Source organism: Pelecanus crispus, chromosome 3 (genome assembly GCF_030463565.1).
Source record: "Pelecanus crispus isolate bPelCri1 chromosome 3, bPelCri1.pri, whole genome shotgun sequence".
Taxonomy (NCBI): domain Eukaryota; kingdom Metazoa; phylum Chordata; class Aves; order Pelecaniformes; family Pelecanidae; genus Pelecanus; species Pelecanus crispus.
The window spans coordinates 26179023-26248219 of record NC_134645.1 but is presented as its reverse complement, the minus strand read 5'-3'; the positions used below and the strand labels follow the sequence as shown (position 1 = coordinate 26248219).

At 52.3% G+C, this 69197-nt stretch overlaps 2 protein-coding genes across 2 annotated transcripts; one reads left to right on the top strand and one right to left on the bottom strand.

Annotated features, from left to right (window-relative positions):
- The first annotated feature begins 29176 nt into the window (after positions 1-29176).
- Positions 29177-49562, top strand: RRBP1 (ribosome binding protein 1). Its single transcript, XM_009481394.2, has 23 exons — positions 29177-29858; positions 33650-33798; positions 34031-34153; positions 35172-35324; positions 35647-35765; positions 36566-36719; positions 38606-38744; positions 39077-39264; positions 39447-39484; positions 40670-40760; positions 41466-41558; positions 41926-42018; positions 42122-42202; positions 42302-42391; positions 42832-42924; positions 44413-44484; positions 44672-44767; positions 45210-45293; positions 46906-46989; positions 47871-47954; positions 48455-48553; positions 49098-49241; positions 49524-49562. Exons 1-23 carry the CDS (start codon positions 29177-29179, stop codon positions 49560-49562), a joined length of 2988 nt encoding a protein of 995 aa, XP_009479669.1.
- Positions 49563-54684: 5122 nt separating this feature from the next.
- On the bottom strand, positions 54685-66776 carry DSTN (destrin, actin depolymerizing factor). Its single transcript, XM_075707550.1, has 4 exons — positions 66745-66776; positions 57593-57900; positions 57280-57356; positions 54685-56073 (listed from the first exon to the last, which is right to left on the bottom strand). The coding sequence occupies exons 1-4, from the start codon at positions 66745-66747 to the stop codon at positions 55964-55966; spliced, it is 498 nt and encodes a 165-aa protein (XP_075563665.1). The 5' UTR covers positions 66748-66776; the 3' UTR covers positions 54685-55963.
- Between the last annotated feature and the right edge of the window lie 2421 nt (positions 66777-69197).

Here is a 69197-nt window from a genome sequence, read left to right as displayed (position 1 = left end):
TGCCCCCAAAACCACCGGGCAGTGTTATCGGTGCAATGCAGATTGGCCACAGAGGTAGCAGTTCGATGGATTTGTCCCTGTGACATCCCAAAATCTGGTACCTTCATGGCTGTGTTGCCACTTCCCTCAGATCTCCTGGCTGGAGGTTTGTGGTACGTGCTGAGTGACGTGGCCAGGCTGTGGCAGGAGCATGAGCCTGTCCTCCAGCATGGTGGGGTCCATGCTGAGCCCGAACCTTGCGCTGTTGTCTCCTGCCACATCTGCAGGTCAGCACTGCTCTCATTCAGCTCTGAAGCCATTTTCATTCAGGATGTACTGTCTGGGGCTTCACTTTTAGGACGAGCATGGCAGTTTCTGGTATTGTGTCAGCTTGTGAGCTGAAAGCCAAGATAAAAATGAACTCGGTGGTGTTTAGAGAGATGTTTGGGTAAGTACTTCTAGGTGCAAAGAAGGATGATGTGCAAGTCTGACCCCAAACAGATGGGGGTCCAGACATGCACTGATGCCGGGGACGGGTCGAGCGTTCCCCCCTCTGGAAAGCTAGGAAAGGCTGTAAGTTCAGCCTTTCAAAATACCACCATGCCAGCCAAAAGTCTCTTTCCATGTGTTGGAAAGGCAAATAAAACAGAGCACCAGGGAGCAGGCAGAACTAGCCTTTTACTGCCAGCTCTTCTTGGCTAGTCAGTGAGGAGGAGAGGATGTTTCCCTCAGACCTACTTTACATCTCCCTCTTTTTTTTTTTTCCCCAATAGGAAATTGTGAGCACATGAGTTAAGCAGAGCCCTGGGGAATGGGAATCTTCAGAGTGACGTGTGGCTGACGGGGTGCAAAGCTGGCGGCTGGGGTAGGACCTGCACGTACTCACCACACACTTGGCATCGCTCGACTGCTTCACCAAATTCCTTCCCCTCCCCTCAACCCAGACTGTCTCGCCCCAGCTCCCGTCGCTGCAGGCGGGTTGGGAGCAATGCCACCGCAGCGCCATAACCTGGGGAAGGTCCTGCCTCCAAAAGTAATCCCTGCTCCTTCTCTCTCCCTAGTATTGACTTTTTTTTTTAAAGCTGGATCCATTCCCTGATCAGGCTGTCGCCCCGCTCAGGGACAGGGTGAGCCATGGCAGGTGGCCAGGAGCGGGGAAGGGGTATGCTGCCCATGGCTGCGGGAAGCCAGGCAGCACAGGACCACCTGGTAGGTTTGCTACCAAAAGCACTGCCAGACGCAGGCAGGGAGAGGCAATAGCTCTCCTCCAGTTGGCTCCACGAGTCAGACTCCCTCCTGCATCCCAAGGCCATCCCAGTTACAGCCGCCCTGCTGTGTCCATCACGGCTATGGCAGCAGGAGCTGGTCCAAGCTGTCTGTGCAGGAAGGAGGTGGTGTCTTTCACCCCTCTCTTGGGCAAATCAGCACCAAAAATACTGACCGATGCTCCCCAAGCAGCGGAGGCTCCCAGAGCTGGCATGGCTGTTGTTGCGTACCCTTGTCCAGGGGTGCCAGAAAAGCCTGCAGCATCAGAGGGACAGACCCTTGTTAATACACCCCGATGACATCCTACCCCTGTGTCGAACCCGAGAGCGTGTGCTGACTAACACACATCAGCACAGACACCTTCCAGGCTGGCTGGGACAGCCCCAGGAGATTTCGAGATCATGAGGTCTGTGCTGGAAAAATAAATGAGCATATCTTCCTGTGACGATTCCGTCTCCAGCACACTCCTACATGGCATTTCTCCCCTGTAGCTTCTGCCCAGGCTGTTAATGCTGAAAGATACCTTGTGTTATTTACTCAACTCTCTCCTGACATCGCTGGAAGGAGCAGGGGTGCGAACGAAGCCTGTGCTCTCTCTGCGAGGTCGGCAGCTTCAGCCGTGATAACTCAGCTGCTGGAGAAAACAAATGTCCCTGGCTGCGGCTGGAGAGGGTGCAGCTTCTGCTGCTTCGGAGGTTATTAACAGCATTTTCCAGCTGCTTGTGGGACAGGTCCTCGGTTCGGATCAGCTTCCCAAGGAGCGAAACGTGAAGGGTCCTGTGTCTGCCCACATGCCTGGACAGCACTGGGCACAATGGGAGCTCCTCCTTGTTACAGGTCTGGCTGCAGAGCAGCTAATCCAATATTATTAATGACAATCAGAACAGACATGACGTAATTTAAACCACTAGGCTTCTGTAAAAGGATTACTCTTAGCTGCTGAGCTGCCCAAGGATGGTGGAAAAAGCATTATTTTGTATATAGAGGAAACCTCCTGACACTTCAAAATGCTATGGGAGAGAGGAAATAACTGGAAGAAAATAGGGCAGACCGGGTCTTCCTCTGGTGATCTGGTGGCTGAGCAGAAGTACATCAACTTACAGAGTGGCAGAGATGTAGCTGCAGGTGGTCTGGCCCAAGGCCTTTCAACAGCTACTGGTGTGGCTCCCTGAAATGCTGCAAGGAGCTGGAAACCTTTGTCTTCCAGCAGGAATGTGCTCAAAAAGCAAACTTCAGCAACTGCATAGCACTGTTCCTTCCCTCTCCCATTAGACTTGATATCCAGCTCTTGCTGGAAGGGGAGGTACGCAGAGGCTTTGCAGGAAAACCTTACTCCGTGTGTGGATGCTTTAACTGGCAGCCAAACTTTTCCTGGGAATGTAGGGTCCAGTTTGATGAAAAGGGTAAGTGCATGCCCGCCACAGAGCTGAGAGTGTGGTGATTGCAGCTCTTGCTTATAAATGCAAGAGCTCAAAAGCCGGGCCTGATGGAGCCAGGCTTGATACTTGAACCCTTGCCACCCACTTCCCAAGGTATGGGTTGCTTTAACTCTCTGGGGTCAGGTTGCTTTGGTGTGGGGATTGTTTCTTTTGCTTTTCCTTTTAAACACTTTTGAGACAGTGGGTGACAGCGTTCCCTCCCTGCCTCTGCAGGACATCTGCACGCACTGGGATCATGTGCTGCAGAGTACTAAAGCTTTCACTCAACGAGATGTGCTCTGCACAGGTCCTCATCTTCATACAGAGGGAGCCCAAGACTCATCCATGCAGAAACAGGGAGAGTCAAAGCTGAAAACCCGTAAATCTAAGCTGCATCTAGAGCTGGTTACAATAGCAAATATGACCCTGGAAAGCTGGAGGAGATGCCATGCTCAGCTCTTCTGGCAAGCAGTTGTAGTAACCTCCTTCAGGGGAAAAAGGGATGGGGTGCTTTGGTCTTAGCCTCCAGAGAAGTTAAGTTCTGGCATAGGATCATAGAATCGTTTAGGTTGGAAAAGACCTTTAAGATCATCCAGTCCAACCATTAACCTAACATTACCAAGTCCACAACTAAACCAATTAAGGGTAGAGGAGAAACCCTACGCCTCCTGGCTTGGTGGCTGGATCATTTATAATCCTGCAACCAATCAGCCAGTGCCCTGAAGTCCCTCTTGATTGCTTTAGGACTCCTCTCTGTAATCTCATCACTGCCAACCTGTACAGCCAGCAACGGGTAATAATCGGAGGGCCTTACGAGATCAGGGAGCTTCATAGTAACGTCCCTAACCTGGGCCCCAGGGAGGCAGCAGACTTCCCTGTGGGATGGGTCCGGACGGCAGATTAGGCCCTCAGTTCCCTGCAGGAGGGAATTGCCTACCACAATTACCCTCCTTTTTTTCTTAACAGGGGCAGTCGTAATCCGTGGGGTTGACTGACTGGCCCTCGGCAACCCCCTGGCTGGACCTTCACCTTCACCTACCTCCTCATTTGCCTGGTCCTCAAGTTCCAGAGCCCCGTATCTGTTATGTAGGGGCAACTGGGAAGGCGAGGGAGGCTGGGAGGTGATTCGCCTGCCTCCCCGGGCAGGGACCTGTTTCCATTCCCCCCCATCTCTTAGGTCCCCTCCTTCTGCTTGCTGGCAAGAGGGCAGGGGATCCTCTGCTCCTTGTGGGGCCTCCGCCTGCTGCCTCAGCCCCAGGGACGGTAGGGTGTTGCATGGACCTGATCTGAGCCACTGCAGAGATGGGAGACTCACAGCAGCCTTACTGACAGCCATCTGTGTCTATGGAGAGCTGTCTTTGACTAGGGAATACTGAACCAAGCCTGGGAGGTGGCTGCTCTGACCAGGTGTTCATCTGTCCTCTAATGGAAAGATGGCTCTCTACTTCTTCTGGGCCATTTTCTTTAGTTCTAGGTGGTAGTCTTGCATTTCTCTGCCTGGTTCTGTCTGCCTCAATGCAGTTGGGACTTAACTTGCCTCTACCAAACATCAGAAGAAGTTGCTTTGCTTTGGCCAGAGTATTAGCCTAGCTCTCTGCCTTGACCAGCATGCCTCTAGTCTTTGGACAAAACCCCCAAGGGACAGCTTGGGAAAGGAATACTTCAAGCACTTCCTCCAGCAAAAGCTGGGCATCTCTAGCTCTGGGAATGGGCAGGATGGGAGACATCCCTGTAACGCTGATGGCCCTCAGGCATGCATGTCCCAACCCTCCCTGGCAGAGTCACAAACTCCACTTGTGAATGGAGAAGTCAATAGGAAGATCAGCTGTAACATTGACAAATGCCAGAAGATCATACTGCGCCTCAGTAAAGGAAGAAGAAAGAAACCACCCCAGAGTCACTTGGCTCGAATGAGAAGAAAGTCTGAGCACTGTGCCCTTCAGGCTGGCTCTCGGAGGAGTTTGGTGCTGGGAGGTGCTGGGGCAAAGGATGGCACAGAGAGGAGTTTCACTTTATGCATGTAACCACCATCTTCTGCAAAGCAGACCTGGCCAGACTAAGGAAGATCTGATCTGCTGCTTTTGATTTGGTGAGAAGTAAACCGTAATGGGGAAAAAACTGGGGAAAGAGGCATGTGAGTTTGCAGCAGGGAACGTCCCCTTGAAACAGCTGTAACCCACATCCTTTCCGTGTTAGCAGTCGAGAGTGGCTACTCCCAGCCAGGGCAGTGCATTTGCTGGGGCTTTCCCTGCTGCCAGCCAAGTGATAATTTCCATGATGGGCAAATCTGACCCTGCTGTGTGGTTTTTCTGTGTGGCACCTGGTGAGGACCGTAACGAAGGGATGTTCCTCTGGAGTCAAGGGCCGAGTCTGCACCATTAGCACAACCCAGTCTAGACCTTCACGCTGTCACACAAAGATCTGGCCTAAGCCCAAACCCCTCCAGGAGGGAGAGAACATCCCTTGTCAGATGTCCACAGAGTGGGGTGCATTACATTACCAGCAGTAATCCTGAACAGGGCTGATTTTTGGTGTTGGCTCTGAACCTGCGCTGTTGCCGGCATGGTGGGTGGGAAGCACGTGGGTCACAATCCACTGCCTGCCTCATTCACTGAGGATGTGACCTCCCGGGAGCCAATGGTAGGCACGGAAAACCTGAAACATCTCTGCCTTGAAGCAGGCTGTGTCATCCAGCCTTAACTTTTCTCCTTGCCCACACGCTGGCCGTGGGTCTCGTGGGTGGCAAAGCTGCGCAGCCCTATAGCGCCGGATGCCCTTGCAGCCGAGCTGCCTCCCAGTTGCTTCCAGCGAATAATCCACCAAACCCCTCCAGGCTCATGTCCCTCGCAACAGGCACCCACCCCAAATGGTTGTGCCAGTCTGATGTGCCAGGTGTCTATGTATCTGTGCCTTGCAATGGCTTCTCTGATGTCTAATGATGGGTTCAGCTCACACTCCAGCCTCTCCGGTGGGGAGGCAGGGCTTCGTAGGAGCTCTTCTGCAGAGCTCTTTCCCCAGAAAACTCATGGGAACTTACTATCTTTGGAAGCTCTCACCCTCTACCAAATCTTTTTGAAAGGGCTCAGTGGGTTAAAATGTTGAAAGACGGGGAATGATGAGCAGATGCAGCTCTTGCTTAAGCGTTAATGGCCTTAAGAAACCATGCTGAAACCAATGTTAAAAAAAAAAAAGTTGTTTCCAGGAAAAGTTTTCCAAAGTCTCAGCTCGATTTCCTTTCCAGCGTCATGAAAGCTACTCTTTGATAAATATTGTAATTAAAAAACCCAACAGTCTTTTTTTTTTTCTCCAATTCATTTCAATGTTATAAATTCAGTGGGGGAAGGGAGTGCTTAGAAAGAAAATGTCTGTATTTACTCACATAAACATATCGTTCTTAGGAAGACACTTTTTTCTTTGACAAGGGTCTTTCTGTTGGAAAATAGTTGCTTAGCTTTGCCCTGACAGCCCAGGGACAGTAAAACTTGTCAGCATGGAGAAACTGAGTGGCCCGGCTGGAGTGGGATAATGTTTGTATTAACAGGGCAATTGTCCCTCTAACTCCACAGCGGTGGTGCCAAGCGATCCGCCCCCCTCCCCGCCCCGATCCCCCCTCAACCTCTAACACAGCTGCTGACTTGCAGCACATTTCTTTTCCTAGATGTCACCTTGGGGTTTTTTCCCCCGCCTCTCTGGATTTCTAGGATGCTTGAACTCATTTCTGACTGTGGTATTGCTGATGTGGATGGGCTGGGCTGCATTTTTAGGATCTGATTCAAAGTGCAGGAGCAATTTGCTGTTGATGTCAGTGGTCTCTGGAGCAGGCTCTGTGTAACTGCTATTTTTTTATCCAGACAATTGCAGTTAAAGGGAGCGAAGAAAAAACCCACATGTTAGTTTAAAAGTAAAGTGCTCAGGCCAGGTCCGCTGGCTGCTGAGCAGCTAAAACAAGGATCCCGCTTAAACCAGGGTATTGCACCAGACCCCCCCAAAGCAGAGAGAGATACCAAATTGCTCACCCCTTGGGGAAATTGAGGCTGTCCTCTTTAAAAGAGAGATTTTACTTTCTCTCTTTGGATTTTGTGTTCTAAACAAATGAAGGGCTTTGTGAAGAGAAGGGAGGAAAAAGAAAAACCCAGTGACGTTACGGTGAGCATGTCAGGAATCTGCAATACATCCAGCTGATCGAGAACCTCTGTAAGGTCTGGCCATGCCAGCGTTGCCTGAGCCCGTGGAAGGAGAGCACAGCGCAACCCATGCTGTCCATATCAGTGATCACTAGCCAAGATTGTACCTCCAAGAGAGGGCAGGGTCTTACCGAAATTGCTGTGTTTATCAGCTAGGAGTATTCCTGAGAGGAGGAGGGGTTGTGAGTTATTCCTACTTTTTTTGAGTAATTTCAGTATTCATAGAGGCAGTTGCTTCAGTGGAGGTGTTTCTGCACCATGTGTAGTGCATGTAGGCTGGTGCATGCCATCAGAGACCGAGGTCAGCGGAGAAAATTGTGGGCAATGTAGGTTGGATCAGTGAAACTCTCCAAAGGACATTTCTACTGACAGATGCAAATTCCTGCTTTGCAACCCCATACAGCACAGGTGTATTAGAAGGGGTGGCTATGCCGTCAGCTGAACCTTATTTGCCATGTGGCTGTGGGAAATCTGACAGTAAGATCCCCCCTAAAGATGAGCAGCTATTATTTGGAGGAGCTCATGTCTGCCTGCTAGCAACAGGAGCCGAACGGCGAGGTTAGACGAGAGATGCAGCATTTTGGGATGGCTGAAGCTGGGGTGACTCCACAGGCAGAGAGGGCCAGATCCAGCACGGTGAAGGGTGCAACTCTACAGATGTGGATGGGGCACTGGGCTCCCACCTCAGCTCAGGATCTGATTCACGACCACGTTGTTATCTTGGGGGGTGGATGACGTGAAATGATTCACCATCACCAACTGTTGGTATTCCATGTGGTTGAGTCAGGGCCGGCAGGCTTAAAAACTGTCGGTTTGGTTAAATGGTTTTGGAAGAGGGGAAATGTTGGGTCTTCTCCTTTGCGTGCTGAATTATGGACCTCTGGACGGTGGGCGGCTTGCATGTGATGCTCTTCCCAGCAAGCATGAGGCAAAGCAGGTTGACAGAGCATGCAACCAGAACTCGGTTGGGTCTGTGAAGAGCTGACTTTTGCTGCCTCTCACAGATGCCTCTGAGCCCGTCTTCGCTTGGGAAACAGGTGCCTGTGAGAGGCTGGGGGCTTCCACCCTGTGATGGGCACAGGGTGATGGGAGTGTGTCTTCTTCAGCCTGGCAAGTGTCCGGCTGCTTCTGTCATGTGTCCTCTCCATGATGCCGGTCCCTGCTGGGTGACCCATGAATCCCACACCCTGGGTTTGAGCACTGTGAGGTTATGTGGAAATTCGCTGGTTTGGGGGCTGCTGAGATTTGTTTGCTGCCTTCTGAAATCTTCAAATATCCTTGTAACTACAGGAGGCTCAAGGAGAAACGCCAAATGCTCAGTCTCGTGACAAAGCCGCAGACACCAGAGAGCTGCCAGGAGAGCAGGACCCAGTAGCAGTTAGTGAGTAAAAAAATGTATGTATAGGTAACCCTTGGTACAAACTCACAGCGTGGGGGCCAAGCTGCAAGTGAGCAGCTGCCAGGGAAGGTGAGTGAGATTTGGGTGGCTGTTTAATTGGGAAGGATTACAGAGTCATTGGGACTGGATCGCTTATTTGACTTTCCTTGGGCTTCATCCAAAGCCTGATAAAAGCTAACATGAGTTTCTTTTCCACCGACTTCCGTGGGCTTTGGATCAGGATCTTTGTGCCTACAGGGTTATCTCAATTTCCTGGAACTCATTCACTGTTTGAATTTGCTAAGTATATTTACTGCCAGGCTGCTTTTTTTCTTTAACTCCTGCTGTTTGATTGCAAAAAGTTCCCGGCAGCTGCTGGTTACAGGAGCGTTGTTGGTCTCTCAAAATTGGCCATGCACATCCCTGGGTGTCCCCTTCTCCAGCTGGCCCCACGTAACTCTTAAAACATCACAAGATCCACTACGAGCTTGCCTCTTGCAAACCATTCGGTGCAGTTAAAGAAGATTCAGGAGTGTCAGGCAGCATTATTAATATTTTTCTCTTCTTTTTGAGCCTCAAACACTCTTTCGCAAAGGCATGGGCTCTGCAGAAGATGTGTTTGCTCTGCGTTTATTACCTGTTTATTCACTTGGTTGCAGTCAGGCACAGTACCAGCTGGAGCCTTCCCGGCTGATCCCTGCCCCTTGATCTCTGCGTGAGTCTTGCTCCTTCCTGCATAACGGGCAGCATTTCTCCCAGGAAGACAGGAGCACGGGAGCACAAACCTCCTTGTTCCTGAGCGGCGGCATGAGTAGGGCAGAACATTTAATTAGCTGGATTAATGAATGTGGCTTCATCAATCCACTCAATTAATAAATGAGCATGGATAAAGCAAATGGTCTGATTGGCTCAGCTAGAATTTATTTGAATTACTGCTGGGTGATGCAGATAAATATTAGGGTGACAGTGTATTTTTTCTAGGTGACTGGGGAGGAAGCATAGCCTTGCGGTCACAAACCTGCCCTTTGGGCTGGGAGATGGGGGGTTCATATGGGCCCTCCTGTGACCTTGCGTACAGCTTGGTACTATGGTTTTCAGCGGCAGTGCAGGCGTGGAGACCTGTCTGTTGTCCACTTGGACTGACACCTTTTTGATCAGGTAAAGGTGAAGAGCCATTTTATGTGCAACAAGGACCTGAGTTTGCACAGTCCATACCACAAGCCCTTCCCTCCTTTCTCTAGTACTAACATAATACTAATAAATACCAAAAAATTTCTAGTAAAAGTCCTGGCTTTAAGTGTTTAGCACCTTCTGAAGAAGAACGTGGCCTGACATTTAAAAATAGAGGAACCCAAAGTGAGGGGGTGGTTTGGAGAGCAGAGACTGTGGAGGAGCAGGGCTGAGCTCCTGCATTGCCTGTGGGTCCTCCTTGGAGCCCCAGCAGATGATGGAGAGCCAGCAGTGGAGACAGTCCACCCCACTGCATCTCCCAGGAGGCAGGTGGTTGTGTCATCTCCAACCTCTCACTCAGGAGAGCGGGTGCTGATGCTTGAGCCAGGCTTTGATGATCCTGCCTGAATTGCTACCAAAGTGCATTTTATCCCAGAGCTGCTCTTTGGAACCAAGTGCCCTCAGGAGTACCTACAGACTTGCAAACAAGTGTGTAACTTGCTTTTCCACTTGAACTAGGGCAGGTTGATGAGTATCTATTCTAGCTTTTTCAGGCATTAATGGAAATTGACTCTTTTAGGAAAATGCATCTCATACAGGAGTCAAGATAGTCCTTTAATTTTGGGAACCAGGTGGAAAAAAAACCAGCTTTTAGACCAGGCCCCTCTCCTCCTTGAGCATTTCTGAGCCCTCTAAGTAGACCTGCACTCCCATCTAAGGGACAGCCTTTTTGCATATGACGTTTATTTCCTGGAGAAGATGTTCGTGTGTGAGTGGGCAATTGGCATTTCAAAGGTTGATGAGGTAGTATACAATTGGGAGCAGAGATAGCTACATAGACAAGCTTTACATGGTTGCTGTCAAGGTAAATACTTCCCTTGAGTACACGGAGTCGAAGTACAGCTTGCAATACATATATATAAAGCTGGGGACAAACAGCAGCTTTCCGGCAGCGACAATGCTAGCTTTATTCTGGGTCAATGCTAGCCCCGTCCTCTTCTGCTGTGCTGCCAGGACCTCTAGCACAGGCGATCCTGCTGCTGCTGGGAAGCTCTGCTTGAAGTTTGCTCTTCCAGCACCACGTGGACACCTGAAATTACAGCGTGTGTAATCATTTCTAACCAGGACGGCTGGGAAAGAGTCCGGAGAGCATGACCCGCTGCCCTCTGTTAAGTTTTAAGCACGTGCTGCTGAGTCAGAAAGACCTCAAAATGTACTAGTTGAAGGGATTCAGTGTGGTTTTTTAAGATAATCTTGGCTTGGATTTTACAACATGTTGTTCTTCATAAGTGATTCCCACAGGTTAATTATGCTGTATGAAGAGATTAATTAACTTTACGAGAGTCACCACCCCTGGCAGTGGAAACGGGAACCGCTTCTGCTGGCTGGGACAGATCCACGCTGCATCTGCATGCTCGGCGCAATCAATCTCCACGCATATGTGTACAAGCTCCAGTTGTCTCAAGGAAGAGACGATGCCAACATAATGCTGCTCCCGTCCTCCTTCCTGTGCCCAGAAATTACCGCACAAGCCTCCGAAAGCTGTGCGATCATCCTCAAACACGTGGGAACGCTAAGTGTGTTTGCTGCTTCTCTGCTAGATTGAAAGCCGCTCGGCTGCATCTAGGATTTACTTCCCAGCTTCTCTGTGCCCACTTAAGGGCTAGGACCTTATCGATTTTCTAAATGTAAGCTAAGAGTCTCGCTGAGGGATTTATCTCGTCTAACTTCAGACATCTGAAAGGCCAGAGGCCTCGGCTGTGGGGCTCTTGCTCCGCACCAGAGCGCCGGGTTTGGGCGCGTGGGTGCGAGGGCTCGGCTCCCCGGGAGGTGCGAGCACCCCAAAGGCCATTGCCCACAGGACGGCTCTGCTCCGCTGTGTCAGTGCTTCACGCTGACCGGTGTCGCAATGACCTTACTCCCCATCTCCCGTTCAACCTTCTTTTGCTCTGGTTTTATTTTTAAGGCCCTTGTCAAATACCGAATAACACTGCCCCTTGCCAAGGCAATTGCTGGCCAAAAGTCCTCTTTTAATGCGAACTGCAGGCAATGGCTTTCAAGTGCTCACGGCTGTGCTGGGAGAGCAGACCCAAAGTGCGGGTGGCTGGGGATGTGCCTCCTCCTCCAGAGCGGTTTTCGTTTCAGCACACCTGAAGGGCAAGGTGATAGCACCGAGGTGTCAGGCCAGGTTGCAGTCACTGGTGTGTTAGGTGCTGTATGAATATCTGGGGAAATTAAAATGTGAGCAGGCGAGCCAGGCACACAGCAGGGGATGAGCAATGGTGCATCCGAGGGAAGAGGTGTTTTGCAAGCATCCCTTAAAGCTCCCCTTGGAGACACAGGGCAAAGCCTAGCGGGGCATTTTAGGATTTTGGGGTGCCTTCCCCCTACCAGAGTTCAATGCTGCTATCACAGGGCTGGCACAAGCAGCCACCCTGTAACAACCCCACTGGTGTGTTAATTTAATACCAGTCTGTTGTCTCGGGGTGGGGGGGCAAGTGAGATACCTCTGGCAAACCTGAAACAGGACTTTGCATTTCTCCCACGACTCCCAGCTCCCCTCTGCGGACTCAAAAACTTCTCCAAACCCCAAACTCCTGATGTTTTGACACCCCAACATCAGCCATCATACTGTGCTGCTGCGGTGAGGTCCGGGCTTGCGTGGTCAAACGCTGCTGACCCACGCATTGGTTCAAACCCCTTACCTGGCCAAAATGTCAGCCTGGCACCTGGATGTAATCGTATACTTACTCGGAGAGGTCTTTTTTTTGTTTGCTAATATAAAAATCCCTGCTCTGCTAAGAGACTCCCGAGTACAAAGTGTTGTGTGCAGGCAGCAAGCACAGCGTGTTCTCGGATGGCAGCGTGCAGGTACACGGCTCTGCCCTGAGAAGAGTAATTCAGAGTTAGGGTTTACCTTGGCATTATTTGGTGCCACCTCACACACAGATTTAACCTCTCCCCAAGCCTGAGGTTTCCTGCTATATTTTTTGGAAGGAAAACTCCTTAAAAGATTCTTTCTTTTTTTTTTTTTTTTTTTAAATTATTTTCTCTTTTTCTTTCTTTTCTTCTTCTTTTTCTGCTTTTCTTTTTCTCCTTCTTCTACTTCTTCCTCTTCTACTCAGGATCTGGTTCACTGGTCCTGTTACAGAGTCAGTACGTTCAGAGCACTCCCTTTACACCGGTTCAGCTTCTCTGGGTAAATAACCTCCCCTAGGTGTGTCCGGTTTCAAAACCTTCTAATACATTTCAGTGCTGATGTGGCAGATCCCAGGATGTCTAAAGCAAGGTTTTTCCAGCAGAGATGGAGAGGCGCTGCTGGCCCTTTGCAAAGCCCCCTTTGCAATAGTGGGTATGTTTCGGATGCCTGTGCCCAGCAAGAGAAATTCATCCTAAGGTGTGTGTGGAGGGGAGGAGGCTTCAGGTGACAGGGAAATGAAGAGATTTAACAAAATGCAGGTGGAGAGATTGTCTGCTTTTTGCTAGTGCACAGGAGCAGAGGAATAAGCAATGGTGTGGAAGCTGTGGAAGCTCAGATAGTGTTGAACTGAGAATGTGAAGGTTTCTATCCCCCCGAGCAGCCCAGAGGGATGGCAGGGGCAGAAAGGGTGGCCGGGTCCCACAGAGGACCTCTCCCAGGCACACCCAGCGCCCAGCCTCAGGTACAACCTGACTCCTGCACCCACAGCGCATCTGCACACCTGCCTGTCCTGCCCAGGCTGCCCTGGACCAAGAGGGCTCTGGACGTGGCCCTTTCTGCATTGTGGGAGCTGATGGGGCACTCGTGTCCGGTGCTGGAGGAGAGGGTCCTGGGACACCTGCCTCCCCTGGTCTTTCCTTCAACACAGACATCCGCTGACTTCCCATCTCCCCGCCACTGCTGACTCGCAGATCAGTTCCACACTCCACAGGTGTCCCTTTGGTGTCTGTGGGCTGGAGAAACATTCAAACGGGAGAAAATCAAAGGGAAAAAAATTGCAAGTTAATATTTTCCCATAGAAAGCCCCTTAAAATTTGGGGCGGTGGAGGGAGAAGGGAATTCCATATTCAAACCAGGATTTTTTCTCCTCCAGAAAAATATGTCACATATAGGGTGTATTTTTTTTATATGAGTGTGGAACGTGATTTTTTGGGAGGAGCCACTGTGTGTTGACAGACATGAATGGTGGGATGATACCGTGCTCGGTGGGGAGTCAGCACATGCAGCTAGGATGTGGGCGATGCCTCCACTGCTGGCCCAGGAGAGACCTAGGAGAAGCTGCACCCTCCCTCTCCCCACATTTCTCCTCCTGAAAAGTGGGGTTGATGGTACTGCCTTTCCATCCAAAGTGCTTTGCAGCAGCTTAGTGTGACATACTGAAAACTGCCATTAGTAGCATGTCCATAAAGATGTGACAGAAAGCCACGGGGAGATTTTTTTTTCCCTGCAGGGTTGTGCTGAAGGCCCACTGAGCAGCCCAGTAGGATGACTTTGGAAAGCTGCTGTTTGCTTTTCCTGCTTCTCATCACCGGGCAGAACCCGAGGTGAGGGAGACTCACGTTGTGTGCTGGGGCGACATGGTGGTTATAAATAAATACATAAAAACAAATTACCTGTCCGGAGGCAAGTGTCCAGGCAGAAGGCATTATCTCTCTCTGCAGCTTTCATTGCACTGTGGAACAGAAGAAACCCCTTCAGGTCTTTGCTTTCCCTTCCTGGTTCTTGTGCCAAGATTTTGCAGTCCCTCCAGGTGCATCCAAACCTCCGACCGTGGACATGGTTCACGCTTCCCCCCGTTGGTTCCCGGCAAAACCAGCCCAGAGAGAAGAGGAGCTGGTGTGGCAGGGTGATGGCTGCCGTGCTTTGAGCTCCCTCTTCCCTTTGGCCTTCAGGGGTATGAGCCTTTCACCCAGCCAAAGCACTCTTGGGCTGCCTGGGTACCTCTCCTGTTGCATCAATATCTCGGAAGCTTACGGCTTGTTGCTAGATTGGTTGGAGATCAGCTGCTGATGGGAAGCAGACACATGGATCACGTAAGCCTACTTTTGTCCGTACTGCAGCATGTTTATCCCTGCAGAGTACCCATGCCTGCAATTTCTTGGTGTCACCAGCCAGGCAGTCACCCTTCTGACTCCGTCCCCAGCTGGTGTTGCCATCTGCACGCAATACCAGCATGGACACACTCTCTCTCGTGCACATCGGAAGAGACGGACTGCCTCTTCCTGCCCCTGTGCTTTATGCAGGTTGCACCAGGCAAAAGGTACTTGCAGAAGCAAGTGTCTCTGCTCTGCCCAAAGGGTGCTTCAACCAGGGGAGGAGAGGTGTTGCATGAGTTTCACGTTTAAGGTGTGGTGGCAATAGGCAGAGGAGGCTTGTGAACATGGGAGGGCTTCAACCAGAGAAGCCTGCCCCCTGAAGAGGCACGTTTCTTTTAAGCCACAGGTACTTTGTGGCTTTTTATTTAATCCTGCAAGTGTATTTGTGTCCTCTTGTGCTACGTAGTGCTAGCATCCCCAAAATACCTTAAATTCTCTGTCTGGGGCCATGCCCTGGGATTTCTCAAAGCTGGGAGCTGTGTTTGTTCCTGGCATGTTAGGAGGTCCTTCCTGGGCTGTTTTCAGTTGGATTACAATTTCCAGATGTTGAGTCAGGCAACGAGCATGAACCCTGCCAAGATTATACATGGAAAGTGAGAAGAGTTCCCTTGATATAACCGGCGATTGCCCCATCACAATTATGTTGTCGGTGGAGCAGGACGAGCTGCACGTCCCTGAATGGCTGCAACCCTTCTTGCCAGATTTTCTAAGTCCTAAAGAAGTTTCTTGTTAAGCCCCAGCTCCTGAAGTCACGTGAGTTTGTGTCCAGCCAAACTTTCAAGAAAGGCACGAAGTTATCTGGACCTAAAGCCAGTTTGGGGATGGGAAGAGGGGAACTCTCCTGCATCCAATGTGGGTGAAGAGGGTCTGGAGAAAAGAGGTCCCTATGCTTTTTTCCTTGCCTATATGGAAATGCCCTTTTCTTCCAAGCTGTATATAGCCCTGCTCCTGCAGACTGGTCACTGGGACTCCACACTGCATGGTGAAGGATTAGGTAATTTCCTTCCCTTCTCCTCTGGAAGGTGTTTTGATTAGCATAACCATTGTGTTCCCAAATTAGCTTCTGTTCCTGGCTTTGCCCTTAGGCTGGCTTTTCTGTTACAAGCCTGCTCTGGCACAGTGATACAGCTTTCCATGCGCACCGCAGCATCGCAGCATCGCAGCGTCGCAGCGTCGCAGTGCACAGCTTAGGTCGGGATGGGTCCAGCTGTGCTCAGTCTACCAGCTGCCCTTCCTGAGTGACCTCAGGCTAATGCTGAGACTAGAGAGAGCTGGTCCTACAGCTCTGCAGTTCTCCAGTGCCTGGCATAGCTGTGTGGAAACTTTCAAACACCCCAAGCTTTGACGTGAGGCTTGGGGGACCATGGCATGTGCTGGACCGAGACCAGGAGCAGCCAGGACAATGGTGCACCTCCTTCCCTGCCATCATGGCAGAGGGAACATTGACTTCTGGCACAGGATAAGGTGCACAGCTCTGGTATCTCAAGCCATCCTGGCTAGATGGGTCCAAGCCCATCTAGCACATCCCTCTGCCAGTCACTCACCTGTTTCTGCTTTCCTCCCACCAAAGATTGTTCTGAACTGAAACAGTGCAAAGTTCTGGGAGAAAATTAAGGGTAGAATATGAAATATTTTGCAAGTGCCAAGAAGATAGACACACACACACAGAGTCATTAATCAGGGGTTCTTGAGTGCCGTGGAGAGCAGGAACTGCTTTCAGAGCAGGTCTGGTTGGGCATGCAACTGAGAAGCTGAAGTTACTGGTTGGCATGTCTCTTTGGTGTCAAACCTTATCCCCAAAAGATGTGTCCAGGGGTCCGAAATCAGCTGGTTAACACTCATTCACTGCCATCTGAGCCATGGGAGGTGGTGTAGCTTCACAACCCTCCCTCTGTGGAGATAAGTCTGTTTAAGTAAGTTCTCCAACAGAACAGGTTTAAGTTCTGCTTAAAACACCTCCAAAGAGGGATGGAGGAACTGATGAACCACATGGATCTTTGACCTTGCCCCATCGCAAAGCACATGTCATCATGCCTCAAAATGGCCTGGAGCAATCTTCCACCAGATTTCAGATGGACTTACACAGTGGGAGCCCTGCTATGGCCACGAGGGGAGAAGAAAGGATGCAGCAAGAACGCGATGCTCTTGATGAGGCCAGCGGGCAACACGGGAAGTACCTTGGGAGGAAAGAAAGAGGTTACCTTCTGAAAACCTTCATCAGCTAATTTAACTCCAAGCTCCTCATCAATGCCATCTACTTCTGTAATAGTTTGATCGTCAGTGGGCCCAAAGACAAAGTCATTGAACTTTTGGCTTCTCATTGCCATTTTTGCAGGCTGGAGTGGCTGAAAAGGGGAGGGAAAGAATAAGCTAAAGTACAGATGTACTCCTCATAACTAGGTGGAGGTGTTAGCACAAGAGCAGGGGCTGGCCAGCAGCCACCGGCTCACGCAGCTGAGGACCCCTCCACCAGGGAGGGTTGCACCGTGAAATCCTTTTCATAAACGCGCTCACTCTGTTGCGGCTGGGTTTAGGGGCTCTGTGCTCACACCCCCCATGTGCACAAAGAGCACAAGGCCCCACCAGGTGCCTTGTTTTGCGGGTTGAAAACCTGTGGTTTGGTACCCACTTGTTTCCCTGCCAGCACAGACCTTTGCTCTTCCCTAGCATGCTTCCTATCCTGTTCCCTCTTGACCTTCATTTTGGTGAGCTGAACAGCTAAACTCTTGGTTTCCTTCATAACTCCAGGTCTCCATTCTCCGATGGCCCCTGGGCCCTACCCAGCAGCTGCTCCTGGAGGGATTCGCTTCCTCCTTTGAACACGAGCAACTAGAACTCCAGCTAGCGTGCAGGAGAGGTCCAAGGACAACGCCACCAGGAGTCCGGAGGGGTTTCTGGGATTGCAGGTTTCTTTCTTGTGCCTTGAACACCCCGACCCGAGCACATTCAGGTCCTTCTCTCCCGCAGCCCCTTCCTGAGCAGGGATTCCCCTGGGCTTCATCGTGTCTCCAGGTACATGATCTTGGCCTTGGGACTGCTGAATTTCATCTTGTCCTCAGGGTCTGCCTGCTCTGCTCATGAGATATCCACCCCTTCTCTGACTTAGGAGAAAGATGGCCATCCCCAGGTCCCGCATGACACCCCAGCTGACCAGGAGCAATTCTCCTCCCATATAGCTGTCACTGCTATCTTGGAGGGAAAGGGCTTGGGATTCATGTCTCATTGCACAGTTGATTTGCAAGTTGCAGGACGTGACTGCCAACTACCCTGGCCTCACCTCCCAAGTTCACACGTGCTGTATCAGCACTTTCCTCCAGCTCACAAAAGTTTCCCAAACTGGAAGCCATCTGAAGAACGTGGCTTCCACCACAACCCATCCTTGACTCTGGGGTAGCTCTGTCCTAGAGGAACACGATGCCCATCTTCGGCAGCAGTGCAACTGCATTTTTTCCACTGGAAAGGCAGGCTGGGTGGGTGCACCTCCTTGGCTAAGTGGCTACCAGCTGCTTGGAGGTTGGTAGCACAGTGATGAATGCCTTGCTGGGGAATGATGGAGGCTTTCAGGAGCTGTGCGGACCTCCCAAGGGGTGCTCCCGCCTCCCGCCCCATGACTCCTCAGCTAGCACTCCTCCCACCAGCATTTGGGGCATCTCACGGAGCAGAGCTGTGGGGACGGGGAAACAGTGGAATAGGGATCTAAGGGGTGAACACCGTGAATACTCCTGGAAAAGTGTTATTTTACAAACACCCAGGGCAAAGTCCAGCTGTTGAGACACAGGGGTTTAGTGCCCTCCAGGAACTGGGCTGTCCCACTGGTCTCTGGCTGCCAGCTGAGGGTGTCCTGCAGGTCCTGGTTCATATTTCATATTCAGGTGGTATTTTCCAATCCCACATGGACTTGGGTCAAAAAAGGGGGAGGCCAGTGTGTACCCTGCTCCAGAAGCAGGCACAGCTGTGGCATGGTGCATTTTCTAACCCAAACCTCAGCCATGCCACCCGCAGATACATGGGCGAGGAGGGAGAGGAACGATCCAGAAGCTCTTGCCACCACCTCCCTGTGGTCACACCGTGGCCCCACGCTGTGCTCCGCTGCAGCGTCCACCTCCAGTTTCCATCGCTGGAGCAGAGACGCTGCTTATTAAACCCAGACCAGCAAGCGCTTGGCAAGGCGCGCGGGCCGGGAGGGACCGCCAGGGAGCCGAGGGGAGGCCAGACGTACCGATCCCTGCTTTTACAAAAAAGGGGCGGCTGCTTCCAGAGTCTCCGAAGGGATCAAGTGTGGATGATGGGGCCGCTTGGAGGATCAGCCCAGCTGGTAGACAGTGCAGCATCGTGTCCATAGTGCGGGCAGCAGCCAAATTTGGAGCAAAGGACTGTTCTGCTCTCACTCCTACCAGCTTTTTGGCGTATTTCTGTAGCAATAAGTGTCCCACGGAGGGAGCAAGGGTGGCAGGCACCTTGCCACCTCCCCAGTGGCTCAGGATCGAAATGCACCACTGAGCCCAGGCAGAGCTGACCGCTCTCCTGTTAAGAAAACACAAACCGTGCCTGTCTGTGTGTTCAGCTGCAGGCTGGATGCGGATTGCATGGGGACGGGATGAGGTGCTTGGTCTCAGTCCCAGCTGGCTCCCCAGGTAGGAATTCATGGTTGTCTCTGCACAACTGAGCCTGGATCTTCAGAAGGAGCAGGGCTACGAGGGACCTCGGGGAGTCCTGCAGACCGTCCCCCTGCCTTGTGGCAGGGTTTGTTTGACGACTGCTGCGCAGAGCTAAAAATACCCCAGCGATGGTTATGAATTTAGGATAACTAATACATCCAGTGGAAAGATTTGGAGCCGTTCCAGGGCTAAACAACAGCTTCTTCACCAACAGCCAAAGACTTGTGGATGCAAAAATAACTAGGAACTGAAAAACTTGAGCTGGAGCAAGGGATTTTCAAATCGAACCCAAGAAAAACTTTCTAGCGGCGAGGACGACCGTGGATAATCGCCAGGACTTTGGTTGTTTTAACAACAGGGTACACAGGCCTCTGGATTTGGGCTGGATACTGCCTCTGGGCAGGAGTTGGGAGAACTAGTAGTTAGGGAGAACTCCGTCAGTAACGGGGTGAAAGCAAATTATACGGATAATATAGGACCCAGTGGCCTGCATCAGCAGCAAGAATCAAAGGGAAACGCCATGGTGGGAGGTATAGTCTTGACGTCTCAAAAAATGGGGAGAAAGACCCAAGAATAGACAAACTGGAGACCGTGGATGCTGGGGGGAGTGCTGTGGGGTGAATCAGCTTCGAGCCATGTAGGTATCAGTGAGCAGAGGGCAAGTGAGGGTTTCGGACATCTGTCTGCAGACCCGAAACACAGCTGGGGAGGGAGCCGTCCTCTGAGCACATATGCACCATGGTGGCAGAGTTCACCCAGGTTCACATCCCAGCTCTGTCTGACCAGGGTTTCATCCCACACTGTGCATTTCCCCACACACACGTGCGTCACTCTGCCCGTGTTGTTCCACGCTGCAGCAGACACTCAATTATTCATTTGGTTGGAGACGGTAAGAGTGAGCCCACCTCCCCATGCCCTGGGTGCTTGGCTGGGGCAGTGCGTGCCAGTCCCTGCCCTGGCGAGTAATGCAGTACTCAGTGCCTCGCTAAGAGCACTCGAGAGAGCCAGCCCCACATCTCCCACGTGTGGCAGGCATGAGATAACTCCCCCAGCTCCCCGGGGTGCTGGCAGCGAGGCAGCTGGGTGCCCAGGCTGCCTGCTCCACCGTGGCTGCAGCTGGGGAAATGGGGACCTGTGGGGCTTGGGACGTCGGTGCTGTTCAGACCCCGCATTCCTGCTTCTTAGCGTGGTCCTTGGTGGGTTTAACCCGCTGATGATCCCGGGGGGACTGGGGCAAGGCTGGATCCCAAACCCTCATGCCTTTGCCTGAAGGGCTGAAGGTTGGATTGCTCTCTGCCTACAGCCATCCTTTGTGTTTGTGGGTCTTGCCAGTCCAGGTCCTGCCTGTGGTGGGGAGCCCTGCCCTGCCCGGCTTGCCTGCAGCATGTAGAAACCCCCAAAAAGTCTGCAATTTCTCATGAGTGCTGAGAATAGAAGTGTTTGTGCCTATTTCAGTTCCCTCTGCAGAAGCCGTATTATCATAATTAGCCAAAACATTTCTCCATTAGCATATTTTTTCTCTTCTTCCATCACATCAGCCTGCATGAAACAGTCACTTATTCTCCTTGCCGTTGTGTCAAGATGTACCAGGCTGCGGGCAGGACCTGCTGCCCGTCCCCAGCCCTGCCTCAATAGCATGGCTTGTTCTCTGCGTAAGGGGCAAAGATGCGGCGGCAGCTGATGTAAATCCCAGGGACGATGCTGAGCGCAGCCCCGATTGCCACCCCCTGAGAAGGTCTGGCCACTGAAATACAATAACATTGGTGCCCCAGGCATCTACAACAGGCTGCGAGGAGAGAGATGGCAGGAGGCTGGAAGATCCCAACAGCCTGCCCTGTGATGTTGAATTATCACTCCCTCCCAGCCACTTTTATGGCAAATTCATTTCTTACTCCACAGTCAGTGCCTAGCAAATGCAGAAGCTAGGGTATGCACCACAGCGTGGCCAGGGAGGCTCAGGAAAGGGAGGGAGATGGCTTTGAGCTTGGCTGAAGATGTGGAGGCACGGGAGACATATCCCCCCACCACCGAGTCCAGACCTTTTGTGCGATTTTGGGTGAAAAGCGTAGCCAGTACAATCTCTGTATTACAGAGTAGGCAGCAAACCTCTGCCCTATCAGTTTATGGCTCCTGCTTGGTTGGGTGTCTGGGTGGTTGGTGGGTTTTGGAGGCACATTCCTGGGAGGACGGGCCTTTGGTCAGAGATGGCTCTTACATTCTTATGGCACAGACCGGCAGGGTACAGCATCTCCTGAAGAGTGCCCTGGCTCTTCTCTGACAGTTCAGCCTAATAGCTAGTCCCTTGCACCACGGAGTCCCTTCCAATCCTTCCCTTTTCATATCCAAGGTACTGGGGCATCCAAATCACTCCCAGATAGCTAACCCCCTCTGGTGCAAACAGGCACCTGGGTAACACACCTCCAATTTTTTCTGTCCCACCATGGAAGTTCGCGGCCAAGCCAGGAGGCATGCAGAGGGCGCGTGCCCAGAGGACAGCCACCACGCTGGGCGGCACCGGCCACCGCGGGCAGCTCTGGGCACGGTTTTGTCCCCGTCCTGGGACCCACGAGCTGGCGGGTGACGGACGAGACCCAGCGCTGTTTGCGCGCGCGGCGTTTGCAACCCCTGAAGAAAGGCTCCTGCCGGGGCCAGGCACCGTCAGGGTTCAGCCTGCTTCGTGGTGCCCGCAGCCGGCCCTTGAGGAGGGTCCAGGCATGAACCAGCATCCCCAACCCCTTGCGGGGAACCCCCCCCCCCCAAGTTTCCCAGCCGTGCCTTTGGGCTTGTGCCGATGCCCTCAGCGAGCACGGCGGGCAACCACGGCCAGCGCAGAGCGAGCCCTGGCAACCCAACGCGCCAGCATCGCCGGGGCAAAGGCCTGCGAGGCTCCCCCAGCCCGGGGCGCCGGCTGCCGGCGCTCCAGCCCCGCCTGCCCGGCCCGCAGCTGCCCGGGCGCCCGCGGCAGGCTCCGCGGCGGTGGGAAGGGACGGGGGACCTCCACCCGCGGCGGGGAGAAGCGGGGACCCCGTGCCCCACAGCGCCGGGGCGGCGCGTCCCGTCCCGTCCCGCCTCCGCCGCGCTGAGTGGGCCCCGCGGAGCGGCGCGGAGCGGCGGGGCGGGCCGGGGCGGGGCGGGCCGGGACGGGGCGGCCGAGCCCGGCGAGACAGCGGCGGAAAGTGCCACGACTCCACACGGCCGCGGCGGCGAGGAGGGACCGCGACCCGGCACGGGTGGGTAGGCGGCGGCCGTCACCCTCCCCCCGCCCCCCGCCCCTTCCTCTTCCACTTCCACGCGGGGGGCGTCGCCCCGTGGGACCCCCCCCACCGCCTGCCCCCCGCTGCGCGGCGGACCCCCCCCCCCCCCAACCCGGCGCTCCCCCCCCCCCCCACTCCCCCGGCTGTCAGCGGGCGTGGGGTGGGGACACGCGCGCGCGGCCCCGCCGCTCCCACGCGCGGGCGGGTGTCCCGCGTGGAACCGGGGAAGGGGGCGGGGGGGGGGGGGGAGGTGGGATCCTGGGTTTGGGGTCTGGCCACGTCTGCGGGGCGGGGGGGGGGGGGGGTCGGGCGGATGAATGGCCCGCGGGGCGGCGAGGGCGGTGCGGAATGGCGGCGTGTGCGGCCGGCCGGGGGCGGGGGGGGGGGAGGGAGGGAGGGGAGCGGCCCCGCACCGCCCCCGGCCCCCCCCCCCCGCCCCCCCGGTCCCCGCCCGCCACCCCCCCGGGCATCGCCGCCCGCCCCGCAGCGCTCAGACCCATTCCCCTGCCCCAGCGCCGCCTGATGAAATTCATTAATCTGATTAAGCGCGGCTACAGAAGGTCACAGCTCTCAGGCGGTTGTGCCTTACTTTTTTTTTTTTTTTTTTTTTTTCCCCTTCCTTCCCCTTAACTAAGCACTCCCCCAAAATCCCTCCCTGGGGGACCCCCGGCAGCGTGGGGTCCGGCGATGCCCGAAGCGTTTGGAGAGAAGCGGCGACCCCATAAACGGAGACCCCCCACCCACCCACCCACCCACCCACTCACCTTGGGGTCTTTCCAAACTGGATGTCTCCAGCTTTCCCGCAGGTTTGCCAGCGGGACACCCCGCTCCTCGCCCCGCCGGGGAAGCGGTCCAGCGGGGAGAGCGCGCCTGCACACGTGGCCGGGCGCGAGGGATGAACCTCCCCGCCTGAAATGCCAGCTTTCCTCTTTGCAGAAGCCATGGCAGCGGCCTCCCCTCGCCCGCATCGCCGGGAAGCGGCTGGAAGGAGTTGGGTGAGGCGGGTGCTACCTGGGAGGTGAACCCCAAGCAGAAGCTGACGAGGGCCAGCAGTGAAACGCTGCGTCGGGCCAGGGAGGGGAGAGAAAATTTGTAATAGCCGCCGCAGAGATTAGTCAAGCTGCAGCTGTGCTACGCTGCTATTATGCTCTTCTCATATATATATGTTTTTTCTGCCTTTTTTTCTCCCCCCCCCCCCCCCCACTCCAAGGCTTAGGAAGGGAGCACTGCCAAGGGCCGTGGCTGCCGCTGCCGCTGCGCTGCAAGAGCTAATGGAGCGCTAAGACACATTCAATTAAGTCGAGCTATAACTGTTGACGATCGGCGCGGCAGCTGTTCTGGAGTTGCTGCGTAGAGTAACACATGCTGCCGGGAGGCTGGAAATGCACAGTCACTTACGCAGAAAATGTATTTAAACAGAGACTGACAGGGATGCAGGCAGGACCCGCTCACGGCACGTGGACTTTTCTCGTTTGTTTTTAATTTTTGTCTCTCCCTATCGCATCAGAGCAGAGAGAGAAACTCCAGGAGAAGTATCTGGTGATTGTCTTTTATGTGCTAGCGGTGCTCCCGGCTTCTCACCGCTGCTGGGCTGCCCTGCTGTTGGCAGGATCAGGCCTTCCAGTTCCCTGTCCCTTGCTCTCTCGCTCCCTTGTGCTGCAGGAACGCTGTCCCCAGCCGTGTCTCTGCCCTCGTGCCACCTTTTGGCGAGGGAGGCTGCAGACCAGGGGCAGGGAAGGAGACGACACCTTATTTCTTTGAACCAGAGGCCAGGCAGTGCCCTCCTGAAGCAGCGGCCGGTCCCTTAGGTGCTGCCTGCTTCTCGCCCCGATGGTCTGCGAGATAATTTTGCGCTTTGGAGGAAGCCGAAATCTCAGCCTGGAAACTTGTGTGTTGGGTCAGTGAGCTTCAACTGACTTGCGTGTGCATGTTTAGGGAGGGGAGAGCTTTTTATTTGGTGGGTTTTTTTTAAACCTGCTGGGAGGTGCTGTAGAGGAAAGGGAGCTGCAGGTGCTTCGCAGGCGGGCGTTGCTGTGGGCTATGCAGAGCCCGGCTGCAGCAACCCAGTTCTCTGTTTCTCTGCCCTCCAACACCCCATCACCTCTTCTTCTACGTTGCTCTAACTTGAGATGCCACCTTGACACTATGGCACAGTGCAAGCCTTGAATTGCAGGGGGAACGGTTGTGAAGAGCACCTTTTCCCACCTGCCGCACCTATCTAGACCAGGGGGAGGTAACAGATATATTTTCCTTCGGCTGCATAAAGAAAGAAGATTTATGTAATTCTTGCACAATCTGTCTCTTTGTTTGCTCCTGCCCACCTGATGCTTGACCTGGCTGGTTTAAACCAGGGTTGATGGAAGGCTGAGTTGCAAAGATATTGAATCCCTGTGGATTTTCTGGAAGCAGTTGCACGGGGCAGGAAAGGCTGGGCAGGTGGGAAGCCTCTAGCCTGGTTTTTGACTCTTAGCTGTCTCTGGCAATTGTGGCCACAAGACACTGAGGGGTGGCCCTGGTGCCGTCGCACTGCTTGTCTGTGGGTTGGTTAGTCCTGGAAATTGTTCGGTGCCGAAAATCCAGTAAGGCTGAGTGCTTTACTGGTTTTGCTTCCTTACAGCGAGTTGGCCTTTTGCTCAGGGCAAACAGAGGTGACTGCATGTGCAGGGTGGCGAGGGAGCTCAGGTCTCCTGGACTGTTACCTGGGATGTTGGGAGGTTTGATGGATAACGAGAAAAAGCCCCAGGAGCGGAAGAGTTGGAGCACAGCGTTTCAGCTGGCTCCGTTACGTGAGAAAGCCAAGTGAAATACCAGTTGTCTGTCTTGTTCCTGTTCTGGTGGTGGTGAAAAGCTTTATCCGAACAAGGTGTTTTGGGGAAGGAGTTTGCATATGGAGACGTTTGATGATTTCCACTGTTTTGGCTGGGTGATGAGTATGATCCTGCTCAAGAAACTTCTTGCAGATAAATGTGCTCAGTGTTGGACATGAACTTGATTTTTTTAGATGTGGAATCCCAATACCGGTGGTGTCCCTGCACCCCTTAGGCACACAACGCTCTCCCAAAGCAGCCTGGGCATCAGATGGAAAAATGCCATCGTAGGGTGAAAATCCAATGCCCCAGTCCTCCGGCTTGTCTCTAAGGACCAGGAGAAGGTACAGAGGGGAGGATGCTGACGTCTTTAAGCTTCTTCAAAGCCTGGCCATCAAGCCGAACCTATACATGCAAAACTATCCTCTAGGCATCTACGAGCAGACAAGCAGTGGTACCTTCAGTGCCCTGTTTTTCTGTGTCCCGGCTAAGGCTTTGTGCAGGCGGGAAGTGTGGAGGGCTTTCCTGCTGAAGGGCAAGGCACGCACGCCCCTGCTGCTGCGCTTGCAAACGGGACTGCTTCTTGCTGTGCAAATCCAGGAGCAAACTTTCAGCCCTCTGAAGGGAGAAGGCGGTGAGGTCAGGAAATGCCAAAGCAGAGCTTCACTCCTGATGCTAATGCTGCGGCGCGTTGCTTCTTGCATTTATGCATCAGGAAGTTCCCAGAGGAAGACTTTTCCTTATCCCCCAGATACCAAAGCCACACTGGTTTGATTTAAGCACGCTTGGTAGCGTACAGCCTGCCGCCGTCTTTGCGCCATCAGAGCCATAGGTTCTCCTCTGAATGAGTTGTTGGCCTGGTCCATGCCAAGGCTCGACTGCAGGAGGAACTCTACGGGTAGAACTTGCTCCTTAGAGTCAGCGCTGGGTCTGCCAGGACCGGCCCCGCACCGTGGGCTGTGGGGTACGAGTGTTGAGACAGGAGCAAAGTTTCCCTTTGCCATGATAGCATGGCTGGGAGTAATTGATGCCTGGTTGGTAACTCTCACTCTTCATTTTGGATTTTCTCCCAGCATGCCTGTCCTTGGGAAGAGCACGGGGTTTCTCTGGTCCGGTGGTGGGAGTTTGCGAATGGCCCGTGTGAGCACCTCAGCTGCTTTCATGAGCTCCCGCTGCTGTGACAGCTCTTCCAGCAGGTCCACAGGTCCACAGGTCCACAGCTCCTCTAGGTTAGTGCTGTGGGCTGCTTTTTTCTTGTGTTGGTTCTGTTTTGGAAGGGGTTGTTGCGGTTTTTTTGTTTAGCTAGGAAGGACTTTAATGCTAATCTGCATCGTTATCTCACCCTGGCTGTAAAGCCTGAGAGGAGGCAAGGTACAGGCAGCTTTTACTGCAGTGGGGCTGGGTGAGGCTGCCGGTGGGGGAGAGGGAGCGTGGGGCTCAAACACCCTGCCTGTAAGGGCTTCGGGGGGGACAGCAGCACAGGATGAGATGTGGGGCAGGTAGAGGACTCCAGCACCGTGTCTGGCACCACCATCTCACCCAGCTCACCGCCCTGGTCTCTGCATAATAATGCCATCCTCTCTCACCCGTGCTGGATGCCTCTGTAGAGGAGGTTTGGGTTTTTTCCTCCATTCCCATCCTCCATGGGTTCCATTCAGCTGCTTTGGAAGTAGCAGTAGCAGCCGATGGGGTTGGAGTGCATTTGCCAGCGCTCCGTGATGCCCTTGCCCTAAGCTGGAGCTGCAAATTTTTATCTAAATATGAAGCCGTGGCGGTGTGAGTCAGGAAGGGTTTATTTTACTAATGTGTCGGGGTTGCTGGGCAAAGAACACAGGTCACCTTGTTCTGCCCCTAAAACGGCTCCTGCGTGCTTTGGTGTAGCCCTAAAACCAGCACAAGGTCGTGGGTATGTGCTCTCCAGCACTACTTTTTATTTACTTCCAGGGAGAGGAAATCCAGCCCTTTTCACCCTGCAGGTTAGGAATAATCTGTCTGTCCTGGTGAGGACCATCCCAAAGCAACGCTACCTAGTCAGAAGGGAGTGACTTGGCACCAGATGTGCTGGGGTAGAACAAGCTGAGGCTGTTTAAATCCAAAGCGGCCGGGGCAGATGTGAAATAGCGATGCCTGTAGTATCATCTGGGATCTCGAGTGGTGCCCCAGGGTAGAAAGTTGGCCCTGCCAGGGGAGGCTGGTTCCAGCTGGCGTTGGCAGCCCTCCTGCCTGCCAGCTCTCTCCTGCTTCGCTTGGGATGCTTGGAGAGGCGGGCAGGGAGAGCCGGGCTGCCGATTAGAGCCTCCTTCCCCAGGCAGGTGGGTATCTCTGGTGGGAGACGGCTGCTTTGCAGCTCCTTCCAGCTCTGCACCCCCTGCTCGGGTGTTGGAGAGTTTTTCATTGCGCTGTCCCCCCCTTGCTGCACGAGCAGCTTTGAGCTGCAGATTCGGCTGCGAGTTCGCTGCTCCGGCTGTTAGAAAGGAAAAGGCTCCAAGGTCTCTCTCTGTGAGCGCTGAGGTTTTGAAAAGACGCTGATCTCCTTGGTTTTATTATTATTTTTGCCTCCTCCCCTTCCAGCCCCTCCCTCCCTCCTCAACCCACAACCTCTTAAAGAGGAAATTTGATAATGTTTACAGTTAAGCGTGGGGATGGGAACTTCTGATAGCTGAGGACTTTCTGCATTTTCCTGATTATGATTTGAGGCACAACAACAAGAAACCACAGCCTTGCACCTCCTGGAAAGTGCCCCTTTGCAAATTAACTGCCTGACTTCAGCATCTGAGGGTTCATGAGCCACCTCGGAGCCACATGGAGGCAATGCCCCAATGGGAGAAACACGTGAGTGGGACAGCAGAGAAGAGATTGGCTTTGAAACTAGGGACAGGGTTCAATTAGCGATTAAGAAGAGTGGAGATAGCTGCATCTTTCTCTGTGTGTGGCTGCACCCTGCCTGCCAGATCTTAGACCAGGCAGTACAGTCTCCGTTGCTGCTCCATGTGTTACGGGTGGAGAAACTGAGGCTGGAGAGGAGGGTGGGAAGGACACTGTGCCTGGTTTGCCTGCCAGCTAATAGCAGAGGTGGAAACAGAAGTGCCATATCCAGCGCTCCCTTTGCAAGTCTCACTTCTTCCAGCAGGCATCTGTTGGGGAGATGAGATAATTAATGACCATGCTTTCCCCCCCCCCCCCAGCTTGAACTTATGACTTTTATTGGTATTTGCGTCTTAAGGAAATGGTTGTGACTTGGTTCTCTGTGTGGCGTCTGTGCATGCAGCATTGTTGCTGGGCTCGTTCTCGTCGCTGGGAGTGGGGAGCAGCTATATCCAGCGGGATGTGGTCACTGTGTGTCCTCCCTGCAGGACTGGGCAGAAGCCAGCAGTGCCGCAGGGTGCAGGTGGCGAAGGGAGAAGGCCAGGGCTGCTGCAAAGCTGAGGAAAGCTCTCTTGTGCATGCTTTCTTCTTCCAGGGGGGTGTTTTATTGCAAAGTTGAGACCTGGATGTGCATCTGGGTGCAATGAAAAGGTCCGGTCCTCCAGGGAGAGACCAGATCTTGGCCGGGCTGCACCAAACAGTCTGAAAATGGGCTTTCTTACTGCTGCAGGGCTGCAGGTCTGTAGGGTCATGCAAAACAATCGCATTGGACATGTAATGGGTAGTGGCTCATGGCTGTCTCTGATTGCATCCCTGTTTTTTTTCTTCCCCCTCTTTGGTTCTTCTGGAGATTGCTGCAGCCAGTGAAATCAGTCGCTGCAGTACAACTGGACCACTGCATAGGCAACGTAGGGGAGGAGCACAAACTTGGGGGTGTGTAGGCGGGTCGCCTTCACCAGAGTTGTGTGAATCTTGAGTGTTTGTCTTTGCAGTGCATGGTGCCATTTGGAGACACAGATGTCCATATCAAACTCCTTGCTCAGAAAGGCTGTTGCATCTCTTTTTTTTCCCCCAGCTAACTGTTGTTCTGGTGTCTTGCAGGCACAGAAGAATAAGGCAGGATGGATGTGTATGACCCTCAGACGCTGGGTGTCATGGTCTTCGGAGGTTTTATGGTGATATCAGCCATTGGGATCTTCCTGGTGTCCACCTTCTCCATGAAGGAGACGTCTTATGAGGAAGCCTTGGCCAAGCAACGCAAAGAGCTTGAGAAGACCCAGCAGCAGAAAATAGAGAAAAAGAAGAAAGAGAAACCTGTTGAGAAAAAAGGAAAAGCAAAGAAAAAGGAAGAGAAACCTAATGGAAAGATCCCGGAGCAGCAGCTGACTCAGGAAGTGACGGACTCTCCCAAGGATGTGGTTCTTGAGCCTGCTGTGGTGCCTGAGCCTGTAACTGTTGAGTCTCCGATTGCAGCAGTGTCAGTGGCCCCCCAGGAAAAGGAGAAACCTGCTCCATCACCTAAGGAGAAGAGGAAGAAGGATAAGAAGGTGGCAAAGGTAGAGCCTGCTCCTAGCCCGGTGTTGGCTTCGCCTCCTGTCAGTGTCCCCAAAAGTTCTCCTGTCTTGGAGGTGACCCCTAAGGAGGTTCCTGTTGTGGCTGTGCCACCAGTTGGCACGCAGCAAAGTGCTCCGGTCACCAGTTCTGTTGCCATCAAGAAAACTGATGCTCTTCCAACCCATGAGGAGCAGAAGCATGATGGACCTGTCAAGAAGAAGGCTGCATCCAAGAAGAAGAGCGAGCCAGGTAAGACCAAATTCCTCTGCATGTATCTCCAATGGGTAAGCCAGCAGGGCATCTTGGTGCTGTGAAAACAGAGCTATCCCATTCTGAGATGTCTTTGTTCTTCTTCACTGTTGGAAACAGGGCAACTGTAGAAAGGCAGTCTCTGGTGAGATGGACCATGTGCACCAAGGGGAAAGTGGGTTGAAAAAGCCTGTACCAGGCTGTAGCTCTCTCTGGGGGGAAGTAGAGTTGAAGTCAAGAGTTTATTGACTTGTCTTCACTCTGTAATGTGTTGCCTCCTGCATCGGGTACCCCTGCTTGGTGCTTAGCAACTTGGTTTAGCACGCAGATGTTGGAGAGTTACAGGTTTCTCTCAGATTTGCTGTTGCGTTTGGGGTCTCTGAGCAGACCTGCACACCGAGAATGAATGGGAGGTGCGTGTGCCTGTCCTGGGATAGGGGGCAGCTGTCAAAGTGCTGGACATCTGGGTGGAAAGTCAAGACGAGGTGTTTTCCCCTTCCACCCCTGATTATTAAAAGCACACAGGAGCTCTACCACTCTTCTTTTATGGGGAGGTGGGTCACTGCTAGAGCTTCCTTCTTCAGTGGAGGTGAAAACAGCCTATTGGGAGGAGAGAGGATTGAAGGGATTTTATACTGTGGGGGACTGATCATAGGATAGTTAGAGGGAAGTGAGTTTGGATATGTCACAGGGAGGGGAAAACTTGCCCATCATCATTCATGCCTCACTTGATTGACTTGGAGGTGGAAGAGATTAAAGAAGGTGGTCCTCAACTCTCCAGGGTGTAAATAGATGTAGGGAGGGGAGAAACAGCTCTGTAGCTGGATTCTTGCCTCTCATTGCACCAACGTGAACAGTTTGGGTTTTATTTTTGGTTAAGTGATAATTACAGGCACTAAAAACGTGAGTGCTTTCAGACCTGCGGAAGTGTTCCCATATGGACGTGTGGGAGAAATCTCTTGGGTGTTCTCAAAGATGTGATGTGGTGTGCATAGGTTTCATTTCTTTATTTATTTACAAAAAACCCAACGAAACAAAAAGACACCCCTACTTGCTAGCCTTCTCCAGCACATCCAAACTTAGACTGCTGTGTAACCTGGCAGTTTCCACACCCATGTTTTGGAAGAGGGCCTGCTACTCAGCAGGACATTTTGCAGCTGCTGGTCTCCAAGGTTGGGTTAAAACCCTTGTATCTGCTCCTCTGAGGAAAGGATTTTACTAAAGGCCATCTCCACGTAGTGAAGAGGTTTGAAACAGTTTGAGCAGCTGCTACTGGAGGGTATCACAGCGACGATGTTGGGGAAACTGGAGGTGGCTGGTTTGGCATGTGCACACAGGGATGCACTTCTCTAACACTGAAAAACATGGCCCTAAATCGAAGCTGTAACAGCCGAGGGAATGTGGATGGGAGATGAACTTTTAGCACTTGTTAAGTTGGGAGGTTTTTTGGGTGCTCCGAATGTCCACTCCTTTGGGTATGAAGCGCCGATCCCGCATGTCTTAAAAGCCAAGAGTGATGTCTTAGCTGCTCCAGTGGGATTTTTCAAAGGAAAGCTCTCGGCAGTATTTGTGCCACGAAGCTGCCTGCAGTTTGACCAAGGTATTGTGGGCAGCCTTTCAGCGGCTGTGGTCTCTCCCCCTCAAAGGCAGAAGCAACAAATTATCCCATGGCAGATAAAAATGGGTGTTCAAAGAGACATGCTCAGCGCTGAAACAGATGGCAAACCTGACAAGAGCGGCTTGGGGTATTTTTCTCTTGTGCGGTTCGTTTATAGCCTCCTGCATCTCACAAAAACTTGCTTGCAAGTGGTTAGTGTGTACTCGGATCCCAAGTTGTTATCTGTGATAGCAGGAGCCACGCTCTCCCATGAAACACACGTGGGTACCCAGTCTGGGCTGCAGCCTCCTGGGTGTGGGGCTCCACACAAGGGCAGTCCGTGTCTCCCGTGTCCCCTTGGGTTTGAGAAGTGGCTCTTCAGACCCCTCATCCCTGCTGTGCTTTTTTTGCCATGGCAGCTTTGCTACACGGCTGCTTCTTGTTTTGCCACTTCCTTCAGCAAGGCGGGAGGTTTCCAACTCTGCAAATGGGCTCAGCAGCAGCGTAGGCTTCCTTTTGCCACGGCTTGGCAGGCTGCCCCGGCTCTGTTTGCCAGCTGCAAGGTGAGGTTTGCGTCGTGCCTGCCTTGTGCAAGGCTCGCTTGCGCAACGCCGCCAGGAGATGGGCAAAATTTCACTTGGTGGGTCCCTCCGCCCAGCAAGACCAGGCCAGGGGATGTGATGTGTTGTCCTGCATCTGCACTGTTGCCAGTGTGAGTAAAGTGTGAGCCAAGCTCTTGGGCCCCGGTTGCACAAGACGGTGGAGCTGCTCCGGCTGCGCTGCTGGGAAGTGGATGCTGTGGGTGAGACAGACTCTGTTGCTGCCAGGGCTTAGCGCTGCCATCCCAAATGGATCTACCAGAAGCCAGGAGCAAACAGTGCGTGCTGGAGCTGCTAGGCATTTCCAGGCTTTGCCACTCTGTTGCTGTGGTGGGTTGACTGTGGCTGGCTGCCAGATGCCCACCCAGCCGCTCTCTCACTCCCCCTCCTCAAAGGATAGGGGAGAAAATAAGATGGGGAAGCTCATGGGTCGAGATGGAGACAGGGCGATCACTTAGCAATTACTATCACAGGCAAAACAGACTCGACTTGGGGAAAACTAATTTAATTTATTGCCAATTAAAATAGATGAGAAACAGAGACAAAATTAAAACAGCACCTTCCCCCCTGCCCTTCTTCCCAGGTTCAACTTAACTCCTTCCCTCCCAACTCCTCTACCTCCCTTCCCTGAGCAGCGCAGGGGGATGGGGGCTGTGGTCAGTCCGTAACAGCTCTTCTCTGCCAATCCTTCCTCCTCCCACCTTTCCCCTGCTCCAGCGTGGGGCCTTGCATGGGCTGCAGTCCTTCAGGGTGAACCTGCTCCAGCATGGGCTCCTCTCCAGGGGTTGCAGGGTCATCTCTGCTCCGATGCCTGCAGCATCTCCTCTTCCTTCTTCTCTGACCTTGCTGCTTGGGGGATCTGAGCTCTGCATTCAAGAGACCCTGGTGTTAACAGCTTTAGAGGCTCTGGAGCTACTGGAGTCCAAACTGCTTTTTCTTCTGGGATTTTTTTAGGAAAATAAGCCTGCTGAGCCACAGATACTGTGCAGGAGCTCCTAAACCACTCTGCCACCCTCTATCCATCATGACCATGTGCACTGTGGTCCTACAACAGCATCATGGTCACTGATGCTACTTGGCTTTCCTGGGTTAGCAGAGGGGTAGGGGAAAAGTTGGAGTCACGTTGTCCCCTTACCAAAGAGCTGGAACAAACCTGCCTGGTGAAAGGTGGGAGATGACCTTGCTGCACTCTGCATCGCTGGCACTGCTGCATCAGGTGACGTCCACCAGCAATGTTTATCGTGGTGTGGTCCAGCTTCTGATGCCCAACACGTCTCTGCTCCCTGCCATTGGCAAAGCATGCCCAGCTCCGGCTGGGAATCACTCCGTTTGGTGGAGGATGGTGGCAGGGTGGTGGGACCAGTAGTAGAGCCAGGCAGAGGTGGTAGCTGGCTCAAGAAGCACATGTGTGTGGTGAGTGTTGTCTCCAGCACTTCTCATACTGCTTTCAGTTAGAAGGGTGTCAAACTTGACTGTGGAAATCTGGGTGGATGCTGGTTTGAAATGGCAGTTGTGGGGTTGAAGCCAACTGAGATGATGCTACTCAGCTCTGCCATCAGCTCGAGCGGTCCCAAACTGTCCTCTCTCCTCCCTAGCACCTGCGGACTCGGACGGGCCCCTCTACCTGCCCTACAAGACGCTCGTGTCCACCATCAGCAGCATGGTGTTCAGTGAGGGGGAGGCCCAGCAGCTCATCGAGATCCTGACGGAGAAAGCGGGCATCGTCCAGGACACCTGGCACACGGTAGGGCTGCCAGTGCTGTCGTTGGCTGCCTGCTGCCGGGGCTCTGCCGAGCCTTGGGAGATGTGGAGGGGAGGGAAGGTGGCATGTTTTCAGGCAGGCTGGCCTTGAGGGTCAGTCCTGGAGAATGGAGCTGAATTTTCCCCTGGAGCAGAGGGCAGGATCCCATGCATGTGGGGTGCTGGGGATGGGTCTGGACGTGGTGGTCCTCACTGATGTGCTGCCCCGCTGGCAGGCCACGCAGAAGGGTGACCCAGTGGCTGTCCTGAAACGCCAGCTGGAAGAGAAGGAGAAGCAGCTCACTGCTGAGCAGGAGGATGTGGCTGCTGCCAAAAACAAGCTACGCGAGCTGAGCAAGGTAAGCACTGCACGACCCTCCTGGCATCCTTGACGTGGGCTCTACTTGCTGTGGTCACACTGGTGTGCCTTCTGCTCCCCTCATCTCATCCCCCTTGGAGGGGAAGCCCAGGGACCGTCTGGGTCCTTCACTTGTTCGCTGTTTTCTCCCTAAAAAGGGGAGAAGATCCCTACCTGACCTCCTCTTCTGGGCCTGATCCAGCCTGGGGAGGCACCAGCCCAAAGAGCCGCAGGGTAGCACCTGTTGGCAGCTGCAGGAGAAGCAGGGGAAAGCCCTTCCCGTAAGAGATTGCAGCTTTCTGCTGCTTTAGGGAGGAAAATACATCCCTTCCTGTCTCTGCCCAGATCCCCTGAGCTGAGAAGGAGCTGGTCCATCCCTTTTTAAGGAGCCTGATCCTATTTACACCCTCTATCCCCAACTCAGCCTTCCACCTCCACCTTTTTTGGGTGTTGAAGTCGGAACAGACCCCCGTCACGCTGGACTTGGCATCTCCTGCCTTGCGGCCGGCAGGACCCGGCAGCAGCGAGTCCATCTGCCTGCAGGTGGGAGAGGAGAGGGCAAAGCCATCCCATGCAGTCGAGCGCTGTGCTAAGACCCTGCCTGTGCAGGCTGCACAGGGCAGTGGCACAGCATTGCCCAGCCGGCCAACAGAGCACCCCTGCCTTGGCAGGGGGCAGAGGGTGTTTGTTTTTGGTTTTTTTTTTTTTATTTTCCTGCTTTGCCAAACTTTATGTGATGTTATTGATCCTAGGGGGAGAAAAATAAAATTCCAGGTTGTCTTACTCCTTTCTCTTAGCTGGCCCAATGTGGAACAACAGTGGCATCCAGTGGCCACAGAGCCCAAAACAAAATGCAGGAGGAAATGTAAGTGCTAAATGGCGTAGCTGGGCACGGGGGCAGCTCTGAAAGGGCTGAACTTTTAAAAGTCTTCTGAGCTAGGAGGCCACCGGTTTCACATCCCCTTAAGGCAGGGAAACTCATACGCTAAAGACTAACTGGGCAACTTCTGTCCTTGAAGGAACTGGCAGCCGAGCGGGCCAAGGCGGCGGCTGTGGAGGGCAAGCTGAAGGAGCAGCTGCTCGCCCGCGAGCGGGAGATTGCGGCAGTGCAGGCACGCATGCAGGCCAGCTACCAGGACCACGTCAGCGAAACGCAGCAGCTCCAGGGCAAGGTGAGCCCTACGCTGTGCTCTGCAGCTTCCTCCTCTGGCTGCCACGTGGCTTGTGGTGGCAGATGCGTGGTCTTTTGGAGAAGACCGAGATGTGCAAGGGGACCAGAGCCTCGGGGAGGGGCGAGACCCCGTGATGCTCCTGGACCGTGGTGCTCGAGGGAGAAGAGGCATGTGGGAGCATCCTCATGGGATGTCGCATCCCTGGGGGCTGCCAGCATCAGTAGACACCGCCCTGTTGCCTGTCCCTCTTGCTGATTGAGTGGGCTTCACAGGGAGAGCAAGGGGGCTGGCAGCAGCATTAACCCATGTTGGGCTCCTCTAGATCCGGACCCTGCAGGAGCAGCTGGAGAACGGCCCCAACACACAGCTGGCTCGCCTGCAGCAGGAGAACTCCATCCTGAGGGACGCTCTCAACCAGGCCACCAGCCAGACGGAGAGCAAGTAAGGCTGGGGCGGGCGGCAGAGCCTGGGGCTGCCCTCTGGCAAACCCTGGGGTGGGCTATCTGTTGGGCTTGGCCACCCCCTTTCTTGAAGGTGCTTCTACAGACGCTCCAACTAGCTGGAGGTAGAGGAGGGAGCGAAGAAGAGCTTGCCAAATGGCTTTTGGGGGGCTGGCAGGGGAAACAAGGATGTTCTTCCCAAGTGGAAGGGCAGGGAAAACCCTGTCTGCTTTGGGGTTACCTGTGCTGATGCTAGAGCCAACAGGCAGCGGAGGGGGGAGAGGGGATCAGAAAGCACCGTGGCACTTTCCCCCTTAGGGGAGCTCATACTCTCAAACTTCAGAAGAAGTGCAGCTGGCTCTCTGATGGGAGTGATGCTGCAGAGAACCAAGACCTGCCCAGTGCATGCAGAAAAAATAGGAGCTAGGTAGAAGAATTTCACACTCCTTTTTATAGAAAGTCTGAAATGGCTGGTGATTAACAGCGGTCAAATAATTACAGAGCGGACTCCAGCTGCTTACAGTGCTTCCTCTTGTGTCTGGGAACACAGATCCTTGCATCCTCTACTTCATGAGAAAGGAATGTCTCCTGTGATTGAAATGCGGCTTTTGAAAAGTGATTTGTCAACTCTTTCCACCCCCTCCCTGAAAGACCAGGCGTGTCCTAGAAATGGGCGAACGCAACCATTGAGAGGTTTCAAGTCCTGTGTCAGGCCCACAGGAGGATGCGTTCCCCCCTAGGTAACATCAGAAATGCTTGACTGGCCTGCAAGCTAAAATAACCCTGCTTCTGTTGGTGCAGGCAAAACGCCGAGCTGGCCAAGTTACGGCAAGAGTGCAACAAGCTGATGAAAGAGCTGTCTGAGAAATCGGAGGTGCTGCAGCAAGAGGAGCAGCAGAAGAAGAGCTGGGAGATCAAAGCCATGGCCTCGGAGAAGCAGATCGAGCAGCTGCAGGTCAGGCAGGCGCCGGCAAACCTGTTCCCCTCACAGAGATGGGGCGGGTGGCTAAATTGCGTAGGATCCGTGGACTTGGCCATGGGAAGAGCTTGGAGGGAGATGAGCGTCAACAGCTGGAAAGCAAGCTGCCTCGCAGACCTCTTCATTGCCTCCCCCCCGTTAGTTTGTCACATGCAGTGCGCTCTTTGTGCAGCGTCACCAGCAAAGCCCAGGGAGCACGATGCCCTGGTTGAAGCCGTTCTTCTCGCTCACCTGTGAAGCTCATGAGCCTGGTGTGAAGGTGTGGAGGGGGAAGCCTAGATGGTGCATGCTGCTGGGTGGTGCCCTAAGGCGAGAGAGGAAACCCACTGGCCCCCGTCAGCCTGTGCTCACGTGGACGTGGGTGCTCTCTCTTGACTCGGCTGTTTTTAAGCAGGTTGCTCTCCCTCCTTGGTGCAGGAGGTAGAGCTTGTGGCTTTTTTGTTGTCACCAGGACATGGCTGGGTTTGGGGTTTTTAGGGGTGTTTAAAGGACGCCTCCCAAGCAGAGCCTCTGAGCATGCTGTTGGCAGAGGAGCAGTGGCACGTTGCTAGCAGGCAGGCTGTACCCATGCAGGGAAGAGTATCTTTCGGGGGGGGGGTGGCAGTGCTCCTGCTGGGATTCAGCTAGGCCAGGGGCTGGGAGCATTGATCGTGGGTACCCCTGACCCGGAAACTTGCACTTCTTTCCCCCAGGGGTGGCAGACAGGGTGAGGGATATGATGTGTCCCTCCTGCATGTGCTGTGGTCTCCAAATTGCTCTGGCCTCTTTACGAAGGGGCTGTGGTGGTGGTGACGTTTATCTGCGCATGCCATAATGGTTTTGTAGAGGTGCTCCTAGAGCAAAGGGCCTTTGATATCCTTGCTCTTAATTCTTCGGGTGTCTGAGGATGCAGATCTCCTTTTGGTGGGCTGTTTTTGGCCCCTGCTGCTTTTGCAGGTGAGGAGCAAGGCGGGTGATGTGGGCATGCAGCTGGCATGAAGGCAGAAGCCGCCCTCCTGGCTGAAAACATCAGCTTCTAGGCATGCTTTTAGGAGAACTTCTCCAGGGCTATCAGCTTGCTGCACACCTTAATACTAATTAAATAAATCATACTTGCTGGAAGACTTTAAAGCCTGTGATGTGTTTAAGGTGCTAGGGAGAATGTGCTCCACAGTAACACCTGGAGCTCTGAGCTGGGGATATGGGGTCAAATCCTCAAAAAACGGAGAAGTCCTGCTTGCTTGGTAGTTCTGGAAGCATCACTCAGACAGAGACGGGGCTGCTGGTTTACCTTCTTCTGCCCCCTCCACGCAAAGCAACATTTCTCCATCTGCAAGGGTGCGACTCGTACCCGTAGAGCTGCTGGTTTGCAGCATGCTTCTCACCCTCCTCCTCTGCCTTCCCCCTCGAAGCGCCTGCCTTGGCCAGGCCTCTTTCTCGCTGCTTTCTAAGATGGAAAAAAAAAGTCTTCCCTGGCCCAAACCACACAGAAAATTCCTCCGTGTGTGGAAACACGTGGCTGAGTGTCTCCGTCCTGCTAAGCACCGTGGCAGTACTTCTCCCTGCTGGGCTGGGGCTGTGCATTAAGGACCAGGGCTTTAAGAGGTTTTTCAGAGCTTAGCTTTCTGGAGGGGAGGATGGCCGTGGTCTTGGCCCAGAACCGAGACGTTCGGGTGTTGTCTGCTTCCCACTTGAGGGCTGGCAAACGATAAAACGCGAGCACGAGGCAAGATACTTCATGCACAGGGGGAGCATGGGAGAAGGATGACTTAAAACCCCCAAAGCACAGCTTAAAAATAACATTATGTGACACATGGAGCTTTGCTTCAAATTGGCTGGGGTGCCTGGCATGCTGCGGAAAGCCTTCTCTTCCTGCCGTGCAGGCTTCCCAAAGGGAGGTGGAGGCGACGCTGCAGAAGAGGCTGGATGAAGTAAGCGACGAGCTCCGCAAAACCCAGAGCAGCTACAAAAGCTTGTTAGCAGACACAGAAAAGGCCAAAGGACAGCAGCAAAGCATTGCTGGTGAGAACCTTGGATTGGTGCAGGGACAGCTGTGGGGCAGATTTGGAGGTTTCAGGGCTGGGTGCTTGGTGGGGCTGGTCAGGGCAGGACAAGCAGACCCAGGGATGAGTTAGTCTGCCTGGTGTCGGTGTGAGTGACGTGGGACTGGTCCACGGTCCTATCCTAGGATGGCACTCCAATGCCTCTCTCCTGTGCTGTCCTGCATCCCTGCCTGCCCTTTCTGTGCCTCCTGAAGCATCCACGGCCAAGGCTTCTTTGGCCAAGAGTCCTGCTTGGGTGGGGAGTCTCCAAATTTGTTTTCTTACTGTGTTTCTCACCTCTTCCTCCAACAGAACTGCAGGCCAAGCTGCTGAGCTCCGAAGCGGAGGTTAAAAGCAAGTTGCTGGAGCTGGACAACGTGAAGGGGAAACTGCAGGATGCCAGCTCGGAGAATACGAAGCTCCTGGAGAGGATCAAATCCATCGAAGCTCTACTAGAGGCAGGCCGGATGAGGGAGGCAGAAAAAGACAAAGATTTGCAGGTAGCCTGCTCATTTAATTGGGGCGGGAAAAGGAGAGATGGTTACACCGCTCAAGCAGGTGTTTTTTGCGCTGTGTTAACACAGTCCCTGTGTTATCTTTGCTCTGGGATCCCCTCTGGGATGCTGCAGAAAGGACTGACCTGCATCACATGCAGGTAACGAAAGTGCTTTCTCTCTTCCAGGCAGCCAATGAAGCAGAAATGAAGGAGCTGCGGTCAAGGTGGGTCTAGGTGCACATGGAGACTGCTACAGCACCTCCAGCTTGCTGTCTGTGTGTCCCACGCTTCCCCGGGCTCTGAGCCCTGTGGTTGAGGGCTGCCCGCCCTTTCTGTTTGGCAGACTTGGGGACTGCAAAGCTGGGAAGACAAGGTCAATCCTGGCCAACACAGCTGTTTAAAATATTAATTGGCTCCAGTGCTGGCCCCAGAAAACAGTCAGTCCATTCTGAAGTGAGACTGTAATTGCTGACAGGCACATGGAGGCTGACCGGTCCTGCAGAATAGGAGGTTCTGGTGGTGTTGATGCTGGGGGTGGGATGTCTCTGATCCAAGCTCCTGCTCAAAGCTGGGCCAACCAGAGGAGGCTTTTTGAGGATGCTTCTAGGTATTTCCAAGGATGGCGATTCACCACCTCTCTGGGTCCCCGTTCCAGTGTTCAACAACCTCTTCCCCACTGGTGCAGAAAGGTTTCCTGGCATTTAATTGGAGTTTCCCATGTCACAGCCATGCCTGTTTCCCCTTGTCCATGTGCTGGGCACCTCCGAGAAGGCTCAGGCTCTGCATGAGGGGGAGGATTTCTCAGATGCCCCCACTGCCAGTAAGCATCCAGCATTCCTCTAAAGGAGGACAGCTGTTCAGTTGTGCTGGGACCCCAAGAGACTTGGGTGGTTCTCATCAAGGACCTGAACCTTCCTTGGTCTGCTCAAGCTGAGGGTCCCTTCAGGGCAGATGGTGGATCTGAGGGTTTGGAGGGAAGCTGCAGGCTCTCGGGCATCTAGTCAGTAGCCCTAATTTATGGTTACTCATGATAGTAGGATGATGCTTTCAAAATGCAGAGCTGTGGGCTATCTCAGTGTAATGAGCAGTGGATGGGAGTGTGTCGGGAGTATTCCCAGTTGTGTAAGCTGGAATTTTTGGCCTTTGGATCAGGTTACTTCTTCCTCTTGTCCTGGGTGTACAGCCAGCCAAGTACTTGCTTGCTTGTTATTGCTGATAAGCTGGTAGAAAACAAGATCCCACTCCATCATTGCCGTGGCAGTGGTTTTCAGTCCCACTCCCTCCTCCTCCTGCTGTGTCTAGATCCCGGAGCAGACCGGGATAGGAAGGGCTGTGGTCCCCTCCTCAACAGCTCACTACCCAGCAGGGAGGTGGATGCTGAAACTCACTCCTGCACCCTGCCCTTCCAGGCTCCAGGAGAAGACAGACCAGCTGTCGTCCTTGGAGAGGGAAGCCACAGAGCTGCGAGAGGCGGTGGAGCAACAGAAGACAAAAAACAATGTACGTGAGTGAACTGGGCTCAGCTTTTGCTGCTCACAATTTTTTCCTCCAAAACCCAGATCTCTGGGGTTTGAATGACAACCCATTGTAGTCAGCTACCAATGGCCCCATGGTGTGGCCAGAGGCTCTTCCAGCCCCATGAAGCACTGGAGGCATTGCCTCCTCTGCTGGAGAGCAGGAATCCCCCGGAAGGCTGCGCAGCTTGAGCTGATGGGCTGCCTGGGTGGAGGTGTCTGTCCCCTGTTCCCTTGGGAGGTTTAGGACCTGGTGAGCCAGGGAGATCCTGCCCTGGCAGGGTGAAGGCAATCCCTGAGCAGGGGTCCCTCACGCCTCGTTGCTCCTTATATCTCTACTACAAGGTGGTATCAGTTGTGCGGAGGCAACCTTGCAGCCCTCCACTTGGCCTGTGTCCTCTCCAGGCAGCTCTAGGCATCCTGAGGGCTGCTTCTGGAGCTCCTCCCTCCATCCAGCTCTGCTCTGCTCCCTCAAGGCCACTGCCTGAGCAATGCGGTGCATTGGGCCGCTGCAGGGGTGGAGGGGAAGGGGCACATGTGGGCAGTGGGATGGAAGACCCTTGACAGAAGCGACGGGCTGCTGCATGTTTTCCTGAGCGGAGGCTTTGAAATCCTCTGCAGTGCCAACAAGCAGCTTGGTGGCCTTCGGCGTGATGTGTGGCTTATTGCCCTCTGTGTGTGGTCTCGGCAGGACCTTCGCGAGAAGAACTGGAAAGCAATGGAAGCGTTGACTGCGGTGGAGAAGGCATGTGAGGAAAAACTACTTGCTGCTACAAAAGCAAAGGTGAGCGTGGCATTCCTCTCTAGCAGTGATGCTGGTGGTGTAAGGGAAACATTCAGCCCCCCTGAGCCACCAGAGATGCTTGCACTGGGTTGCCTGCCTCCTCTTAGGAGCAGTGCTGGCCCAACCTTCCTGCCAGCCTCTCCAAAGTTTGTCTTGAGGGCCAGGTATCTCCAGTACAGGTCATGGTTGGGGAAGCGGGAAGATGGGTGCACTAGAAGGGACGTTTTCAGCGGCAGCAGTTTTCTCTTTTGGCTGGTTTCCCTGTGCTGGCTCACCCCTCTAGGCACAGAAAAGCAGGACCGGTATTGGCAGCCTGGCCGACAGGCACCCAAGACCTCCATCCCATGCCAGTTTGTCCCTCTTACAGGAAGAGCTAGCCCAACAGCTGGACGCGCTCCAGACGCGAACCAAGCAGACGCTGCTCTCTGCCGTCCCCGGAGTCACCGTATCCTCGCAGCAGGTGGGCACAGGCTTTCTCAGACCCCCGCAGAGCCTGTGCTGTGTGGGAAGGACAGACATCTAAGCGTCCTTTTTCTCCCTTGTCCTCTTTTTTTCACACTCAGGATTATGACACGTGGCTACAAGAGTTTAAGGAGAAGACCGTGGATGTGCTAAAGCAGCAGACGATTACAACAGAGTCCTCAGTAAGTGAAGGGGCTGGAAAGTGGAGGGGCGAGGGAGTGCCTGAGAGTCACTTGTTTCTTTTCCTCGCCTCTCTCTCTATCCCTTCCCTCTCTTTTCAGGATTCAGCACTTAAATTAAGAGAGGCAGAGGAAGCGCAAAGCACTTTACAAGCAGAATGTGAGCAGTATAGAGCTATCCTTGCAGAGACGGTAAGTTGCAGCCCTTTGCACTGTGTTGGTCTCCCACTAGAAATACATCGTGAGAGGTCACCTGGCAGACCAGGCTGCCTGTGGGCTCATGGTGGGGATCCCTCAGTATGTTGGGGGGCTGCTGTGTGGAAGACTATTTGCCAGTGAGGCAGGGGAATAAGAGAAACCTGAATTTCTAGAGCTCTCCTTCAGCCTAATTGTGTTGGAAACCTTCCTGGTTGTGGTGGGATGTGGCACAGCAAAGGCTCTGATGAGCAGGGTGGTTGAGCAAGCCTAGGAACGGGGAGCCCCTAGCCCCACCTGGGGCGTCTCATTCTGTCACCTGTTTTTTGGCCCAAATCTTTGGAGAGGCGTTGGTTATGCCAGGGCTTCCAGCCCTGACACTGCTCGGCTTGGGAGGGCTGGAGGAGGTTTGGGCTCAGTTGAAGCTTTGCCAACAGGAAGGGATGCTGCGAGACCTGCAGAAGAGCGTGGAGGAGGAGGAGCAGGTGTGGAAAGCAAAGCTCACAGCATCTGAAGAGGAACTCCAAAAGGTGCGTGTTTGGGGCACATCTGGGTTTGTTCCTCGTGGAACTGGACTTACAGGAGCAGAGGGGCTGTTGGGTCTAAATCAGATGGTGACCCTAACTGTTCCTGCCAACCGTGAACTGTGAGACATGGGGACTTTCTCTCCTCCCCAAATCCACCCCTCCTGTCACCAAACCAACAGACAAGAAGCCCACCTCATGTAGGAGCTAAGCCTCTCTTCCTCCTGGATCCCACCTCCCCGCCTGGTGTGTGCCTAGACCCTGCTAGTGGAGGTGGAGGAGTGGGTGCAGCTCCCCGGTTCAGGCATGGTAGTTGGGAAACAGCGTCACCGCTTCAGTAATGCAAGCTCCGATGCTTGGAAATGGGGCTGAGCCCTCCTGGAGGGCACTGGCTTGACGGGAGGAGAGCATGTACAGGGCTCTTGGACTCCCATTTTCAGAAGAACTTGGCTTGCTCTCAAAACCCGGGTTGATCTTGGCGTTCGTTGAGCCTTCAGAAAGGAGCTGAGGTCCAAGAAGCCATGTAATGCACATAGTTTTGGGTCCAGCTGTCCGTCTAGCTCTGGGTGCCACTCTTCCTAGTTAAAAAGCCAGCCGGCAGCTGCTAGAGAGCTGTTGTTGCCCAGGAGTTTGGTGAGAGTGTGTTTTGTGAGCTCTCGTAACTTAGCTGGAGTCTAGGAGGACTTGGCTGGCTGTGCCTTTTCTGCAAAGCAGACTTAAGTTATCTCCTCCTTCAAATGCAGAACTGAGATGGTCTGGCTGCTCCCCGTCCATCACATGGGGTTTTGAAGTTAACTGGGACTGCAGGGAGATGGGGGAGCTCTTGTACAAGAGATCTTTGATTTCTCAGCTCGTTGCTGGCTCCTGCAGCACCAGCGCTGCTGAGGGCTGGTGTAGGATTGCACAGGGATGACGTGGCTGCTGGTGGTGTGCTGGCAGCAGGGTGTGCATGATGGGATGAACGTCTGGTGGCTAGGGCAGGTCCCAGAGCAGTCCTGCCTCTCTGTGGAGAAGAGGTGAATTCCTCCTTTCCAAAAAATTCAGCAACTGTGGAGTCCTCTTCAAAAATCAGTCCAGGTTTAAATGCAAACCCCATGCTTTTTCTGATAGCTTGGCTTCTCTTAATAGAAAAGCCCATGACACCTCATTGGAAGGTCTGCCTTGCTGCTTCCAAACCAAAGGCGCTTTCAGTAGGAAACTTGCACCGAGTCTGGTGCCAGTTTCTTGGGTGTTGAAAGCTGACTGCAGCCAGCTGAAGTCCTGCAGGCAAAAGCTGTTACCTTGCTCCACGATTTACGGTCTGGGAAGAGGAGCTCCTGCCCTGCAGGCTGTGGAGGGAGCTCTGGTTTGGTGTCAGGTCTCTTCTGCACTTGGGTACGGGATGAAGTGGGAGAGGTGGGAGTGAAACACCGGCTGGTTTTTGGTTGCACGAAAGATGCTCAGTGTCCAGGTGAGATGCCGTTCACTGACCTTCTCTGATCCTTTCTGGCTTAGTCGCAACTCCAGCTGAAATCCCTTGAAGACATGGTGGAGAAGTTGAAAGCAGATCTGCAGAGCACAGATCAGGTAAGGTTTGTTGGGTACGGGAGAAGGTCCCCGCACAGGTGCCAGATGGATGTGTGCTGTGCTTGGGCTGAGTCAGGACCCATCTTCTGACTTGCCCTAGGGAAGGCAGGCTTGGACCATGGGATGTTTGGGACGTGTTGGAGCTCAAACAATCAACCCCCTCCTGCTTTCTTCCCTTTTAATCCAGCTAAAGGAATACACCTCTCTTCTGGAAACACAACTGGAAAATCACTTGGAGACAGCCAGCTCCGAACGCCAAAACTACACAAAAGAAGTTGAAGTCGTAAGTGTAGTGGCCGTTACCTTCTTAAACGCTTCTTTCTTCTCAGCCTGACTCACTGCCCATCAATGTTTTGGGGATTTGGGGAGTGCCCCGGGGATCTGCAGCGTTGCAAAGCAGGAGAAAACAGATGGATGTATTTGCTCCGATCTGGGTTGTAGATGCCTAAAGTCAGGAAATCCATTGGCAAGGTGATGGGACAGAGGGATCTCTGTGGAGATGTTGTCCACTGCTCCTCAGTGGCCTGTGGGATTTCTGTGGCTCAGGTGAGACGGAGCTGTCTCACGGCCATCTCTCTGAGCAGGCAGCAACAGGCAGGTTAGCAAGTGATGCCATCATTTGACAAGATGTTGCATCATAAAAATGCTTCCTTGGGCCAAAGGGCTCCAAAACCAAGTGCATAAATGGACTTTTTTTTTTTTTTCTTTCTGTTCCTCCTTGACAGTTGAGGCAGCTATTGTCAGAGTCCCAGGAGCAGCTGGAGGCAGCAAAGACGGAAACACAGAAGCAGAGCAAGGAGCTGGCCCTGGTAAGGGGGGATCCCTGGAGCTGCCCTGCTGGGACCTCGCTGCTCTGGGGCCTGTTTGCAAACCCAGCTGCGGGGCCAGCATCCTCCCTGCGGATTCAGGGAGGGGAGGGGAGGAAGGCACAGCCAGCGCATGGGGAAACCCAGTGCTTCTGAGCACCAGACTGATCTGGCTTTCAGAGGGGGTTTTGAGACCCAAGAGGAGATTTTTATTCACCTGTCTTTCCTCCCATGGTGGAGGTGGGAAGGAAGGGAGAGCAGTAAGGCTTGCACAAGCTGGCGTGTAGCAGAAAAACCCAGCCGCCCCACCACTGGACACTGGTTACCCCAGCACCACCCTGGGGCAGGGGTTTGGGTGCCCCAAGCATCCATCCCTATCCACCTCTGGGTGGCAGGACTGAGGCTGTGCAGCCCATGTGTAGTGTAGGGATAGGACGAGAGGAAATGGGCTCAAGCTGTGCCAGGGGAGGTTTAGGTTGGAAATTAGGAAAAATTTCTTCACGGAAAAGGTAGTCAAGCATTGGAACAGGCTGCCCAGAGAGGTGGTGGAGTCACCATCCCTGGAAGTGTTCAAAAAACGGGTAGATGTGGCACTTGGGGACATGGTTTAGTCTAGTCTATCCTTGATTGGTTTAGTGTGGACTTGGTAGTGTAGGTTAATGGTTGGACTGGATGATCTTAAAGGTCTTTTCCAACCTAAATGATTCTATGATTCTGCGGTTACTCAAGGGGCTGAAGGATGGGGCTAGGTTTCTGCAGGTAAGTGGGGGGGAGGATGTAGGGCCAGGAGAGCTAACAGACCTGCCAAAACCATGAGGGCTTTTGTTTTTAAATCCATACTTTAATTTGAGAGGCTCAGGAGATTGTTTTTACAATCCTTGGTGGTACTGCTGGCTTGCAGAGCTGCTCAGAGCGGAGCGAGCCAGGAGTATGGTTTCCCTTGGGTGCTGTGACTCTTCCCAGCCTTGCAGGTGCTACCATCCAGCTCGCTCAGCGAGCCCATGCAGCCCCTTGCTCTTGAGGGAACATGGCATGGGGTCATCATTAGCCTTCATCTCGTTAGATGGGCAGGTGGTTGTAAGTGTGGAACACATTTGTGTTCATCCCATGACCTTCCCTTTCTTCTGGCCCAGGCATGCTGTTAGCTTGCAGCTTGACTGCCAGTGCTGCTACGATGTAGGATGGAGCTCTGGTAGATGGAGTGGGGGGGGGGTTAATTGGGAGGAGGGGGCGGTGTTCAAGTAACTGCCTCCCCAGCTGTCCCAGCTGTGATCGCTGGCAAAATGGGACCTGCCACCCTGCTTTATTTAACACCTCAACTGTGTTAGTGCAAACCCTCAGCAGTGGCTTTAAATCAAAGTGCCAAGTGATCAAAGGAGAGCGGACAGGGCCGTGAGCATGTGCTCTGCACCCCTAGGAGCTGTCATGCCTCAGGCTGCCCAGGTTAGGGACCACCGTGCTGCATCTAGCAGAAACTGAGGTGGTTTTCCAAACATTTCAGCTCATGTGCAAGCAAAAAAGCCATCAACCTTTATCTGTAGGTCCTCGTGGGTCTTGTAATGTCTGTGGTGATGGGGATGTGTGACTGAGCCAGGGTTGCTGGTCCTCCTTCCAGGTCAGGCAGCAGTTGAGTGAGATGAAGAGCCATGTACAGGATGGAGAAGTAGTGGGGTTACAAGCTGACCCTGCGCCCCTCGAGGTTAGGGCGGTGAGCCTGCTGCCCGTGGAGGCACTGACCCTTTAACCATGTCCCTTGTCCTGTCTCACCATCTCTAACAGCATGGCTTTGCTCAGGGCTGTCGCGGCTGTGTTGTCTCCTGTCCTGTGTGTTGGGGGGAAGCCAGCCCCCTGTCCCTTCAGCCATGTGTCCTATTCCCGCTGAGAACACGTCGCCAGCCAGCTTTCACCAGGCTGTTCCCCTTGGGAGCCCTCCGGCACAGCATCAGGCTGGCAGGATTTTGGGGGAGGCAGGCAGGGGATGCTGCAAGCCCTTGGTGGCCAACATTGCCACCTAATGATGCCCCACTGGGTTTGGGTCTTGGATCTCCTTGGAGGAAGGGGACACCCCAACAGAGCTGCACTGGGATGCCATCCCAGCCGGTGGGGATTAGGATTACAGAGGCTCCATAAATCTTGCTGGAGCTGGGCTGAGGGCATTAGCAGTGGCTGTTACCTTTCGGGCTAACACCTCTCACCGGTGGCAGTGCTGCCATGAGCTGGGCTCTGTCTCTCTCCTTTAATCCCATTAAGTGTGGATCCTTTTCCCGGGTGCAGGGACCTGCCAGGTATGCCCTCCGCTATGCGGTGCCTCTCATCCCAAGTCCCAGCTGGCGCTGCCTGAGGAGCAGGCAAAATTTGGCAACGCAAAGCCAAGCCCTGGGCTTGCTATCGGCATCCTCCCGGCTTTTGTGCGGAGAGGAGGGGATGCCGGTACCTATTGCCCTTTGGTTCCCTGGGGAAAGCTTCAGTGTAGCCCAGCTTTCTTGGTGATGTCCCTGCTAGCTCCTCTCTTATTTTTTGGGGTTGTTTTTTTTTTTTTTTAATTTTATTTCTGGGTGTTTTCCCCTTTTCTTAACACAGTTGAAAACTCAGCTGGAGCAAAATGAAGCGCTGGTGGAGAAGGAGCAAGTGCTGCGGCAAAAGCTGGCACTGGAGCTGGAGGAGGTAGGTGTGGGCAAGGAGGATACAAGGGTTTGTAAAGCCTTTACGGGTTCTCGGCTGCTAATGAAGCCCAAGAATTAATTTCAAGAACTAATTTGAAGGTTTTTCCCCATCCCTGTCTGCATCTCAGACATCACTGCATTCCCTCACACATCTGAAGAACTTCTTGTGGCAGCTGTGCTAAAGCCACTTGGTATTGCTGGCCCCTCAAATTGCCTTCCTCTGAGTCCCCCCATTTTTTTTGCCAGCTCTGTCCCTTAAGGGTTAAGGGCTTTAGCTGGGTTTTATGCTGCTTCCAGCAAGAAATGCCATGTTCCCAATGGAAGCTAGATCAGCAAAAGCAATGCGTTGCGTTTAGCACCCAGCCATCCAACAGCGGCTGTATAACCTAACTCTTCACCGGAGGCAGACCCACTGGGGACCAGGGGCTGTACGGGGCAGGATGCAGGAGGTGCTTGCGGCCATTACCTTATGTGCTAACTGAGTATGTGTCCCCTGTCCAGGCCCAGAGGTCAGCATGCAGTTTGCAAGCAGAGCTGGAAAAGCTGAGACTGGCTGAAAATGCAGCAGCTTCAGACACAGAGGAGGCCCAGCATCTCAAGGTGATTTGGCTGCCCTGCTCTCTTGTGCTTGGTGTTGAGCCAAGACAGCAAAAGCCATGTCCAAGCGGACTGCAGGCATGGTTTGCCATTCTTGGGGATGGTAGGGCAAGGTAGATGGTTGCCCTGCAGGTAGCTCCCTGCCCCGGGGCTGGCTGTGAGCTCCGGCGTGGCTGAAGGACAGTAGGGTGCGAGTCACAGCCCCTTCATCCAGATAGGGATGATGCTCTGAGCAAACACTCTCACAGCATGGGCTTTTCAGGTATTCAGAAACCATTCTGCTCCTGTGAGGTTGTCTCAGCCCACGGCATCTCCTGGGTTTGACGGGGAGCCAGAGCGAGCTGTAGCTCCCCATCAGAGCGAGCTGTAGGTGGTGGGGTGACGCCTGGCATCTCCGGCAAAGAGGGAGCTGGGTGCTCCTCCAAGGTCATGGCCATTGAGGTGACTCAGTGCAGACCTGAGGTGACCAGAGGTGTTTCGGAGGTGGGGAGGTCACCAGACGGCAAAGGGAGGCTCATGCAGATGCCTTCCTTTGACTCCCATGTAGGAAAGACTTGAAAAAGAAAAAAAATTAACAAAGGACCTGGGCCAGGCAGCAACCAAACTACAGGAGCTACTGAAGGTTACCCAGGACCAACTGGCCAAAGAGAGAGAAACGGTGAAGAAGTTGAAAGAACAGCTTCAGGAAACGGTACTTGTGGTGGCCACAGCCATCCCTCCCCTTGACTCTGTCGGAGGCCGCGGGGAAGCGCGCATCAGGCGGCAGTTTAAACTGGGAGGCAAGGTGGCACCTGCTGCCAGAAACCATCTGGGTGCCTTTTGGAAGCCCTGGGACCACACGAAGTGGTGGTCACAGTTCTCCCTGCCCAGAAGGGAAGACCTGGCCCGTCTGCAAAATGCTTTGATGCTTGAGCCACCATGAGAATAATGTTGAGACCCAGTTGAGTAACCCACCTCTGTTTTCCTTCTCCAGGGGGAAGAGGACAGTTCAAAGGAAGGGACGTCAGTTTGACGAGTCTGTGACCTAGACCTTACCGTTCAACTTACCAAAATGCCTTACACATTCCTAAAAATATATGCTGAATTTACTGTAGATAAAAGATACAAGCCATGAGTGACCCAAAACCTAGTTTTGAGACTTTAAAAAAAAAAAAACCAAAAAAAATACCCCAAAAAACCCAACCAGTAAACACTGCAGGTGTACGTTTGTAAGAAAAATCTTCATACTGTTTTGTACAACCGTTCATTCCCCAGGGAGCCGCTCCAGCTGCATTGGGGTGGGCGCCTGGGCTTCACCCTCCTGTTGCAGCAGAACCCACGAATGTGTGAAAAGGGAAGACTGTGTTTTTACATCAACCGGTGCAATTATTATTATATTTTTTCTTTTTTTTTTTTTTTTTTTTTTGAGTGAAAGAAGTGTGAAAGTAAGACCCACCATGGAAGGAAGCCTATCTTTGATGGATGGCTCTTGGCACGTATCCTTTTGTGTATTTCTGGGTGTCGATGCAATTAAAATGACGATGTAGTGAAAAGAGCTTGTCCTTGCTTTATTTTTCTGGTTATTATTTAATATTTTTTTTTAAGTTTGCAGGCCAGACAGGTCTTGGGGTCACTGAAGAAGGACCCTGCTTTAGCCAGGAGCAGATCTTTTATTCTCCCCACTCCTTGCTGTGCTGCAAAAGTCATCCCTTCTGTCTTTGCTTATATTGGAGAAAAGGAGAGACTTTTCCTTCTAGCAGCGGGTGCTTTCCGGCTGGCAGCACACGCTGAGCTCCCGGTGCGGGGCCCGGCAGAGGGAGCGCCTCATGCGCCGTGGCGGTGGGGACACGGTGGCAGCGTGCTGGTGCTCCACTGCTGTGGGGGGTCATGCCAAACGTGGGGACAGGGCATGGCAGGGTGAAGCACGCCAGTAATGCCAGCCCCACGGGGACCAGCCCTCCTGCTTGCTTAAACCTCAGCACTCCCCTGTAATTTTGTCCCTGCGGGTACAGCATGGTGGTGGTCCTCGGTTGCACTCCCCTTCTTGTGGCTTTCTTTTTTATTTTTTTTAAATCCTCCCCCCCCCTTTTTTTCCTTTCTTTTTTCTTTTTCCTTTTTTTTTTTTTTTTTTTTTTTAAGCTGGTTTCTTAGGAAATGGCAGAGGCCACGTGACAGCTTGGTGCCTGTCTCCCCACAATAAAGCTGCTGAGCCTGGCGCTGACATCAGCAGGATTTAAGGTGGGGGGAAGAGGCCCTGAAGCACTCAGTCCCTCCCGGGTGCGTGAAGAGCCAAGGCTGGGAAGGGGGATGAGGGACAGACCCGCCTCCATTTTGTTCCCCGGGAAGGCAGTGTGCGCTCGGCCTCTATATTAGACACCGGAGACACCACGCAGTTTTGAGGCTGGCTCCGGGGCTGTGATGGAGAAGGGGTGTGCAAGTCATGCTTGGGGGGGGTGGGGGTGTGTGACCCCATTTTGACCAGGCAAGAAAAGGGGATCCTGCTGCACTCCGGCTGAGGAAGAAGCAAGCTGAGAGCCTCCCCCGCTCCACCCCTGCCTCCCATCCTTCTCCGAAGGCGCCCTTTTATCCAGTGCTCGCTGGGGCTTTGCTGATTGAGGCTGAGCAAGGGATGCTGCACCCAGAAGTCAGGGTGCATGTCAGTGCTGAGCTCGTCAAAGCTCATTGCAGAAATGGGCTGAGCACCTTTGGGTGGGGGGGGGTGGGGGGGGGGGCTGTGTGTGTGCTGTGCTGAGCTGCAGGGAGGAGGGCCACCCTCCAGATTTGGTGGGTAGCTCCATGATGCTCCTCTGTCCCTCACTGCCTGCTTTTCCTTGCAGGATGGGAGGCGATGGAGGTCACGCACCTGGCTGGAGGGCTGTGTCTCCCGGCGGGGTGGTGGCCCCAGCCCTTTGCATGGCAGCTGAGACCCCACACACTCATGACAAGCTCTGCTGCTGCGGGTCCCCTTCCTACCCCCCCCCCCCGCCCTGTTCTATAAAGTCTGTTGCATGCACGTAAGCAGCAGCTCCTGCAAGCGCCCCAGGCTCTGGCAGGTCTGTCACCCCCACAACTCATAAGCAGCCATGATGAGCCTTTGTTTTCTCCTTCTGGACTTTGTGACGCACAGGGAGGACCTCATGAGGCAAGGCCCACCAGTGGCCTCAATGCTGTCAGCATCACCTCTCACTGCAGAGCAGCATGCCTGCCTGGCCTGTTGCCTTTTGGCTTTTAAGATCCCCCAAAGTGAGCAAACACCTGGATTTTTACCGGGACTGCAAAAAAGAACCCCACCTAACCCCTAGGCTGGACTAAGCTGTTGAGCATTTTGGGGTGGCTGTCACCCCCAGACAGCCGTTGGTGGGAAGGGCCCCAGAGCAGCAGGCGCAGCAAAGTGATGCAATCCTTTGGTTTTCAGTTTTTTTTGCTTTTGCAACAATGATTTCCTTTATTGTGAGCACTCGAGCAAAACAAAGCAGATACCCAGGCGTTAACACAAGAGCCGGAACAAAGGCCTCAGCTAAAGCAAGGAGGGCAGCCAGCATCCCGAGTGCGCTATGGGACAGGTTGGCTCCAAAAGCGACACATGAGCAGATTTGGTGTCCCCAGCATCAGGGAGACATGGTGCCCTTCCAGGACACATCGCCGAGCTGGTTGTTTTAGGAAGAGAGGGGCTGATCTTGTTAAGCAAAGCTGAAAAACCTCGTGTCTCTTTGGGGAAAGACGTTGAGCTTAATTTTCAATACCTGGAGTGGTATTGCTGGGATTTTTTCTCCTCTCGGCACCTTGGTAGAAGGGGAAGGACATCCCGCGGTGCTAGGAGAAACCTGAGCCTTGCCCACCAGCATGCAGGGCTGGGGACTGGCCAGCCCCTGTCTCCCAGGAGCTGGTGGGATTTCACAACATGCCCGCCTAATGGCATGGGCTTTGCCAAGAGTTATCTCCTTTCCTCCAGGCAAGCCACTCTGTGGGCTTGTTACCTGTCAGCCTGTGACTCAGGGCAGGTATGATCAGCAGCTGGGCGCCAGGGTGCTGCAGGCAGGCACTTTATTTAGCAGTCACCCAGCTAGGGTGATTTTGAACAGGAGCACTGGATCCTTCCACTGATTTCAGCCAAGGCTGGAGTTACCTTTCAGCCTGGGTATGTGGGTTTACCAAGCCATAGCTTAGACACTCAGGTTCACCTTTGCTGGAGCAGCTAAATTACATTTACACCACCTGCTGCTCACACACAGGCCTGAATTACCAGTTGCCATCTCCATCTTCTCCCCAGTGTAATGGACAAAAATGGCTTTTGGGAAACCCTTGCCTGCATGTGGACTTGAAAAGGTTTCTAGCAGCTCTGCTCCTGATGCACTTGAGCTGCGCTACTTGGACTGCAGTCCTGCTGAGCTTGCACAGCTCCGAGCCATGTTTGTCATCTGAACCCCTTCACCTTTTTCTTCTTCATGTAGTCCTGTTAGAAAGTAATTTCTCTCCCCAGCAACCGGCCAAGCTATAGGAAGCATTCCTCACATTGTCTCTCCCTGCTTGCCTTGCCTTTTCAGAAGGTCTGGGTGATTTGGAAGAAACCTTATCTGAAAGGATTTGAAACAGTCACAACAGGAAACAACTTTCCATGCTTTCCATCCCCTCCAGCTGCAGAAGGGCAAATAATCTTGGCAGGTGGTGAAGTCTGGCCCACTAACTCCATGATGTGGACAAGCCTGAAGCATTATAGCTCTGAAGGTTAAGTTACTGCCAGTGCTGGAGTACTCTTCCAGAGAGGCCAGTGTAATACCTCAGGGCTTGCTGCGAGGCTCTCAAAAGTGGCCAGAACTTCTCAGATCAGCTGAAGCTGTGGGACTGCACCTAACCAAGGCCCAAAGTGCAACCTCAGACTCATCCCTCAAAGTCCTGGGACTAATGCACTTTGTACCCAAGTCCCTGATCCAAGGGCTTTCACGTTGTGGGGAGTGCCCTTCTACCTTCCAGGTCTGACATGTTCCCCCTTTGCAGGGTCTCCTGCTCCATTTTCTAACCAAAGCATCACCTGGGCTGGATATCTCTTTGAAGACGCCTGCAGTCTGGAGGCATTAGTTATCGGCTTGATCTTGGCTGGGAGTTCCCTTTGTTTGTCAGGCAGCACCACTCCCGCTCTGTCACTCCGGTTTCCTTATCTCAACTTGGACTTTGGACAGAGACCAGTACTGCAGACACCTAGGCAAGGAGGAGCTTTTTATGGGGATGATTACCCACTTGGACGAGCTCAGGGTTGACTGAAACACAGGCTAAAAGCACCTGCAGAAACGAGGCCAGTATGCTTTTCTCCAAATCAGAAAGCTTCGCTCTGGTGGATCTCTTTGCATCAGAGAACCTTGTGCTCCCAACCCTGTGACCTGCCTGGGTGCCAAGTTAGAGCAAGCAGTCAGTGCCTGCCTTTAATTAAAGGTTTTAACCATGCAGCGTGGCCGGAGAGGGCGCATGCTGAGTTAGGTAATGGACCATTATTTCCCTGGCCCCGCAGATAAACCAGCACAGCACACTGCTCTGCTGAGGAGCTGCAGGGACAGTACAGCTTCCTGTCCCTGCACATCTGGCAAGAGTTTGCAGAGCAAGGGGCAGCTGGTAACTGCCTGGGCTTCATGTGGCTGTCCAGAGAAAGCTCTCTCAGTTCTTACAGGGAACACAGCACAAAATAACCAACACATGCTGGGTTTCTCCCACTCAGAATGCAAATACCAGATGTTTCCCAGGAAGCTCCCCAACCCATGGAAATCAGGGTCCAAAGCCTAAAAGAGACCAGGTGCTGTTAGGGAGCTAGAACCTGCTGCAGGCCAGCACTCCATCAGCTGTGAGAGGGGTGCAGGGCCAAGGAGGGCAGCACATTTTGCAGAAGGGTGAACCCGCTTTCCACTCCCCTCCAACTCCCTCCGCCTCCACCAGCTCTTCTTTCCAGCCTGTTTCCCCCATCCTTTCTCCCTCCTGAGCAGCACAGGTCAGTAGCTGCGGAAGGTGTACCAGCTCCCCGAGCGCCCAGCTTATGTGGGGCTCTGGTGTGCTCAGCCAGCAGCGCCAGCCCCACCGCAGGATGGCTAATCCAGAGGCTGGAGAGGAATCAGTCACTGACCCAGGGGAGGGAAACCCCATTTATTTAGGCTATTTGAATTTGGCACACACAGAACATATCACAGTAACGCACTGGAGGCTAAGGGGTTTGGTTTGGGTTTTTTTTTTTTTTTCTTCTTTTTCTCTACAGACATACAGGAAAACTCTATGCAACTTCCATGTACACATTACACAAAGGAAACAGCTTTAATCAACCACTGGTGAAACATGGAAGCTTTTAAGATCTCTGTAGCTGGCACAGGAATGTTCTCTACCCCCCATACAAAAGGCATTTCAGGTCAAACTTTCTAGTAGGTGATATTTCCATGCATTTCTACAGAATTAAAGAAGCTAACAGACGAAAAGCCCAGATCAAGCCATATTAGTCAGGCTGATTGGTTCTACTAAGTTAAAATCAATAGTAACTATGGACAAATGGACCAAGAGACCAAAGACTGGGGCTGAGAATACCACTTTTTAAGATGTGGTTCCTTCTCATTGTACTACCCATAACTGGAGAGCTCTAATATAAGAATCCACATTTGTAAAAGCCTCAGAAGCATCTGATCTGCTAGTAAGTGTGTATTAGTGAAACTAAGGTAGTTCTAAATTAAACTATGTCAACAGAAAAGCAATTTTTATAGAACCACTCAGTCTGGAAGAGACCTCAAGACACTTCATAACAAGAAAATTGAACCTGCAGAACAAGTGAACCTTTAAATATTATTACTGCACAGTGAGTTTACAAGAGAGTAGATTAGGTCTATTTCTCCAGAAAAGTGTCTATTTTATCTCTATTTAACTTCAGAATTAGCCTTTATTAGTACTGCTCTGCAACTGCAAGCACTAAGAATTTAACCCAGTTTTGGTGCCAACAGGTTGCTTTAGCCTAACTTTAACTACAGGTTTTAAGTTTTGTATTAAACTGTTACAGGGAAAAAAATTTTGAGTTTGGCAATTTGGCCAGTAGCCTCAAAAAGACTGACTGAATTTTGCTTGTTACAATTTAAAAAAGTAAGAACAGGAACCAGATTGTTCTCACCTCCCCGCTACTTTCATCCCATGATACACTGCTGCATTGGAACAAAATTTTTTTGGAGACCTTTAGTGTTAATCCATTGGGGACAGTATTGGGCTGGAAAACCAATGCAAATATTAATACACCAAGATAAATCCTTAGATTTGATTTATTTAGGGTCATTTGTACACAGGAGCTACAACTTCAAAATCTACTTTATTCTACAAGACAGCTTCCCTACAGTTAGTGAAACCCTTGCCTAGAATGGCTGCTTTACATAAATGATATATTAAAACATGGAATGCTTGTAGAGTTGTGGCACTGTATGACATCTACACAGGACTTCCTTCAAAAGCTACGACTAGGGAGCCTCCTAGCTTCTCAGCAATGCAAGCTCGGTTGAGGTCCTCTGGCCCATTTGCTTGGCATTCATGCTTTATGCCTAAAAAAAGAGGCAAAACACTCAATAACGCACTATTTCAACATGCTAGTAATCAAAGAAGCATACTTGGTAGTAATATTAGCAGAGGCAATTGGTCACTCAAGCAGATAAGTCCTGCCTTACCTTAGGAATTTGGATGTTTTTCCCCTGATATGTCACAGGAGACACCTGGCTACACACCAACTATCAACGTAGAAATACCAGGGAGAAAGTTTTCACTAGATCAGTGTTCAGACTGTTAGCCTTTTCATTGCAGACTATCATACAAGTTAATCTCATTTCTAGTGCTACCCTGGATATGGCAGCTGAGGATACTAACGCGCAAGCACACTAAGATGGCTGACTCAGCTCCTGCTGGCTCTGGAGAGGTGGGTGAAAGAATTGGTGGTAATTTGAGATGTAGAGACTAGAAAGACTTTGCTGGTCTAAGGAATTAACAGTGGTTTCTTTTTTTTGGAGGGTGGGGAGCCCAACCCAAGCTTGTCTTATGTAGGGAGAAGCAGTAAAATCACAGGACTGCTTTTTTTTTTTTTTTCCATCTTCCAGATGTGCAGCACACAACAGTCTCCCTGGCTAGTTCCAGTCCACTGGCAAGTTGTCCTGTGAAGGCCAGTACTGCTGCACACTGCAAGACTGTGGCCCAGCACAGCATGAGGAACTGAAGAGGGGCGGGGGCAGTGCTATCTGGCTACAAGCCGTCATAACGACTGACTTAGCATGAAATTTCTGAATGCTGCAGCAAGGTATTTACTCCTTGGTTAATGGTGCCTGACAGGCTAAACAGAACTCAGCTACTCCACTTGGGAGATGCGATGCCTTTTGCAATGAGTAATCACAACCGCATCTCTAAATCAAATTAATTGTTAATTACTACTACTACAGCACAGTAAGTTTGAGATTGTGTATTTCAACAGACACATGGCTAAAAGTCCTCTGTCACAGAGGCAGCTCTGCACAGTACTGCTAGTGTCACACGTTGCAAAGCCTGCTCTTGTCCTGAGCACAGTTCTAGGGCCTCTAAAATTCAGAGTCAGACAAGTTTTAGGCAGAGCTCATTTTAGCTCTGTCACAGGGCATTTCACCTGCCAAGTTCTCATCTCTCACTAGTATCTCAAAAAAAAAAAAGTCAATTAGCCAATGGTTAAGCCTCGCTGTGTAAGCATTTAGGGGCACAGCACAGATAGGAGTGTTAGCTGTATTACATACCTTGAAACTTCTTTTTGATTGCATCCTTGGAGCTTGCGTAGATCATCTTACTTTTGAGAGGTGCTTGTTCTGGTGCCCTAGTGGGACACACCAAAAAAAGTGCAATTAGTGACATTTATTATCTAGCATAGACAGAAGCAGTGTCCTACCGATTATGAACAACTGAAACGTCTCATGGCTCAGAATACAGGCATCAGGCTGTCCGGCTCACTTTAAGCCTGCCATCTTGCCAGCCTGGGCAATACAAATGCTCAGAGACCTCACCCACAGTGCTTGGACTGCATGTTAGGAATGAGTTGGGAAGATGGCTTACCACAAGAAAAACATCAGCTCTTCTTTTTTGGATTCCTTGGTCTCGAAGCTTGCATCATACAAGGCATAACGGCAATCCTTCTCAGGAAGCATCTGCACAAAGTGCTTGAAAGGGTCGGTAACTGTCACACCGACATCTCCCACCAGAATCTCTTTGCCTTCTTCCACAATAATGCACTTTTTGTCTGGACTGAGGCAGAAGATGACAGCCTTCTTCCTCTTCTTAATTTCCTCAGGCGTAGAGCACTTCCGCACTTTCATGTCATAGAAGATACGGCATACCTCATCGGCAACTTGTACTCCAGATGCCTGCAAAGACAAGAGCAAAGACCTTCAGGATTACCACCACAAATTTTCAGGACCACATTACCGCATTGCCTTAAATCCGAGGCTAGAAGACAACCGATATGGGCAACAGTCACCAGCAGCCTGAGAGTCTTGTCAGAAACGGCTGCAGACCCTCTTTTTCCAAGCCAAGTAAAGAATCCGGAGTCTCGATGCTGCCCACAGCCAGCTGCCAAACCAAAAGTATTCCGAAGAAGGCACAACCCTACTTATATTAGAACATTGTTTTGGGGTAGTTTTACACGCATGTCCTTCCCTTGTCCTCAGAGATTCAGTTGTGGCAGACTCTTTGGCATTAGAGCAGCTTAGTTTTGTTACCCATTTCAGACTGGCTAGACAATCAAGTCCATGAGGATCTTCTGTTCAAAGTTTCCTAGCCATTTCTAGCATGCTTGCCAGCAGCTTTAGGAACAGAGGTAAAACATGGCCAGATTCCATGCTTGTCACATGGATTGTTTAGAGATCAAGAGAGATGTAGTGGGGTACTAGGACTGTAGTGGTATAGTTTTTAGCTGAACAAGCCACCTTTCAGAAGCTGCTCTGAATTCAGTGTTTTGAAGGGAGAACTTGCAAGTCTAACAGTTAAAGCATCTACTTCCCAGCAGTTCCTCCATCAGTTTTTAAAGCAAGCTGCATTTTCAACTTCCCCCCCCCCGCCGTCGAAGTCTGATGGGAAATTCTAGTTACTTAGTGGTATCCCCCTGTGCTAGCTGTAATAGGAGATGCAGATGTAGCATTACCAATCTAATGTTAAAGGCAGCTGCACAGAATAAAGAGGACAAGACCTAGCAAGAATGACAAGAGGCTGAACTGCATTTTCAGCCTGCTGCTTTTTTCAGAACAAGACCAAAAAAAAAAAAAAGAAAAAAGAAAAAAGAAAAGAAGAGAGGTGGCAGGGTAGAAGCATTTGTATCTGAATTTTGTTCTCAGAGTGCAGCGAAGTTGGAGAGCTTAAAAGCAACTGTGCAACAGCAAATACTGCAAATATGGGGAGCCATACTGGCCAGCGGACACTCCTGGAAGGCCATCATGACCAGAGCAGTAGAGACCAAATTGAAGCCTGTCCAACACTCATCTATCTGTTCAAAGTGCTGCATGCAGCGTAAACAGTGAGATTCCTTTCTAATACTGCTTCTTCCCACACTAGTTTTTGGTCTTCCAAATTCAAATGACATTATCCTCAGGTATTCCAATTCTTATCTCGGAAGGAAAATCACCCTCCTCCCTCTATGTAAACTGCCACACGTCACTGTTACAAGCACAGTCAGCAGTACTAAACAGTCAGGTAAAGCATCATGTGAGATATACCAGCTGAAAAAGGCTGAAGGTTGTTCTTGATTTTGTTTGTCCTTAAGCTCAGCCCCAAAACATGTGCTTGATGGATCCATTTCGTGGGGGACATTGTACCTTCTCAGTGGAAATGTTCTAAAGAAACAGCAGGGTTCAGCGGCAAAACCAGGGAAATCAGTAGTGAAGGTGAACTGCTTAGTGCTAACTTTCAAGCCAGCTGGCCTTGAGAGATGGTTACTGATCGGACAACTGCTTAAGGTGTATTTTTTTTTAAAGGTTTGACCAATGCCTACCATGCAGGACCTTGGATGAGCCTGGATTCTCCCTTTCCTACCAACATCTCTCCTTCTGTAACTTCTAGCAGCTGGCATAGCTTTGCTAATTTGGTGAAGAGCGGTGGCACAGCTGGCAGAATCTATTACCATGGAGTTTGGCATCTAGATCCCCCAAGCACTGGTCATGCAAAATCAGGTCAATCTCATACAGCAGTGAACCTGAGACAGAAGCTTTTCTCTAGCATGGAGAACAGTGCTCTTCAGGGGTTTACTCAGCTATAAGGGGACTTTCCTCAAGATTTACAATGCATGGCTTGTCTATTAGAGGTAATCTATCCTGAATCCCTTGCATTTACTTTGGGATAGGGGAACAGGGAGTTAAGTTACCATGCTTCAGCTGCCTGGCAGCCAGCCAGGCCAGCCATTCTGCGTATCTTCAATAAGACAAGGAAATTAAGTGAAGAAAGCCTATTCCAGGATAAATTCGAGCAAAAGTGCAAACATCAGCTCAAAATGACTCATTCCTATGTCACCTCCTCCATACAGAGGAGAGACTGCACTTTGTCTGAGTGGGGTTGAGAACTAACGAGGAATAAAGGTCTTTCTCCTCCCATCCCTATGGTTGGTGTAGGCAAGAGCTCTTTGGGAAGACTCTAAATAACACAAGGTTGCCCTGATAAAGCAAACAGTCCAGTGACTAGAACTATTGCATCATTCACTAAGGACAAATCCACAGTGAACTCAAGGCAACCTTTTCCTCCCCTGAGGTCTGTCTTCTAACTAATGGCACCTCAGTAGCTGACAGCAGGTGTTAAGACTCATTTTTTAGTCAAAAACTCTCAAGATTCTAAGTAGAAAATGCTTAGAAAGCCTGAACTAGCATGGGAATGAGTCTAGTAATCACATAAAACTGGGTCATGTCACCTAGCTCTACCTTTGTCAATTCTTGATCTTTGCTCCAAGACCACAACAACTAATTCCCCTGCACCAATTCCTGTTGCCAAGAAGTTAACTTTGACAGAAGAGATTAATGCTTAGCAGAGAGCCAGAAGCAAGGTGGAGCAAAAGAGCTGCAGGTTGATGCAAACTGTGCAGTCAAGGGCATACGCTTGTGCTACTGCACAGCCAGAAACACGTCTCCAAGTTGGGAGACAAGTTGTTTCCTTATAAAGAAACTGAGCACTGCTGGCAAGTCAGTTCAGATTCCAAAAATGTTGAGAGTATTCAGTCTGAAAACTCAAAATTCACTGTTAATCTGCAGCTGATAACTGGGACTGACCAGAAGCTAAAGGCACAACAGTAAGAACTGGATTTTTTAACTTTCCAAAGCAAAAGGCCATTAGGAGCTGGTGCTACTCCTTTTCACAGCTGCTGTACAACTCCTGAATTCATCACACAGGCTGACATGAGCAGCCATTATATTGCTAGGGACAATGCAGATTTGTTCCATCTGAGAAAACCCTATAGCTGTGTCACAGTATGGGTTGAAATGAACCTATAAACTCCTGGCGCAACTAACTACTTCCAAAAAGAGGATCTACTTTTATAACTGTAGGACTCCCCCTTCAACCCTGGGCTTGTACCAGCCATGACTGTCTTTGTAAACATACTTAAAGAGGAAAAAAGCCCCAAACCCTAGGCAGCTTTTATTATAAGTTGGTTGCAACCATTCTGTGTAGGGCAGCAACAGGATGACTGTTAAAAGCACTGGAACAAGGAGAAATGCCACACTCATAAATACATGTCCTCAATCGACATTTTAACTGTGTGTCTGCTGATTTGTCCAGAAGAATAGCTGGTGAGAAGCCTCCACACCGCCAGTAATGACAGAATAAACGTTTATTTGTTAGTCTGCATTTTCTCTTTGGCCCAGTATCGTTCTGCTCAGAGGATTCAATACAGCACATTCATTATTATTTTGTGCATTCTGGCTTGCACGCTGCAGGGCTACGACAGCTAGCCTGGTTCTGTTCCTTTTTCAGTACAAAAGCAGTTATCCAACTCTGGACTGGTACATTTGTGGCTGTTCATTGGGCAGTACATGTTGCAGGTACTTGTGAGATATATGACCATTAGCTGGTGACATTTTGTTGCAGGGGACAGATAAACCCTGTAACACTGGCAACACCAACTTAAAACCATTCCCAGCACACAACTCAGGAGAGAAGACTGCATTCAAGTAGCCAGCCTGTTTCTATAGGTGTCAAAGACCTTAACTGCAGGGCCTGTTAACCTCACTGAAACAAGGCAGCAGCAAGGAGGCAAGCCACCTAATTATCAGGGACGAAGATGACACCAGTACAACACATTCAGGGAGACATTGGGGCAGGCAAGAATGGACAGAGTAAGTTTCTCTGAGGTAATCAGCAAAAATGAGTTCTCCCCCAGTACCTCCATGCAACTATTGCAAAGGCAGCGTGTCTTGCGGGCAGCGTTGCCTCGTACATTATTCTGGAGCACTTATACCAGTATCCCCATTGTATTTTCATATAGACTGCTGTAGGCGCATGAGGTAATGGTTGCATTAAATGCCTTGTCAGCATGCGCTGCAGTAACACAGTGGCTCTTATTCCCTACACAAAGCCATCGTTCCTGCCTTAAGTGCAAAGCACTGCAGAAGTCTTGTGAGAGCAGAATGCCGTCCCTACACAGGGCAGCCCAAAGAGAGAGCCTTCTGTCTAGCAGGCTTCCAACTGCAAGAGCCGTCCCCAGCTGCCTCCACTAATAGTTTCCAACATTTTGCCTCCATCACTAAGTACTCTACAACTGAAATTAAATCTAAATAGGGGAAGATTGAAGAATAATCCAAAGCTTTCTCAAGAAAATACTCATATACAGAAACCCACCTCAGGAGTGAGACACACGCCAGATGCCTGATAAACTGGATTTGTAGCAAGCCTGCACTGAAATGCAACTTTGACACAATGAAATTTGCCTCCCTCTTTTGTTAGGAAGCACTGTGAACTCCAGTATTTTCCTTGAATATTTAAAATATTTTATCCAAGAAAAGTCTTTGTTCCCTCCTCAACTGTAAGACAGCCAAGAAGACTTTAAACTAATGACTTAGTTTGCCTCAAGACAAGTTTGAAAGTCTAAATTTGCTTTTAAGTATTGACAATTTTACAGCACGGGTTTTCTTTCCCGTGATCAGAACCTAAGAGCCCTCCATAGTGGTGCATGTGTCGTCTACAGAGACATTTTAAGAAGCAGTTCTTGACTTGTTTTGTTTGGGAACCATGCACACGCATTGTGTACACCAGTGTGGACTATCCACAGCTACTCAAGTGGAAACTTCTCCTTCTTGGAAAAGCATCATCAATTTTTCCAGAATTTGACACCAAGAACTTATTAAAGTATGCCTTGTTCCATTGCAAAGGTAGCGATTCGAGAACACTGTGCTCCCATGTTTGCTAGTCACATTACTGCTGTATATTTGGTTTTCAGTTTCTTCAGCAAGCACCTTGTTTCCCCCGTGCTTGGCATACCATCCCTCCTATCTACCTTCAAAATCCCCTGCCACTGCCAGAACTGCCTGTGTAACCATGTGGTATTTGCATGTGACTCAGTAATGTGTCATAGTACATCTCTGCGACAAATATTTTTTCAATTAAACCTATTGCCACCCGACTGTTCTGGGACAGCAGCCTTCACAAAGCTGTCCCTTACACTGCCATGCAATACCCTAGGACATCATCAGCACTGAGATCTCGAAGGGAAAGGTAAGCCAAGTTAGTTGTGAGAGCACCTAGTAGATATGGAAGGTCACATAGCCTGGCTGCAGCTAACAGACTGGGAGAAGATTTTGCCAAATCACCTTTTCAGGGGCCTGTCAGCTATGGCCGACAAGCCGACTGAAAACTTGGGTAGTTAAAAATACAAGAATCTTAAATATTGCTTTGCTTTTAATCTGTTATCTGAGCACTCAAGAAAACCCATCCGATATTACCACCCCCACTTTACAGAGTAGGAAATGAGGCAATGCATGGAGTGACTAGTTTACCTTCACCCCAAAAACCAGCTTCACCCCAAAGACCAGCACCACTGTGAGAACACCAGTGACTTCAAGCCCCAGTAGGCCCATGTCCTCTGCTGCCTACAGCCCGACAGACAGACACCTCCATTTATACCAGGCAGCCTATGCATCTGAAACTCCGAAGCTTCAGTTCAGATCTGAAGCATGATAGGAAACATAACTAACTGCCTTTTTACTGCTGTTGTGTAAGAGGCCATTATTTGCACACCATAAACCAGCAAGAAGTGCAGTTATTTGCATATCACTTGTAGGCAGATCTTGCCAGCTAGACTCAAGTGGTTTTTATTTTGCATTATGTGGTCTCTTTTTTGGGGGGGGGGAGGAGTCAAAACTCTATTCAGCTTTTTTTCCGTGCCAGTAAGAAAGGTTATTGACTAGACAAGGAGAGATGAGTAAGAAAGCAATTATTAAAAAAAAAGGCAGAAAAATAGTCTCCCCTGAATTCCTGGAGGTCATTTCCTCAGCCTTCAGCCAAAGAGGAAATCATCAACTTCTCCAAGCTGCCATTAAGTTCACTCCTGATATAATTATCAAGGTAGGTTGAACAAGCAATACTCGCAAAAGGCAATCCCAGCAATACTGCTGAAAAACAGGAACCGTGGTAGCCAGTAGCAGGGCAGAAGTTTTGAGCAGTACTCATTCCTGTGTTGAAATGCATGGTTTTAAGGTAATGCGGGTGTAAGTTGGTATGCAACAGGACTCTTGCAGGCAAGCAAAGCTTCTTAGAAACACATGCAGCACAGAAATCTGCTGTTATGAGCCCAAGCGTCTCTAAGAATTTTCTCGTGGCCCTCCAGGCACCTACAGCAACGTAAAGCTTAAACCTCACCCTTAAAAACAGGCTTTGAAGGCCTGCTCTGGGCACCCCAGTACTGGTTACTGAGGCATCCTTCCTGGAGATTGCTGTGAATACTGAACAGTCAGGGGAGCAAAAGACAGCTTTACATGCAAGTTCTGGCTGTCTGCTGGCTTTCCCTCATGAGATCGCTTAGGTCAGCCCTTGCTCCCAGCAGGAGCCTCTTGATAGCGATATTCTGACAAGGCAAGTAGGAACACGCCAGACACCCACACTATCAATTGTCAGGAGGCTGTCATCTTGTATACGAGGCATATGTACCTTGTAATTACACATATTTGGGAATAATACTGAGTAACAACCAAGAAAAATAATTTGCGCGGTCCTCCAAAGACCATGGACGCATTTAAACCAGTAGCAAAGAAACTGAACCTTGTGGCAATCAGATAATCCAATGCTCTTTTGATACCAAATGATGCCCTCCTGCTGGCATTACTGTACTTTGCCAGAAGGCCTACACTCTTCTTTGCCCAAAAGCAAGTCCATTTGCAGTAACTGGAAAGCATCTTAAAAAAAAAAAAAAAAAACCAAACAAAAAACCACCACCCAGATCCTGTTCCAAAAAGGAGATCACTATGAGAAATACTAGTTTTAACTGACTGGGGAATTCTCTAGTTCTGAAGCAAGATGAAGCCTGACACAGCGAGTAGTCATTCTAAACTAGGTTTGCGTACTGCAGAGGTGGTAGCTAGCTTGTTCAGACAAGCCTATTTTAAACAAGAGCTGCAAGTCTCGTCAGACATTTAGCAGCTTCCTCTGCAACTCCCATTAGCTCTGCTCCAAGCTGCAGACCAGCCATAGATGCTTCAACTCGGGTGTTATAGGAAGCAGGGAGATTGGTAGCACATCTTGTCTGCCAGGTCTATACAGACTAGAAGTTTATTTACTGGATATACCACATGTTCAAGAAACATAATGGTGAATACCACGGGAACCCCTCTACTAAAGGCAAATAACCTAAGCAAGTGCGTCAAAACACCCAAATGTTTGTTGCTGGACAAGTGTTTGTGCATGACTCAAGCAAAAATGGGACAGCAGCTAAAACTGTATGAGCGAATAATTCAAGTGAATTTGTCTGCCTCAATAGCCTGAGTTAAAAGGGGCTGAAAAGTTTTAGTGTAGGCAAACCAACAGAAAACGAACCACCATGATGCATAATAGCTGTTTGGTCTATTCCGCCACATTTATGAAAGGAGTCCCCCGGCATTTTTTTGCAAGGCAGAGAAAACAGGCAAGTCAGCGGGTACGTTTAATACATTTCTCCGTTTCCTCTGTTTCCAGCGTTACATCTCAGATATAATGCTTCCAGCATTACAACCTCTTGCACAGAGAAGCAAGACAAAAATCTCCCGAGCCTTGTGGCAAGTACCTGAAAATTTAAGCTTCTTTGAGCAGTCGCTGCAAAACCGTGTTTGTCACGACCAGCGTTTTTCCTTCCCCTCTTTTGTCTGCTACCAGGACTGCTGACTCCAGCCGGGCCCGATTAAGGGCGGCCTGGCCCCCAGAGGCTGCGTACCGGGGACGGCGGAGCGGGGCCCCGGCTGGCGGGAGGACGGGTGCTCGCCTCTGCTGCCCCGCTCCGCCGAGGAACCGCCGCCGTTTTCTAGGCCAGGCCCGAAACCCCTCGGCTTTGGGGAAGATGGCTCCCGCGCGGGGCCGGCCGTCGGGGCGGATGCGGCTGAGGCCGCGCTTCCTCCCGAGCGGGGCAGCCCCCCGGCCCCCGGGGCAGGCGGCCGCCCCCCCCCCCCCCCGCCATGGCCTTGCTGCCAGGCGGCCACCCACTCCCCGCGCAGCCCCCCGCGTGGGGGGACCCCGCCCCCACGGCCGCGCCCTGCGGCACAGGGAGGGGCCACGCATCGCCCCACGGCGGCCGCCGCCGCCGCCTCCCCCCCTGCTCTTCCCGCCTCGTTCCCTCTCCTCACCGCCTCCCCCCCCCCCAGGCGAAATGGACGCGCCCGCCCCTAGCGCCCGCGTGCGGCGCTGAACGTACCATCGCCTCGCGGGGGGAGGACGAAGGGGAAAGGACAGTTCCATCGCTTCGGGGGGGGCGGGGGGGAGTAACTTTCCGCCGCCTCATGGCGCGATGGGGGGAGGGGAAAGGATCCGCCGCCTCAAGTTCAAAGGCGAAAAGACCGGGGGGGGGGGGGGGGAGGGGAGGGGAGGGAAGACGGAAAGGGGGGCGCGATACGGTCGTGCCGCCGGGCACGGCGGCGGCGCCGGCCGGAGCGCAGGCCGGGATGCGGCGGGCGGTACCCGCCGCCCCCCTCCCCCCTTTCCCCGGGGATGAAGGCGAGGGAGGGGGGGAGGGGGAGAAGCGTAACGGCCCGCGCCCCCGGCGGCGCCCGGCTCCCTACCATGGTGTCGGCGGGGCGCGGCGGGCGGCGGAGCGCGGTGCGGCGGCAGCTGCTCCCCTCGGATGCTGGGCGCGGCGCGGGCTCCGGCAGCAGGAAGGGAAGCGGCGAGGGCGCGAGCCGGGCGGAAACGCTGTCGACGTCACGGCCGCCGTGCCCGGAGGAGGAAGCGGTTGCTATGGTGGGAGCCCCGCGTGGCAACGCCCCGGACCCCTCCTCCTCCTCCCCCCCACCCCCCCCCGGCTCCGCGCGCACGCGCGTGCCCGCCCGCACCCGGGGGGAGGGGGAACCCACGCACCCACAGCCCCCCCCCCCCACCCCCGCCTGGCTGAGGGGGTGGGCTGCCCAATCACGGGGGGAGCCGCCGGGTGATTGACGGCGGTCGGGCGCCGGCCGGCCAATGGTTGGCGGCCCCTCTGCGAAGCGGGGCGGGATTACCTGCCCCAAGGTGTGCGCTGGGAGAGGGCGGGGAGGCGCTGAGGGGGGAGCCGGGGGGGCTGAGGGAGGCCTGAGGGGCAGGGCGGCTGGGGGCTGCCGGGGGGGGGGCGGAAAGAGGATTGGGGCCGTGGGGGAGATGACGGGGACTGAGGCAGTCGTGAGGGGCAGGGGAGCGGTTGGGGTCACGGTGAGGCAGGGGGAGCCCTTGGGGGGCGGCGGGGGGGGCACCCCAGGGGGCGGCCGTGGGGCAGTCACGGCCCTGAGGCAAGCGGGAGGGCCGGCCGCGGCGGGAGGCGGCCTGAAAGACAGCGGGTGGGGGCGGGGGGCCAGGAGAGCTGGCGAGGAGGAAGTGTGGGGCTTTTTTTTTTTTTTTTTTTTTTTTGAGGGATTTTTTTAATACCTACTTTGGTGCGATCTCAGTCAGGCACTCCTGATTGGCCCAGGCCGGCCGCGCTCGCTGCCTGCTGCAGGAAACCCTGTGCATTTCTTCCCAGCGGCAGCAGCAGCACCAGCAGCAGCACCAGCACCAACAGCAGCAGCGCTAACAGCAGCAGCAGCGTCCCCGCATGAATCAGAGCGGCATCTATTTTCAGGTGGCTGAAACAATGAAGGGTTTGTCCTCGGGACAAAGCTGACCGCTGAGAAAACGCTGCTGCTGAGACCGGGGGGCTCGGAGAAGCTGCTGTTCCATGTTTATCGCAGTACTGCTCACTCTGTAGTGCTACAAAAACGTTACTTCCGTAATGTTTCTGTGCAATGAAGCTCGGGCTTTTTGTAATCAGATTACAGAAGCACCTGCTAATGTTAAAAAAGCTGTATAGACAGTTAGGTTTCATTACTGGATCCTGACTGCAGTGGTGTTCCTGGCTTGAACTGATGAGCGAAGAGCGCCCAGCATCAAGCTTTTTTGTTGTCTTTCTGCCTGCTTGTAAGCAGAAAACAAAAACAAGACTCGGTTGCATGCTTTCAGGGCTGGGATATGGGGCAGCAATACTTCATACCAGGTTACAGCTAGCATAAAGCTGCAGTAATAAAGGTGTGTGCCGTACAGTTTTCATCCATATTGCTGTTCTAATTAAGGGTGTTGCATTTTGATTTTTTTTCCCCTCCTTGCTGCATACCCCAGTAGATGCCCTTTTTAGATGCTGTTATGCCTGTTCACATTAGATAGAAGTTGCTGAAAGACCCCATATTGAAGATGTATGTATTTGAAGAGCAGTCCTATTGTGCTACACTCTTGTGTTGGGTGGTTTATGCTGGCCAGGGGTCCCTTTTGCAAGAGCATTTGCATCAGATTTGTGGTGAAACTAGCAAAAGACCTGCCAGTATGACTTAGATTTAAATTGGGGTGGGTGGGTAGTTCCTCCCTAGGCTCTTTTCTGATGTATTTAATCAAGGAATGCTGAAATTTGGACCAAAGTCTTAACTGACTTTGGAAATAGTAACAAGAATTGAGTAGAAACATGTTCGGGTTTTTGTTTTTTTAAACATAACAATTCTAAAACAAGTTGGATAAAATGCCTGTGTAATAGAACTTCAGCCCTACAAATACTTTTCTCTGGACAACTTGTTCTGGTCCCGTCTTTCTGCCGCAACTCAGCCCGGTGGCAGCGCATGCTGCATGGCTGGGAGAGAAAACCAAGGCAGGTGCTGTTTGGTGATGCACAGTGCCGTAGCAGACCTCCATCTCCGGTGGCACGTAACGGAGACCTGGGGCAGCTGTGCTTTTTAGTCTTAATTGATGTGGGTAATTTGTCTGTTATTGTTCCAAGCTTGCTCTTCATAGATTGGTTTTGCTGTGAAAGGGGTACAGAAGTAAGGCATCCTGGGGAGGAGGGGAAGGGTGATGTAAGGCCATGAGAACAGGGCCGGGGCCATTCCATGTTGTATACTTATAAGGGAAAATGAGTTGGAACCGGCCTGTTGGCTCAGTCTGTTTCAAGACGTCTTGTGTTTTTGGAAACGCTGCAGTGGGTTGAGAAGGTATCTAACTAGTTAAAGGAACCTCAGCAAGGACA

What these genes read in the sequence shown, in the direction of transcription:
- DSTN (XM_075707550.1), bottom strand. An exon ending in GAGCTGATGTTTTTCTTGTG is followed by an intron (nt 57,357 to 57,592) that starts GTAAGCCATCTT and finishes GTGTCCCACTAG; the next exon opens with GGCACCAGAACAAGCACCTC. An exon ending in AATCAAAAAGAAGTTTCAAG is followed by an intron (nt 56,074 to 57,279) that starts GTATGTAATACA and finishes CTCTTTTTTTAG; the next exon opens with GCATAAAGCATGAATGCCAA.
- RRBP1 (XM_009481394.2), top strand. Translation starts at nt 29,177, where the DNA reads ATGGATGTGTATGACCCTCAGACGCTGGGTGTCATGGTCTTCGGAGGT. An exon ending in TCACCGTATCCTCGCAGCAG is followed by an intron (nt 42,019 to 42,121) that starts GTGGGCACAGGC and finishes TTTCACACTCAG; the next exon opens with GATTATGACACGTGGCTACA. An exon ending in GAGCTATCCTTGCAGAGACG is followed by an intron (nt 42,392 to 42,831) that starts GTAAGTTGCAGC and finishes CTTTGCCAACAG; the next exon opens with GAAGGGATGCTGCGAGACCT.